The sequence below is a fragment of the Arachis hypogaea genome, chromosome 9 (genome assembly GCF_003086295.3).
Source record: "Arachis hypogaea cultivar Tifrunner chromosome 9, arahy.Tifrunner.gnm2.J5K5, whole genome shotgun sequence".
Taxonomy (NCBI): Eukaryota; Viridiplantae; Streptophyta; class Magnoliopsida; order Fabales; family Fabaceae; genus Arachis; species Arachis hypogaea.
This window is the reverse complement of record NC_092044.1, coordinates 97,851,252-97,923,340: the sequence shown is the minus strand read 5'-3', so window position 1 is coordinate 97,923,340 and position 72,089 is coordinate 97,851,252. Positions and strand designations below refer to the sequence as shown.

General features: G+C 32.0%; 5 protein-coding genes across 8 annotated transcripts; 2 read left to right on the top strand and 3 right to left on the bottom strand.

The window, feature by feature from the left end:
* The first annotated feature begins 1,433 nt into the window (after nt 1–1,433).
* Nucleotides 1,434–6,754, top strand: LOC112711293 (WAT1-related protein At5g07050). 3 transcript variants are annotated; one of them, XM_025763911.3, is made up of 7 exons: nt 1,434–2,075; nt 2,514–2,576; nt 2,873–2,989; nt 3,071–3,305; nt 4,753–4,911; nt 6,116–6,267; nt 6,360–6,754. In XM_025763911.3, exons 1-7 carry the CDS (start codon nt 1,870–1,872, stop codon nt 6,496–6,498), a joined length of 1,071 nt encoding a protein of 356 aa, XP_025619696.1. In that variant the 5' UTR covers nt 1,434–1,869; the 3' UTR covers nt 6,499–6,754. The 3 variants fall into 3 exon arrangements, with proteins under 3 accessions (XP_025619696.1, XP_025619698.1, XP_025619697.1); XM_025763913.3 differs by having other exon boundaries at nt 1,435–2,075; nt 6,419–6,754; XM_025763912.3 differs by having other exon boundaries at nt 1,435–2,075; nt 6,416–6,754.
* A 23,291-nt stretch (nt 6,755–30,045) lies between these two features.
* LOC112711291 (WAT1-related protein At5g07050) lies at nt 30,046–35,676 on the top strand. 2 transcript variants are annotated; one of them, XM_072203280.1, is made up of 7 exons: nt 30,046–30,537; nt 30,713–30,775; nt 30,862–30,978; nt 32,490–32,727; nt 33,888–34,049; nt 34,292–34,421; nt 35,394–35,676. In XM_072203280.1, the coding sequence occupies exons 1-7, from the start codon at nt 30,332–30,334 to the stop codon at nt 35,399–35,401; spliced, it is 924 nt and encodes a 307-aa protein (XP_072059381.1). In that variant the 5' UTR covers nt 30,046–30,331; the 3' UTR covers nt 35,402–35,676. The 2 variants fall into 2 exon arrangements, with proteins under 2 accessions (XP_072059381.1, XP_025619694.1); XM_025763909.3 differs by having other exon boundaries at nt 34,292–34,443.
* Nucleotides 35,677–35,825: 149 nt separating this feature from the next.
* LOC112711292 (transcription factor bHLH104) lies at nt 35,826–38,368 on the bottom strand. Its single transcript, XM_025763910.3, has 5 exons — nt 38,125–38,368; nt 37,640–37,720; nt 37,120–37,197; nt 36,442–36,604; nt 35,826–36,262 (listed from the first exon to the last, which is right to left on the bottom strand). The coding sequence occupies exons 1-5, from the start codon at nt 38,217–38,219 to the stop codon at nt 36,008–36,010; spliced, it is 672 nt and encodes a 223-aa protein (XP_025619695.1). The 5' UTR covers nt 38,220–38,368; the 3' UTR covers nt 35,826–36,007.
* A 1,825-nt stretch (nt 38,369–40,193) lies between these two features.
* On the bottom strand, nt 40,194–44,044 carry LOC112711290 (electron transfer flavoprotein subunit beta, mitochondrial). The gene is made up of 5 exons (XM_025763908.2): nt 43,828–44,044; nt 43,440–43,724; nt 42,335–42,415; nt 41,051–41,145; nt 40,194–40,532 (listed from the first exon to the last, which is right to left on the bottom strand). The coding sequence occupies exons 1-5, from the start codon at nt 43,894–43,896 to the stop codon at nt 40,307–40,309; spliced, it is 756 nt and encodes a 251-aa protein (XP_025619693.1). The 5' UTR covers nt 43,897–44,044; the 3' UTR covers nt 40,194–40,306.
* A 6,432-nt stretch (nt 44,045–50,476) lies between these two features.
* Nucleotides 50,477–52,324, bottom strand: LOC112711289 (RING-H2 finger protein ATL16). The gene has a single exon (XM_025763907.3). The coding sequence runs from the start codon at nt 51,732–51,734 to the stop codon at nt 50,676–50,678; it is 1,059 nt and encodes a 352-aa protein (XP_025619692.1). The 5' UTR covers nt 51,735–52,324; the 3' UTR covers nt 50,477–50,675.
* Between the last annotated feature and the right edge of the window lie 19,765 nt (nt 52,325–72,089).

The window sequence follows — 72,089 nt, the reverse complement described above, 5'->3', positions numbered from 1 at the left end:
AATTATTCTTTAGCAGAAAATTCTCTTAAAATCAATGTGAACTGAAAAATGTGATCAGCATAAACGTTATAAATCTTAGACTCTTTTTTTTCAACTACTCAAAATTTTCTTCAATTCGATCACTAATAACCAATGTCATGTATTTCAACACAAAAACTTAAAGAAATTTTATTATAAATACAAGTTGAATATCAAATCAATTATACTCAAATTAAAAGTAAAATCTATGCAATATATCAATTATTATTGTAATTGAAATAGAAAATACAAAATTAATTAAAATTTTATAAAAAATAACAATAACAATTATTACTCAATAAATAAATTCAATCATCAGCGATTTCAAGTAAAGAAAATGTATCTAATTATAATTTTTAACAATTTTATTAGATAAATAATGAGAGATGTGAATAACATAAACAACGAATTGTATTTTAGATTTATTAATTATTAAGAATAAAGATTACATTTAATTAATTTAACATTTAATTTTTAAAATTAAAATTAATTTTACTTTTTAATTTATTATTTAGATCGTTCAAAAAAAAACATTATTTTCCTGTATTTTCTCTTTTTAATTTATTAAATATTTAAACGATGTAAGAGTAAAACCCCTTTAGTTTTGGTATGTTAGGTAAGCTAAGGTCATCTTTAAAAGGCGACATTAATTATGAGTCAAACAGCATTAGAATACTCTCCACTGTAAACAATATTGATATTTAAGTCAAATAGTACATTTAAATATTTTTTACAATTTCGTCTAAAGATAATATTATAAAATTAATATTCTTTTAAGTTAATATCAATTAATATTTTAAAAATTATTTTATTTATCTTAAATTTTAAATTATAAATTATAAATTTAAATTTTAAAATTAGTTGATATTCATTCATTAAAAATTAATTTTTTTATCTTTTTCTATAATTTTATATATTTTTATTTAATTTAACTAACTACCTCGAACTATATATAAAATTAACATGTCGAAAAATATTAAAAAATTAATAGATTTTATGATTTATAATTATTAATTAATTATTATTAATATTTTTAATAATATAAAATTATTTATTTTTTTTACTGATTAAATATTAATCAAATTTTAATAAAATTACTTAGGCTAGACGGTCTCTTAACGAGTATTTAATTCACTCCTTATTACTACAACCTTTACTTAAAAGTCTTTTTAGGCATATCCAAATAAGGTTATAACAGCTAGCATTACCCCTCTCTCTCTCTCTCTCTCTCTCTCTCTCTCTCTCTCTCTCTCTCTCTCTCTCTCTCTCTCTCTCTCTCTCTCCTCTCTCTCTCTCTCTCTCTCTCTCTCTCTCTCTCTCTCTCTCTCTCTCTCTCTCTCTCTCTCTCTCTCTCCTCTCTCTCTCTCTCTCTCCCTCCTTATAACAACTAGCAGTCTAGCATTTCCTCTCTCTCTCACGCACTTATTCTCAATTTTAGTGTGCTCACTCATCCATCAACACTTAACTTATCTTTTTAGTTGATCATTAATCGCCTAACACTCAAGTTCCACACATAGGTTATATGTCATGTTCAGCTAGCTAGCTAGCATGCATATATAAGATGACTTGCAATTTATTCTTTCTTGTATTTTTGTCATACCCTATACCCTACCGTACCCTAGCTAGTCTCGTGTCTAAATTAGCTAGAAAGGAATTTAATCAAGAATTAACAGGATTCTATAATCAACATGCATTAAGAATCACATGCTGTCCAAGTGTGTATATATATAGCTGCATGCTCTATGCTTCTTGCGCAAGAGCTTATTGTCACAATAACTTTGTGCAAGAGAGACACTATATATCATATATATTATCATCACTCTATTATATCATTCATCACTATAACTATACATGGAACATAAAAAATCATGTCTCTTGATTGTGTGCAAAGAATTCAAGCCACACATTCTGATGTTCTTGGCCCAGGTGGGTTGTGCCTTGGTATATTTCATCACTGAAGCTTCCTTCAATCATGGGATGAGTCCTTTTCTATATGTTACTTATCGCTATTTTGTGGCTGCTCTTGTCATGTTCCCCTTTGCATATTTTCTCGAGAGGTATACATTTTCTACATGTTACTATATGTCAGTTACTAGTTTGATACTTTGATTTGTTGTGTACATGTATTTAATACTGCTATAGATATAATTATTTATATATTTTTTATTATTGATTTTTGAGAAAAATTATTTTATGGTATCAGAATTTTTATGACTCAAACAAAATTTCATGAGAAATTTATGAGATTTTTCTTTGAGGCATATGTATTTGTATATTTGAATTGAATCTTGGTATATATTCAAAGGCAGACTATAATATATCCTTTATTTGATGCTTGCTCAATATATATCAAATTAATAAATATTAATATCATACCAGATAGCACGTGTTTGTGGAAGAACTATGTTATTTGATTCACTTCTTATATACACTAATTCTCTTTCTATTTTTTTTACCTTGTGAAACTGACACACCTTTCCGTATGGTTCAAACAGAAAACAACGACCAAAGCTCACGTTTGCTCTGTTCATGGAAATTTTTGTGCTTTCTTTGATTGGGTAAGGACAAACAAAATCGAACAACAAAAAAAATATAGTAATTAATAAAAAATATAAAATCATATTCATATACAAAAAATTAGTTATTAAATTAGCTATTAATATAAATTATATGTTAAAATACAAAAAAATATATTAAAATGAGTTAAATAATATATATTTTATACACAAATATATAATAATTAATTTTTTGTTTATATATAGTAATTTTTAAAACAAAAATATGTTTTTTCTTTAATATTCAAATATGGTCTTGGGTATTGACATTTATTTTGATTTATGCAAAATAATCTCAGGATCAGTGCGCCAATCAACATGTATTTTGCAAGCTTGCAATACACTTCTCCAACTCTAGTTGCTTCCATGTTCAACATCGTAGCTTCCCTTACCTTCATTATTGCTGTAGCACTCAGGTTAATTTGCTAGAAAAGATTTCCATATACACAATACTTATCTTAATTTGTTCTATTTACATATAATGAATTAAAACGCAGGTACGAAGCTCTTGATATTGGAGACCCTCGTGGAATAGCAAAAGTTATTGGGACATTGATATCCTTAGGAGGTGTAATGACGATGACACTGTACAAAGGACCACCGATGAGGAATTTGTGGGGTCCACTAATCCATATTCAAGGAAAAAATGGTGGCACCGAAGAGAACTGGTTAAAGGGTTCACTTCTTGCAGTTACAAGTTGTGTTTTATTATCTGTATGGTATATTATGCAGGTTAGTTGGTTTGTTTTCACTATTATTCCATGCAACGTAACTGTCATCACGGATTTCACTTAATTCGAGCTGTTCATGTTTTTTGTGTGATTTGAAAATGATTAGTTGTAGGAAGAGATGACTTGGAAGGCACCTAGCTATTTGCCATCAATGATGAATGACAGACACCATTATTCATTTGTTTTGTTGTGCACACACTCCACTCAGCACACACTCTTTCAAATTGGAAATACTGTTTCATACTACCAACCTCCTTTTTTTGTTAAATTATTGTATTATAATATATATATAATTAGAATGAGATAAGAAAATAATCTTTAATTGCTTAATAATATTAATTAATTTTTTTAGAATTTAGAATTTAAGATTTAGAGATAAAAAATATAATTTGAAAGAAAATTGGTGACTAAAAAAGTTAAAGTCCTAGTTGAACTAACTAATGATTTTATTTTAGAAATTTTGTTATTTTTCAGTTGCTTAACACTCTCCTCCAGTCCTCCGTCCCCTTAAAAGTCAAAAATAAAAAAAAAATCATATTTTTATATAATATTAGACGTAAATTTTGAATATCTATGAAGTATTGTCCTTTATTTTAATTTGGATTAATAACTTTTAAATAAATTTTTAGAAAGTATAATAAAGTGCACCGTTTTAAACTATTTATTTTTAGTTAATAGTTTTAATTAATTAATTAATAATTATAATTTATGTCTAAAATAAATATATCTAAACAAACAACATTATATTATTCGCAAAATGAGCTAGAATAATAAATAAAATATAAACTAATTACATATATCCGCTTTCTATTTCTGGAAGAGTAAAAAGACCATAAATGGAAACAAGATGCGTTATATACTTATATGCGTGTCTCAAGTGACCAACACATCATTTTATATGTCACTTCTGTACCTTACCTTATTTTATTGGTGGATACTCTCGTGATGATACTTTTATATAAAGATAATATTATAAATTATTAGATGAATTGATAAAGTTAATTAAATATATTTAATTAATAATCTAAAGATTTAGAATATCATCTTCATATAAAGATATTATGACGTGAGTATTCCTATTTTATTTCCCCCTTTCTTTCGTTCTTTGTTCTTTTCCTATTGATCTTTGTGGGAGAAGGTTGCGGAACGGAACTAACCAATAGGATAAGTACGCATGCAATGAGAAAGGCCACTATGTCGGGAGATTAGACACAGAGTAGTCCAAAATAAATGGTTGTCTCGTAGGGATATCTAATATCTATCAATGCGACACGGGGGTATCTAATTTTTATTAAAGTCACACGGAAAATCTAATCACGAAGGAACAAAACATAGGAGATCGATATTTTTCCCTCTAAATGTGGAGAGATAAGAAAAAAAATATTGTGCTTATTACAATTCTAACCTGATGTAATTAACTACTAATTCAAGTTATGGAATTATTTCAGGCATCCACTTTGAAAAGGTACCCAGCTCAACTGTCGCTAACTTCGTGGATGTGCTTTGTTGGAGCAGTGCAATCAGCTGTTTTCACAGCAATTGTACAACATCATCCTTCAGCATGGTTCATAGGCTTCAACATCGATTTGTGGTCCACGTTATATGGAGTAAGTGTTTCATAAAATTAACGGTTTTACTAATTACTTTTTATTATCAACATTTGGCTAATTATTAACTAATTAGAATTTGAAATTGAATAAACCTTGATTTTAAAAATTAGTTTATGGGATGAGGAATATTTCATATTATTTATAGGAGCCACTCACATAAAGATGATTAAAACGGTTTTTTAAGACTTTTTTAATAATTAAAATTTAACCTATATAATCGATCAAACTGTGTTATTTTTGTTAAAATAAGACCAAACAAATCGATTTAACCGAAAAATCGATAAATCAAATCTTGAATCGATCTAAATTAATATTCTTTTTTATAGAAAATAGATATAATACTCTTATTATAAAAAATTACTAAAATATTCTTATTATATATATTAATTTAAAAATCTTAAATTCTAATTCAACGATGGCATAGAGAGAAGAGAAAGATTATGATTTAGAGTTTTTAAAATATATAATAGAAATATTTTAAGTCATTTTCTATAATAGAGGTATTATAATCATTTTTATAAAAAATATTAATTTAAATTGGTTCAAAATTTGGTTTATCGATTTTTCGGTCAAACTGATTTATTTCTTCTAATTTTGACAAAAATAACACAGTTTGATCGATTATATAAGTTGAATTTTAATTATTAAAAAAACATCTTTGAAAAAAGACGTTTTAAGCTTCTTTATGTGAGTGGTTTCCTTAATAAGTTAGATGTGATGTGGATAGATTATTTTTATGTACGCCTTTTATTTTTAATATTAAAAGTGATCCATAAAAATTGAAAAAAAAAATAAATAAAACCTACATGTTTTATTCTATAAAAATATGTAAAAAAATGCAAAGAAAAAATAGTGAAAAAATACATATTTTTTTAATTTTGTAAGAAATAACTATAAAATTGATAATTTAATAGACAGTTAATCGTACTGTTTCTCTTATTATATTCATACATATATGTTTGAATTGTTCTATGAACGTTAAGTTTTATTGGCTAAAACTTTTATTGGTCACTTAATATGCCACACAAAGATAGTCATCACTTTTATCTTAATGAAAACAAATGATCTTTTATTATAATTTTATAAAATTGGTATAGAAATTATATAAAATTTTAAAATTGAAGCAGCATGTTGGCAGTACAAATTCCTTGCCTCCTAGAAGATAAAATAGAGAATATTTATTTGTTATTGTAAATGGCAGGGAATTGTGGTGTCTGGATTGGTCATATATGTTCAGCTATGGTGCACTGAGAAAAAAGGGCCAGTCTTTGTCACAATGACTACCCCACTTTGTACCGTGCTTGTGGCAATTCTAGCATATTTCGTCTTTGGCGAGAAACTTTATTTGGGCAGGTATAATAATTAACTTGAATAACTAATTAATTAACTATCCTTCAATAATGCTAATTAATTATTATTATTATTATTCTGAAATTAATCTTCAGCATGATTGGCGCATGTTTTGTCATCGTTGGTCTCTATTTGCTGTTGTGGGGTAAAGAAGGTGACCAACAAGTTCACACTATTTCCAAAGATACATCAAACTGCAATGGTGAAGACCCAGTAGAATTATGCAAAATCTGATCAATAAATTAAATTATGCTCGAATGGAATAAGTGCAAATTTTAGTGGGATGAGAATAAAATGGGATAAGCTATGAAGATAGTATAATGTGGGTGGTTTTAATTTGTGTAACACTTCTATATTAGATATACTTACTGACCTTTTTTTCTTTATTGTTCTTTTTGACTCGTCATCAATGTATTGAGTCAAATTCTATATATGGTCAAATGAGTGTTGTAACTTTTTCTTTCATGTGGATCCAAGTATTTCACTTCAAGATTTTGTGCCATGTTATCTATTTATATATCATAGTTTAATTTGAAGACCAGTGAAGACATAATCTACAAACGAAGTATGATAGGCCCACACAATTTTAGGCTAATGTTAGAAAAACAATAATCTAAAATTATTTTATTTAATTTAATATCTATAATTATCTTTGCACTAGTTTTTATTATTGCAGCGACTTAATTGAAATTAGATACTGTGATAAACGATAGTTCTGATGCACTTGTAACTTGTGACGTTATCAGAATATATAATTAAATAAGAGGGAGAGGATTCAAAATTTTCGGGTACTAAGAGAAATTTTTTCTCTACCACAACTATGACCATAATTACTAAGCTGATCTATGATACCTCTATTTATCGTCATATCTGTAAAGAACATACCAATTAAAAATGTGCTAAACATATTCACAATATTATTTAAAATGCTTAATCAAAATAAACCACGTTAAATTTAATTAAAGAAATACATTATCAGTTGAATCAAATATAATAAAAAAGGGTAAGTGCATATTTTAATTTTACAAACATTTAACAATATATATTACTACATGTATAATTTTGTCAGTATGCAAATAAAAAATTATCCATAAGTCATTTAAAATGATTTCATTTTTTAATTTTTTTAATTTATTGTTATTTTCACTCTTAAAACACATTAAAAATATTATATAATTAATTGCACTGATTATGCGCATAAAATAAAGAACTATTAGAATGAAAGAGAATTATTATTTAATTATAAAGATAAAATTAGTTTAACCGAAAATTGACCCGTATAAAAGTAAGTTTAATCAACTTCACAAATATTTAGTAATATGCCTATTTGAACATAATAATTTGAATTATATGAAATATATACATTTAAGTTTGAGCATCACCAACTTACTAAATTCAATTCCAATTCAAAATCAAGAGCACAACAACAAAAATATCACATCATTACATCATTAGAACTCACAAAATCTAATAATATAATCTAATCCTATCTTAACCACGTAAATTCACTGAACAGAAAAATTATTTCTAACTAAATCATAATATTAATTAACAACTAAAACCTAAATTAATCTTAAATTTAACAAAAAAACAAAAACAAAAATTTATTCACCAAACAATACAGACACATAAGTGAATGGGAGAACGTTGGTAGCGACTGACAGAATCGAATGATGGCAAGAGGGAGAGGGGTTGCCGGAGAAGATAAACGGCGGGGCCGACATGCGGCGGGGCTGATAGAGCGGCATGGAGAGAGAGGGTTAGAGAGAGAAAGTAGAAGAAAAAATGGGAGAAAAAGATAGATTAAGGAGGCAGCAGAGCGAGTTTGATAGAGCGGCAGGGAGAGAGAGGATTAGAGAGAGAGAGAGTGGGAAAAGAAAAGGTAGAGAGAGACGGATTCAAAATGAAGGAGGAGAGCATTCGCGTTTCGAATTTAGAGCAAAATTACCACTGAAAATCTGACGGTAAATTATTATTAGTCACCAAAATGTAGCGTTTTCATTAAATGAATTTACCGTCGGATAAATCCGATACTAACTTACGCGCCTATTTTTTTTCCTCCAATTATTACCGGTGAATTTACCGTCAAAAATGTAAATCTGCCAGTAATTATTTAACCTGACGAATTCGACATCTTCACTATTGGTAAATTTACTGCTATTCTACGACGCTAAATTCGACGAGAAATCTAATAGTACTCAGCGTTTTTCTTGTAATGTATAGACTTGTATACAAAATAGAACAAGGACTAACTATGCTATATATATGTGATCGATACACTCTTGTAAAACAGTGACTGAGATTAATAACAAAGTGATTTTGTCCTTGAATGATTGAATATTTAGTATATAAGATTCTTTTTCTTTTCCTTTTCATCACATCACAAATTTTTTCATGGTATCTAGAGCTTTAGGTTTTTGATCCATAACTCTTCTATCCACTATTATTGCTAATTTGAAAATCCTCCTCGATCCCATCCCAGATAAACTCCATACAAGAATTTTGTGACTTGAGTTATTCACCATTAGAGGGCAAAACCTCCAAGATCATATACTTCCAAATAAAACTCCTCAAGAATTTGCCACATCTAAAGCAAAGGCTGCTAATACAGTTTCTCCTATCTACTCGGAATGAATGCTTCAAGATTACAATCTCAGCTCATGGCTCATTGCCTTTGTTGATGCCGCATTCAAAAATTGCTTAGTTCATTGCAAAACTGTTTATAAAATTTGGAAAAGGATTCAATAATATTTCATCTCATCCACTAAGACAACCATCAATCAATTGAACTCTGAATTAAAGGGGTTCAAGAAACTCAATCTGACTGCTACATAATATATAGAGAAGATCAAACATCTTGTTAATTCCTTGCTTGCTATAGGTTGTACCATTACTATTGAAGACCATGTGGCTGAAATCTGTGATGGTCTCTCTGAAGAATTCTCAAATTGCATCACTACTATTCAAGCTAAACCTGAATTATAAACAATTCGAAAAATTGAAGCAATGATGATTGCTCACAAAAACATGCTTGAGAGATTTAAATAGTATTATTTAAATCTTTCTCAAGCAAATATGGCTCAAACCAATCTTGATAATTCAAGATTTGTTACTAGAGGAGCTGGTGGTAGAAGAGGTATGTCATCAAAGAGGGCATTTTGGTAGAGGAGACAAAGGATCTTGACAATCGAATGCTAGGCTAACTTGTCAATTATGTAGTAGACTTGATCATCAAGCTTTATAATGCTTTTTTGGGTTTGATCAAAACTTCTATGGCCCAGCCTATGATCCTCTTCAATTCTCCAGTACCTCTTTCCAATTAACAAGACCATTCCCGCCACCATCATCTTTTCATCAACCATTTTCCTAAGTGGCTACTCCATCATTTTCATCGTTTAATCCAGCAAGCTCTTATTTGACAACACCATCTACAATTTCAAACTCAGCTTGGTATCCAGACTCAAGAGCAAGTCATCATCTCACCAATGATGCTTCTACAATTCTACTCTCATTTCTGCATCTGATTACATTGGTTTGGACCATTGTTCATAGCAAATAGTTCAGCTCTTCCTATATCTCATTATGGAAATTCAAATGGCATGCAATTCTTGCTTAAGAATATACTATGCATATCTAATCTTTCTCAAAATTTGATAAGTGTTTCAAAATTTCGTTGTGAAATCACGTGTTCGAGAGATTCTTCTTCAAGGACTACTTAGAAATAGCCTCTACGTCTTTGATGAAATTCAAGTTCCTGGTTTTACTACTTCATTACTAATTTTTCATGCTTTTTTTACACATTGTAAAGCTACTGATGCTATATGACACAAATGTTTAGGCGACTGTGCACAACATATAATCAATCAAGTCTTGAACAATTGTAATTTTCAAGCTCTTAGTAAAGATCAAACTTCATCAAATGTGTGTGAATACCATTACATGGCTAAATTGCATACTCTTCCTTTTCCTAATTCTTAAACTTCATATTCTGCTCCCTTCAATTAGTTTATGTTGATGTTTGGGAAATAGCAATTATTACCTCAAGATCTAGATACCAATATTATATTAGTATGGTAGATGCTTATACAATATATACATATTTATATTTACTTCAAGCGAAATCTCAAGTTTTTCAAGTTTTCGTGCAATACAAGGCATTAATGAAAAAACAGAGTTGGTGTTGTTTTGAAGGCAATTTAGACTGACAATGCCAAAGAGTTTCTTTCCTCATCCTTCAAAACTTTTCTTCAAACTCATGGCATTGTTCATCGTCTATCTTGCCTTTATACCACCATCAACAAGGCGTTATTGAGTGCAAATACAGACACCTTATAGAGACTAATATCTCTCTTTTAGCAACTACACACATGCCATTTTACACACTGGAAGGATGTTTTTCTTCAAGAAACATATATAATCAACAAACTTTCCAACTAGAGTTTTAGATTTCAAAACTCCTTATGAGATGTTACACTATCAAAACCTAGATTACTCTACCTTTCTTGTGTCTGGATGTGCTTGTTATCCTCATCTCAAACCTTACAATACTATTAAGTTTGATGACAAGTCTCACAAATGTGTTTATCTTAGTTTTTCTCCTCAATAAAAAATATTCAAGTGCTTAAGCCTGAATGAAAAAATTTATATTACAAGAAATATAATTTTTGATGAGCAAGATTTTTCCTTCCAAAAGATTCTAAAAATTCTTTTATACCTTCAACATCTACTAATTCCTCTAATACTCCCACATTCATTCCTCACATCCCTATCTATTTCTAATTCTTCTACTAACATTAGTAACACTTCTTTAACATCTCATCCCTTTTCTACTCCAATTCCAGAAATGTCTCCACCTACTGAACCTATTCCAACTTCTCTTATACCTACTACTATTATTCTAATTTCTAGTATTGAAATACAATTACTAGGTTCTCAAGTTTTATCAGTGTGTTCCTCTCAACATACCAATGTTCATCTCATGATTACTCATTTGAAAGCTGGTATCTATAAGCCAAAAAGCTCTCATTTCCACTCTGGACCTTGTTAATAATGTGCCTACAACTATGAAACAAGCTCTTAGTTATCTTCATTGGCTTGCTGCCATAAAAGAAGAATACCATGCTCTAAAGCAAAATAATACATGAAATTTAGTTGATCCTGAGCCTAATGACAATGTGATAAGGGAGTAAATGGATATTTGCCATCAAACATGGTCCAGATTATTCTATAAAAAACAATACAAAGACTTGTTGTAAAAGGGAATCACCAAACTGAGGGAGTAGATATCACTCAAATTTTTATTCCAGTGATCAAACCTTCTACTATTCAAATTGTCTTATCTCTTAGTATCTTAAAGGATTGAATTTTGAACCAATTTGACTTCAGCAATGTGTTCTTGAATGGGGACCTCTCTAAAAGAGTTTTCATGCAGCAACTATCCGGATATACATCTTCTAATCCTAATCAAGTTTGCAAACCAAATCGTGCAATTTATAGCCTCAAGCAAGCTCCTAGAGCTTGGTTTACTAAGATTAGTGGAACTTTTTTCAAGTTTGGTTTTCAAAGTACTAAGACTGGTCCTTTTTCTATTCACTAGATTTATCCCATCTTCTATAATTTATCTTATGGCTTATGTTGATGGCATTGTTATCACAGAGAATTCATTTAGTGAGATAGAGAAGTTGATCACTCAACTGAATACTTTATTTTCATTAAAAGACTTTGGTACTTCTCATTACTTTCTTGGATTAGAATTTAATTCTGTGCATAATAATTCTCTTCATATATTACAAATGAAATATATACATGGTTTACTTGACAGGGATGGTATGAGAAATTACAAACCAGCTCCCATTCTATGATATCTTTTGTGAAACTTACTTCTCAAGGATCAGAACCCTTTGATAATCCAACATTCTATTGTTTTATAGTCGGTGGTGTACAATATGCAACACTATCTCATCCTGAGATTGTATTTTCTATAAATCGTGTTAGTAAGTTCATGCAAAATTCATCAAGTCAACACTAAACAGCTGTAAAAAAATTCTTTGACACTTGTCCAATGCAGCCTCACATGGTTTATATCTAACTCCAAGTTCTGATTTTCGAATAATTGCCTTTGCAGATGCTGATTAGGCAAATACATGTGGATACTGCCTCTTCTTTGGAACAACCCAATTTTCTGGTCAAGTAGGATGCAACGCACAATAAGCAAATCATCTACTGAGACTAAATTTCGTTGATTGGCAGACACTGAATCTGAAATCCTATGAATCCAAAAATTCCTGCAAGAATTAAGGATTTATTGTCCAATTCTACCCACAATTTTCTATGACAATAAAAGTGTTATCTTACTTTCAAAAAATTCTATATTATACAATACATTTAAGCATTTTGAGATCAATTTACACTTTGTGCAGCAACATGTGATTTCTAAGCAGCTCTATATTAAACACATATTATCATCTACTTACATAGCTAATATTGTTATTAACCTACTCCCCTTTTCTTTTCTCTTTGTTTTGGGTCAAATTTAAAGTGCTTCCTCCTAAGCCCTTGAGCTTAGGGGAATATAAAGAGTCTTATATCTAAGAACAAATTAATTCTTTTCAAAAAGAGCATGAGTATAACATATTCTGATTTAACAAAATCACCAGAATCTGACTTTCTTGAAATACAAGAAATAGGCTTGTTTCAAAATAGAACTAGGGCTAGCTATTGATTACTCAGTATATCAGATTCTTCTTTTCTTCTTCTTTCCATTTTCATCACATCACAGATTTCTTCCATAATAGTAAAACATTTAATTGCATAAGCTAAATATGCTAAGGGACGAGACTTTTGCTTCGTATCATCATCATCGTCATATGATAAATTGCATTGCCTCATTTTGATTTATTTGGATTGTCCACGTACGATATTACATAGCTTGACTGACTAATTAAGGACTAATTAATAACCCGTTATAAATTTGTGCTTTATTTAAAAAATTTTAGTTGATTAATAGGTTGTTAGATAACAAAACGAAATTTAAATTTTTAATGCTTATTTAAGTGAACAAATAAATTGACCAATTGACTAACTCATATTAGTTGGCTCATTTTGATTTATAATTGTGCATAATTTGCACCGGTAAAATTAGAATAATTATGATATTTCCTTAAAAATTTATACAAGTTGTTACAATCAGTGTTATTAAAACCGGATCGGATCGACTGATTCGACCGAAAAACCGGTGAACCAAATTCTAAACCGGTGCGAACCGGTCAAATTCGGAATAAATCGGTAAAAATCGGTCAAATTTAATAAAACCAGTCTGATCGAACCGCTGGAAGAACATTTTTCAAAATGGGTGGGGTGAGTTTCGAACCCCTGTCCTCAATGAAAAAGGAGCAGGTCACACTTCTGGTTAATATGTTTACAAATTAAACTGGTCCAGTCCATTGATTGGACCGAACAAGGGTGAGAACCGGTCAAATCCAGAGTGAACCGATAAAAATCGGTCAAACTCGATAAAACTAGTCCGACTGGGTTTCGAACCCCTGTCGTCAATGAAAAAAGAATAAATCTCAACCAGTAGCCTATCACACTTCTAATTAATATGTTTACAAATTATATTATATATATAGATATCTTTTATCAAATAATTTATTTTTATTTAATTTATTTTAATTTTAGTTATAAACTCATTTATTTTTAAATTAATTATATTTTTATTTAACAATAACTATAAATTTATTTATTTTTTCTTTTCATAATTATATAATATCTATTAATATTATTTTTTAATAAATACTTGTAGTGTATAATAGTATAATAGATATAAATTAATTAATAATTATTAAAATTTAAAAATAATTATTATTTTTATATAAAAACAAAAAATATTTTTGATAGAGCAAAATTAACAAAATACTTATTATTCCTATTTCATATTATTTTAGAATAGTTAGATATTCTTAAAATATTAGTAAAAATATATATTTTAAATTTTAATTTTAACTTTTTTACTTTTTTTATTTTTTATTTATATAGAATTGGGTTAACCAATTCAACCAGTAATCCACCGATTAAATCAATAACTTAATAATTCAGTAATTTGACCAGTTCGATTACCGGTTCAATTCTGACAACTATGGTTACAATTGATGCACTGTTTGTACTCAGATAAATCATATTGAATTACTGCAATTGTATGTAAATGATAAATAATTCAATCTAGCTAACTACTGTTATTTACATATAATAAAAAACATAAATGTGTTTTTCGAGACATTCAGAAAATCAAATTTATTTTACAAAAATGCAAAGCCTAGTTATTAATTTGACAAAACCATAACTATTGAATTATAATGAAGAGCTTCAAAATGTGGTAAAAAGTAAACTCTACAACTTAAAACTATAAGTTTAAATTTTTATGCACTATTAATATAAGAGTTCTACAGACGCAATTAATTATATATTGTTATATTAATAAGAATAATTAATTTTTTAATTCATTATGAGAGAGAGAGAGAGAGAGAGAAGTGTTTAATTTGACTATAGTCTATTTCAAAATCTCACCAAATAAAATTGATTTGTCATGAACAGCTTTATGTTTTATATAAAAACACACTGTTGAAGGTCGATATGTCCACCAAACATGCTGGTGACAAGGTGCCACGTAAGGGAGTTGAAATTAAAGGGTGCATGGCGATATATGTAGTTGACACTTCAAAATATAAGTGCGCATTCCACACAATGTTTGTGCAGTAAAGGGCAATAATGAAATTGGAACTGTTTTAGTTCTTGAAATTGAAGAACAGTAACCTCCACAATTAATAGCTACTGTTAGTAACGTACTAGTGGAATTGATTATATTTCTGCTCATAAATTTATGATCATCTTATATCTAAACTTGTGGCTCAGGAAGCGTAACGCATAAACTAAAGTGGAAACCTTGGGCCCCATTATGGTCAAGGTTTCGTTAAGGGAAGCACCACTACCATTAAATATGGATTAAATTATATCATCAGTTTCTTATTTCTTTGTGGGATTGAAGCTAATAATAATAATGATCCGTACTATATACCCTGATCTAGTGGAAGTCAGCATCAACTGAACTATATTATTATTATCGAATAAAAGTTTAAGGAAACAAAAATTTTCAGCCAAAAATTGTTAAAATTTATTACTTTTAGCTATATTTAATATTTTTTATAATAAATAAAATAAATTTAAGTTATTTGGGTTGATTTTTTTATTTTTTTTAATATTATCATATTATTATTATTATTATTATTATTATTATTATTATTATTATTTAATTAATGTATATCTTAAAGACATATTTTAATAATATTTTTTAATTTTTAATGTATTTAATTATATTAAAAATATTAATACTTTTAGTAAAACATTTTTTATTATTAAAATATATTTTTAGAAGATATATTAGCAAAACTGCTGTTGTTGTCATTGTCGTTATACATCTACTAGTGTAAATGTAGTCATAATTAAAGAATTAGCTGTAATTTTTTTAAAAACAATTGCACATATTTCTAGCTAATTATATATAGTATAATCATAGCAATAAAAATGAGTGGTATAAATGATGAGAGAAATACTCAAATTTCATGATGATAACTCAAGCCCATTTGGTGGATGATATAGGCATTTAATTTGCTTTCATATAATCCACTAAGAATGATCAATGTTGAACTTATTTAAGCTTTTGTTTTATCTTATATAATATTTTGAAATCATCCTATATCTAACAAATTTTACAGATAAAAGACGCTTGATGAGTTGAATAATAAGAAAGAAAAATCAACCTTGCAGAAAACATACATTATAAAATTAATCAAAGTTTAAATAATTATATAAAGATAATTCTAATAAACAGTATAATAATATGGTGGTAAGGCACCATAGAAATGTAGTAAACCAGCAAGACCAAGTGGAACTGGAAGTAGCAAATTATAGGTGCCAATTGTGGTGAATGTTTTAAGAAGGTGACCAATAAATAATATTTCTGTAGACAAAGGTGTTTGGGTATTTCTTACACCTTAACAAAGTTATTTAAATTAGACTTCGGTTAACACTTGCTTTTAGTGCACAAATTAATATTATTAGGTTTTTTTATTAATGTGTCACTTTTTTTAAATTTATTACTAAAATGTTTTTATTTTCAATTTATTCAAGTATTACTGTTTTGTCATGGTGACATTTGTTATTATTGTTTTTGAAGTGCTGATTAGGAGATGCTAAATTGTTAAGCACTTCTTTCGCTGAAAATGCTAATAAAAAAAGTGAATTCATTATGTGTGGTGTTCATGTGAAATGCATGTTTCATTAAAAAAGAATGGTAAACGGGAAAATAGCGCGAGCACAAAATTGCTGACCGAGAAAGCACTTTGTCTTAACAAAATTTAATAATATAAAATAACTAAATTAATAATTAACTAATATTGATATGTAAATAAGGTTAAAATTGGTTTAGCAATTAACTATATTTATGCTTTTATAGATTTAACCAAGTTTAATATGAATAAAGAATCCGATCAGCTATGGAAATGATGCCAAAGACGAACCGAAGGGTGAAGTTGAAGTACGAGTATAAAAGAAAGATATCTATGATGGCAACGATTCAATGACAGATTCAAAAGATAAAAAAATTAAAGACTTTTGAAAGATTGGAACTCGAAGCGAAAGTACTCACAACAACGAACTAATTTCAGAGCAGTGGAATTCTCCTCTGAACTTTGATTTTATGTATTTTCTACGGGTATTATTTTTAATAAGAAATTATATAGGAAATTCAAATTATTAGTTAGTCTTATTGCCTTTCTATGACCAATGATATTCATTATTTCCGATGAATAAAATATTTATCTCTGATAAGAAAAATAAAATTTATCTCTAACTTATAATAATATGCATAATATATTAAATGGTAACCATTTAAAACAGATGTGTTAAGAATATAATAGAATTAAATTTTTAATCTTTTTATGTATAATGAGATTCTAAAATTTTAGATATTTTTAAAAGACTATAATATTCTCAAGTTAATGATTTTATCTGATTTTTCTATAATAAAATTGGTGGTGACTTCATTTTTTATAGCTCTTTAATTATTTTGTCGCATTCTCATCGTAGTTATAATCCACTTCTAGAACGTTGTGACAATATCATTTTTTGGCCTTTAAATTTTTTAGATCTGATATGATACAAATTAAGAACGTGTATGACTTCTTCATGCACATTTTGGGAAATAGATTATAAAGAGTCACCATAACAGACCGACAAAAATACGTACTAGCCTAGAAATTAGAGACAAGTAGTGTACATTTCGAGAGGTAAGTTATAAGAAGTCACCACAACAGACCAATAAGAATATGCGTTAGCCTAGGAATTAGGGGCAAGTAGCTCATCCTTTTGTTTGGAACTCTCTTTAATTTCCGTTTACCAATCCGTTCTCTTTCTACTTAATACCTCGGTGTATCACAAAATTTACGAGCAATGAGGTCTACATCATATCCACCTTATAGTACAACATACAACCATTCAAGCAACAATTGATTTTCACCGAATTTAGACCTAATTTTAGAGCTAGTTTCTTTACCTCATAATAGATTAGGGATGCCAATAGTCCCAAACGATACTAGTTCGTTATAAAGGGTGACTCACTTATCAAAAGACTCTTAGGTGTGATTTGGCTCAGACTTAATACTCATCATCCTAGCATAGGCAGACAATTTCACGTTAACCACTACAAGAAAAACGTTGAGTACCGTCAGATTTAGCGTCATAGAGTAGCGGTGGATTTACCGTTGGATTTACTGGTGGTAACAACATCGAATTCGTAAGGTTAAGTAATTACTGGTGGATTTTGGTTTCCAGCGATAAATCCATTGGTAATATTTAGAAGGAAAAAAAAGTTGGCGCATCCATTACCGTCGAATTTTCCGACGGTAAATCCAATTAGTGAAAGACTGTATTTTGGTGACCCACAATGGTTTACGGTCGGAAAAATCTGACGGTAAATCCAACAGTAATAGGATATAAATTCAAATCGCGAACTCTCTTCCCCTTATTCGAGACTCTCTCTCTCTCTCTCTCTCTCTCTCTCTCTCAACCACCGTTTCCTCCCCTCTTCCAAACACCACCATCTACCGCCGCCGACACTACCATCATCACAGCTTTCTCTCTGTCTCATCAACCCGCCCACTGCCGACACCTCTCCCTTCTTCTTCTTCTTCTTCTTCTTCTTCTTCTTCTTCTTCTTCTTCTTCTTCTTCTTCTTCTTCTTCTTCTTCTTCTTCTTCTCTCTTTGCCACTTCATCGTTCACCTTCTCCCTTCTAGGAACCCCCGTGCCACACCACAAACCCACTACTGCCGCTAACCAACTTCGCCTTTCTCCCTCCTCATGTCTCTGCTCCACTTTGCTTCCTACTCGCGTGTCGCCACGCCTCTCTTCGCCTCTCCTCTGCCTCTGCAACAATAGGTAACCATTTAAATTTTTTTCAAATTATTCTAATATTTTATATGCTATATTAATTTTAAGTAGTTAATTCATTGATGTTATTATTGCTATTAATTTTATTGTTGATTGGTTTATGATGCTGATTAAAATATGACAGTGGTTGAAATATTGAATTGGTTTATGAATTTGTTTATGAATATGAATATGCAATAGTTTTACTTGTTATGAATATGCTGAGGTTTTGTTGATGGTTGAATTGGTTTTATATGAATTCATAATATAAAGAAAATATTGACATTATTCTAATTATCCAATAAAAATTTTCTTATTTTGAAAATGTAATATTTTAGGAAGAAATATTATTTTGAGTATATGTGTTATATGTTGAGTTAAGAAATTAACTAGATTAATTAATGATGACAAACATTAATTTATTGGACAAAATAAATAATTAAATATTAATTAATTATAATTATATGCTGCTGATTATTTATGATGATATGCTGCAGGTCAAAAATAAATATAATGCAACAGCAGCCCAAGTGAATGAGAGAAACATATAAACAAGATTGGTGGACTAAAATGCAAACGAAGCCCAAAAGAAACAAAGAATACAAGGCAACGGGCTGAATGAAAAAGATCCAATCCAAGCCCGGTTACTTCTCTCATTCAAACTCTTCCATCTTGCTCTCACCCAAAAGCAACGTTAACCTGTCCCCTCTTGGTCAGAACTCAGAAAAAGAAAGAGAGAGCTTCTTCCCTATGCTACTCACAGAAGAAGAAAGAAAGAGAATATTAAACAAGAAAGGCTGAGGTCAAATCAACAAGTTCAGACCAAATCAAGCTTAAGTTAAAGGTAACCTATTTCCTTATACATGCAACACACTTTCTTCTCTTCATCTTCAACTCTCTGCCACTCCGTTTTGAGCTATATGGAAAAGAGGATTTATGTTCTTCTCTACTGTAAATCCACGGTCTCAAACATGTCTTGGGGACCAAGTTGGTTTTCAAGGGCTCAGATTAAGTTGACCATTGGAAGACTCTTGTGATTGCTGTTTTATGACTTTCGGTCAAGATGGAGAAGTCAGAAGCAAAGTTTCTACTCTGATGTTTAATGAGAAAAAGTGAGTTTGTGGGTTGGTGAAGCTCAAAGCTCAAGAAGTTGACCTAGGATGAGCAACCAAGGAACATGCAAGGAGATAAAAAGAAGCTGTCTGCTCATTCAAAACCAAGGAGAAAAAAACCAGAGTTTGGTGAGTTGTGTTCTACAAAGAAGTTCTTCTACTTGGATAATGCTCTCTTTCAAAGAAGCATTCGGCCAATACTGAAAAACTATATCTAAGGTTTGCAAATCTGGTTTTGCACATAGCAAAGAAGCTGTTGATGAAGTCAATCTCCTTCATGTTTTACAGATTGTGATGTACTTTTCTATGTTTATCTTTCTATAATTTCTTGTGAGAAAAGGCATAAGTGAGAAAGCTCAAGTAAAAGCCATGAGTGGAAAAAGGCTGAGTGATACACTTGAGTGAAAAGCCTAGAGTTATTTTCTGATTTCTTTAGGTATGTCTATGTCTTGTATCTTGTACCTGTAAGGTATCCATTTCTTAGTTGGGTTAGCACTAAGAGTAAAGAGTTAAGTATTAGCATAGCCAATGTCAAGTTAGGTTAGAACTTGAGTATGAAATTGGTGTATGTAATACTTTTAACTATAGTGGAAATTCCTCCATTGTTGTGGAGGAGACTGGACGTAGGTTGCATAGCACAAGGCAACCGAACCAGGATATATGCTGGTGTTAGCTTTTCTCTTCTCTGCTATGTTCTGTTTTCTGATATTCATGAGACAAAAATAAATTGTCTCATAAATTTCCGCTGTTGAGTACAATCAGAATCAGAATTGAAAGTTTGTTTAAAAGTATCATAACAGCAACTTAAAAGGAAGGCATAGATTCAACTCCCCTTCTCTAAGCCTACCACAACCTTCATTATATACATTATTTAGCTTCTTGTTGATTGTTTTCTTATTTTTAACATGAAAATATTTTGAAATCATTTTAGGCGCACTAATTGAGTTGAATTCGAACTTTAAAAAGTGTTTCGATTATTGAACTAAATTGCTAAATATTGTTGCAGGAGTTGTTTGGAATTGTCTAAATTATGTTGATTTACTGTGTTCTAGCTGGTTTTGCACTTTGCAGACAAGAGGATGGGTAGTGGTGTTGCGGATTAGGCTGCTGGTCTTACTCGTAGTCGTAGTCGTGGTAGAGGGAAGGTTTCTTCTAGTACCCCCAGAAATTATAAATTGCCTCCCTCTACTTCGACTACCCTGATGACGTCACAGGTTGCGGGTTTAGCAAACCAACCATTCATCATGATCCTTAACCCCAACTACGTCTCTCTGTCTACGATGAAGATGTCACCTCCAATAGCTCAGCAGCTCGCTGCCACGGCGATGCCACCTCTAGCAACGGAAGCCAAGACCCCAGAGTCCTCTCACTGAAGTAAGGTAGCTGATGCTTCTCTACCACCTCCCATTGTACGGTTGACGATTTGGTCTATTGGAGGCACATGATAAGTATCACTTAGTCTGCTACATTTTCTGATTGTTGATTCTAGTTTATTGGATTTAGGGCTGTAAGTTTGAATGACTGAAAGTATTTCATGTTTTCTGGTTATTAAATTGCTAAAAGTGTTTGATTATTGATTCGAGTTTAGTGGATTTAGGACTGTAAGTTTGAATGGCTGAAAGTATTTCATGTTTTCTAATTATTGAATTGCTGAAAGTGTCTGATTATTGATTATAGTTTAGTGAATTTATGGCTGCAGGTTTGAATGGCTGAAAGTGTTTCATGTTTTCTGATTATTGAATTGTTAAAAGTGTCTGACTGTTAACTCTAGTTTAGTGGATTTAGGGTTGTAGGTTTGAATGGTTGAAAGTGTTTCATATTTCTTTATTAGTGAATTGCTGAAAGTGTCTATTATTCATTGATTGTTGATATTTGATGCTGTTTAAGTTAATTGTTGATGGAAACAATTTGGGCTGCATTCCAATTATAAAAGAAACTCTGTCGAAATTTCTATAAAAATCTCTATATATTATGGTTATTTGCTTCTAAAGTTTTAATTTATACTGCCATATTAGTTTTCTTGTGGATTGTTGACATGTTCTCGCCGAACAAAAAAGCATGTACTCATGAAAATGACCAATGCCATCAAGCTAATGTACGACCATCCCTGCCCCAGCTACAAGAGGATCCCGCTGAGACCAGAGAGTGATGGTTTTAGAAACGGGCAATAAATTTAATTTTTTTTTAGTTTCAAACCTTGTTAGTGAGTTTATATCTTCTATTTTGATTAACTAGTTTTAAAGTTTCTTTGTGCAACTGCACTTTACATGGGGCGCCTCTCACAATGTTCTCATTAGGAAGATCTACGACCATCGAATGGTCGGTGGCTGCAGCAGATGCTTGAGGATGTTCGTGAAAGGCAGGACAATCTGACAACTGGCTCCAACAAAAAATAAAGAAGGCTCTGTTAGTTCACTAGGAGACTAATGAGGTGTTCAGGCATTGGCATCTCACCAACAAAGCTAACAGAACATCGGCCATGTCATATAAGTATATCAGCGGCTCAGCTACCTTCATGAAGACTAAGACCAGGCTGGTATGTAGTGTCTTTAATTTTGCTATTAACTTATTTATATTCTTTTACATATCATTATTAGGAACCTAATCATATTGTTTTAACGCAACATGTGTAGTCAAAGTCATTGGATCGCAATGCGACATTGGCGGAGACGTTTAAGTACTCCCACATATTGAAGGAGAACAAAGCGAGATTTGCTGATCAATAGTCTCATGATCATTATGTGAGTAAACATACATCAGATCTTCTAATATAAAATTAGAGATTAACTGTATAGCTATTGTACTAATCACAATAACATGTGTTACACAAAAGTCCTACATGTAGAGACTAGAGGCCGCGACTCAGCAATCTCAGCAAAGTGAGGAGGACCCCACCGATGGATCTACTACTTCAATCGTCGATCCCAATGCGGTTTCACGCGAGACCGCCTCAGCGTCATATAAGAACTGCGTATATAGACTGGGGTCATTCTTTGCCAGTAGCCTCCGCACATCTATGTTGAAGCCATCGTCTGGCTCTACCATCAGTCGAGCTGTTGAGCCCAAAAATACGCGGATTTGAGGCTGCAGGTGCAGAAACTCATCCGCAGCCTTCACCAGCAGGATCAAAAGCTGAACGATTATCAGAAGAGGTATCAAGAGATCCTCACACATGTGATGGACACCGATGACTTCAGACTAGAGTGGAGGGAGCAGCTGGAGCGATTTAAATGGATGGAGGCTCGAATGGAGGTGTACCAAACTCAGATGCGCGCTGCTGTCATCAACCCTACTAGTGCTAGTGGTCCTGCTGGTGGCACACAGACATCATCACCTTCTGCGCCGCCTCATCAGGGCCACAGGAACGATGACGATGACGATGAGGACTACCTAGATCTTTAGTTAATAGTTTTTGTTTTATTGTTTCATTATATTTATTTGATGTACTTGACTTTTAATTTATTTGAACATTTTATTTATTTATTTTAATATAGGTTTCTATTATTTATAAATTGTTATATAAATGTGTGAAAAATGAATTTAAACAAAAAATTAAAATTGACCGTTTGTTTCACATTTTTTTTAAAAAAATGACATTACCGTCGGATTTACCAAAAGAATAATCCGATGGTAATACTGTGGGAAACAATATATTGTGGCGCTAACATTATTGTCAGAAAAATACACCGGTTACCAAATAGTTTTTTGAATGGATAATCCATCGCAGAATCTGACAATAATTACCTTTGGACGGTAAATATTTACCGACGAGATTTATACCATCTGATTCTTTCCGATAGATTTTGTTTATTTTTTCGATGAAAAATTCGACAGTACTCAACGTTTTTCTTGTAGTGAACGCACCCTTCAAACAATGATTGTGCGACAGATTCTAACATATTATAAATTCTCTTTGCTTCAAGTTAGGCTCTTTTTTAACATTTTCCATACCATTAACACTGATTGTATCAAATACCATCTCATTGTATCTCTCTTGGTTACCCTCCCAATTTACTTTCTCTATGTTCACTTCTCTAACCACTCTAAGCCTCCTTAATCAACTGTCAAACCTATTGAAATTCGATGCAAACCGATTGATTCCCTACTCATCAACATCTTCGTGTTCAGTCCTGACTCAATACTCATCCTTGAACCCATTATGTTAAAGGTGAATGGTTATATTCAAAGGTCCTAACCACTTAGTCAATCAACACTTATAGCATGGAAATCTAAATACCCGTTGAGACCTACACAGTTCTATGTTGAAGATATACGCAACAAACTGATCAACCCCTCGAAAAACTCAGGTTTTAACCCCCTCGTTCACCGTTATTCCTATTATACATTTACAAACAATGACTTGGAATCATTTTGTAACAACCAACTTAAAATTCAACTAACAACACAACTTATTAAATTTTTTAAAAATTTTGCCAGAGATTTATTTATAATAAAAATCCTCCATCAATTGTAATTTTTATTTTTTCACAAACCAAATATGTCTTTAAACAATTTTAACAAAAATTCGACAGATTTTTTTCTCAATTTAGAGACCTCCACAAATTTTTATTTTTTATCAATTTTTATAGAGAAAACAGTTGCAGGTATAAATTAAAACAAACACACATTTAATAAAACATCAAATCCTAACCGTTCTAGTGGGCATCTTCTTATTATTCCGAAATTTTTCAGCAAACAAGAATTTTGAAAAGGCACCACTAAGCAATCTTCTCCCACTTCCGTTCTAAAATTCTATCCTAAAAAAAACTAAGTCAAGTATAAAACTTAAATAATTTAACATATTTTGAGACAGCAAAACAACTTTGATGCTACACGATCAACCTACGATTAAAACTAAATGAAATTAAAAAAAAATCCTAAAGTAAAAATAAAGTTAATAAAAATAAAAATTATTAAATAAAAAATTAATAAAAAAAGATATGCATACTTTTTCAAATGGAATTAAATAAATATTAATATTTTGATTTAATAAACGATATCAAAAATATGTCAGGGGACTCTAATCACGGTGTTTCAATAATGTTTCCTCAATCAAATTAAAAATTTTTAATGATGATACAAAATTTAATTTGAACTTGGTACACATTAAAGTTTCTCAATAACGGTGCATTTTGTATATGTAATTTAATTTAAGAAAAACATTAACAAAACTTAATTTGATTACTCACTTCAGATTTTAGTTAAACTATGTATTTATACGATGGAAAAATATGAGGAGCCAATGAAATATTTATACAATGCGTACAATGGAGGTTTATGGAGTATTAGAGATATAATTATTAGTGTTACATTTTTCAATCAGCTGAAGCTTTTGGGATGAGTGGTATCATGACATGTTATTAAAGCGCTAAATCCGAAAGGTCAAGAGTTTGATCCTTGGTGAACCCTTCGAGAAGATGTTTATTATCCCTTATACTCGGATGGTTATTCTAAATAGTGTAGGAGATGTTCATTTCATATCTCAATAGCCATTGTCCAAACAAATAGTCCATTGTCTCCCTAGCGGGATCCTTATACAATTAGATTAAACACATATATATCACTCCAATTCCAACATCATTATCGCCATCCCGCTCACTTTCTCTCTTTCACACACATTTTTTCCTTCTTATTTATTTATTTTTTTCAAACAACATTGACATTCGCATATTTAAAATATTATTGACATTGACATAATATAGAAATGAATTGAATTGTATTCAAATAAAAATTCTGTTATTATTCTAAAAAGACTATACTCTAAAACATCTGTTACTATATATATTTTGATATCAACAAAGATCAAATGTAAGGAATAATGACCAACAAACTATAACTTAAATGGCATAATCTCTTTATATTTATTTAAAAGTCGTGAGTTCGAATTTCACTCTTAATTTATTAAAAAAAAAACACAAAGAATAATGAAATATTTCCTTAAATGAACTGATGCAATCATCGGCGGTGGCACATAATCGAATAGACTAGTGATTCAAAAAGGGGATTGGAGCTTGTTTATATAAGAAATAGAAAAAAATGGTATTTTTACAATTTTTTTTTTATCAAAATCTAACTTTTCGCAACCCAATTTATAAGAGAATGAAGATAAAAATTGAGTATTTTGAATTATATTTATTTTGTTTTAGAGACAATATTTATAATTATGTTTTGGATTATGTTTATTTTGCTTTGAGAACAATATTTATAATTATGTTTTGGATGAAAACTTGGTTTATAATTATATTTATTAAATATTTATAATTACAAAAACTTTAATATTTGTGAATATAAAAATTATAATTTGTTTATATTTTTAGAAATTATAATAGTTAAAAGTAAAAAATTGGAGAAATTTTTTTATGCCTTTATATATACTATTTAATAATTAAAAATAAAAAAATAAAAAGAGGTTATTTGGCGGGCTTAGCCCGCCAGCTCGCCAACCCGCCGTTAGGCGGGGCGGGTTAGGATTCTGGGACCGTTTCACTAGGTGAGGTGGGGTGGACTTCCCCGCTTGCCACCCCTAGTCGCAAGGGAGAGAGAAAGAAAGAGGAGAGTGGTGGAGAGAGAAGGGGCTTTGAAAAATGAGGGAGGAGGGCTGCGTATTTTTAAGTTAGGGCAACACTACTGTCGATTTACCGACTTGGTGGTTATCAAAACGCAATGTACTAATTAAGGTTCCCGGCAGATTATCCCACCCTAATTTTCGTGCCTACTTCTTTTTTATTTTTTTCCTCCAATTATTACAAACAAATTTATCGCCATAAATAAAAATCTACTAATAATACTTTGCGCTGACAAATTTATTACTTTAACCGCCATTGAAGTCATCGCTAATGGGTGATGCTAAATTTGATGTTATTCATCATTTTTTTTGTAGTAACAATTGATATCTTTTAATTTCATCGGTAATTTTTCTAAAGGTTTAATTAATATCGTCCTTATCGTTTTATTGAATTTTTAATCAGTTTTCTATATTTTTTTAATTGGATCTTTATACCATATCAAATTTTAAAACTAAATCTTTATCGTAAAAAAAATATTAAAATTAATAGAATATTCTACTAAACAAAACAAAATATTCAATTAAGTACTAGATATATTCATTTTATTTAACAGAATATTTTATTAATTTCAATATTTTTGTCATAATAATTACTATAAAATATAATATGAAATAGAGATCCAATTTTTAAAAAAATATATATAGGATCCTAATCGAAATTATAAACCAAACAGTAATTACTCAAGTAGCTAGGAAGTTATTCTATGTTACTTTATAAGTTGATAAGGCTTACAATAAAATTACACATCAAGATCAAAACACAACTAGTTAGTATATATGCTAAGTTGCTAACATACATAGAATATAACTTTCATTGTCTATACCCCAAAAAAGTAATCCCATTTTCAATAATTACCACTAGGGCATTATGTAATGATAATCAACCTCCTAACTGCACTAGTGTGAGTATATATATAAAAAATAGCTTAACAAAATAATGAACCAAGGAAAGTTAGATTCGTCGTCTTTAGTTCAAGGATTATCATGATGCCCCATGAGGAAATTATTAATCAATGACAAAAAATAACAAAGTTTATCAACTCAGTGTAGGTCTTGGTGCTGTCCTATTCTACTCCTACTATATACGTCATCTGAACCAATTAAATTAGTTAGTTGTTTAACAACTCTATTTGGAAGGTGTTTTCCATTAGGAAAGAGGAATAACAAAACAATGCAAATGCTATGATTTTGTATATATCTGAATTTAATAGATAAAGACATTATTATTGCTGCTTGTAATCCACATGCATTTGATGCTGTGGGCTATTATGGATTTATTGTAGGTTTAAATCGTTCACACTGCACATACATACACTACTATATTCGTTTACTAAAATTATGTTTGTTAAGTATTTTAAGATAAAAGACATAAAAGATTAGATATATATGAAAGATAAATAAAATAAAATAAACAAAAAGGTGGGAATCACCTTTTTTTAATTAGTATGTAATTAGCAACTAATTTTTTTCCTTTTCAAATCACTCTACCATATATAACTTGTAATTTATATTAGAAATATAATTATTTATATATATATTTTTATCATCTTTAAATTTTAGGCAAAATTCTTGAATAAATCAAAAGGAGGTAAATATTACCAATATCACTTAAAATAAGAGTTGGTACGTGAATCACCCAAAAAACTTATTTATATAAATCGAATTAGGTTAAGTAGAATTATTAGGCCACATGTAAATGTAAATCGAATCCGACAATTTCGATTTACACCTAAACTAAGTAAATCAAAATAGGTTAGTCAGATTTATGCATTTGTGATTTCGTTCCAAATAAATCGAATTAGACTATTTCGATTTACCTTGTTGGAGACCAAAACACATAATTCGAATAAGATTGAGTAGATTTACTATTGATTCAGCAACATATTTAAATGGACGCAATGTAATTCGATTTAGAAGGAAGTTAATGTGTGGAATGTGAATTCTCCATCATAGTGAGTCTCATAATGGCTAGTGATGAGAATTTTTTAGTTTTGGTACACTATAGAGGGTTGATTAAGAAAAAATGCGTTTTGGAATTAAGTTTACAGATAAAGATCCGTTTAGTGTTTTCATTAGAGTTTCGACGAGTTTCACTGAGTTTAAGGATAATATAATCCGAAAACTGGGTCTGCAAGGCGTGAAACGGGTGAAGAAGTTATTTTACAGAATTTTGATTTTAGTTTTGCGAGATGATGTGAAGTATGATTCGTTCTTCATAAGCAGTGATGAATATTTGAAAGTGTTGTTCCACTGTCATCGGCAATTTCCAGAGGTGAGGACCCCTGAGCTGTTGGCCAAACTTGTGGATGTGGTCTCTAACTCAGAAGGTTCTAACCGGATTCCTCTGCATTCAGCCACGGCCGCTCGGTCGAGTTCGAGGCATGTTGGTGCCTCTACATCTCTATCCGTGATTGAGCCTAATGCATGTTTGGTGGCCTCCCCGTCCTTCACTGCTGATATGGACTGCACTCGTGACACAGAACGAGTTGATACTATGTCGGTAGTTGATGCTGCGTTTAAGGTAGCGGCATTGATGATGTGGTCCCAAATCCCGAACAGGGTGTAGCCTCGGATGGTGTGGAAGATGTATTTCAAGATGACGATGATGATGATGTGGAGCCCGCCACGATTGTCGATGATAGCGATGATGAGGACGAGCGAAATACTCGAGCTGGGGGTGGTGTAATAGGCAGTTCGGGAACACCGCAGTATCCCCGCACTTTTCAGCTTTGGACTTAGATGCCACCAGACACTAGGGGGATCCGGCCGCCATCTCTCCACAAATGCACTAATTAACGGCTCATTCAACTTGAACCAGTAATCATTGAGCCTCGCGAGATGGGCCAGACCAGCCATCTGGACATACGGCATGATCCTATCGTCTAACGGCATACTTGAGATGCAGCGGTGAGGCGGCATGAAGTAAAAAATATACTCTTACAATCACAAAATTTCACAAAAAAAAATTCTATCTAAAATGATTTTTTTTTGTATTTGGACAAGTTTGCCGCAGTCCACCGCGAACTCTATAAAAACTAGCAAGTTCGCCGTATCCTCCGACGAACTCTATAAAAATTATAGAGTTTCTCGTATCTTCCCCCGAGCTCCCCTTTAAAATTTTTAAAATACACGTTTTTAATCCATGTCATCGTCTCCAAAAAGTATATAGATCTACAAATAGTATATAAAAGTACACAAAAATACAAAGACAATAAACATGACTTCTTTAAAGATTTTTTTTAATTATAAATTAAGAAAACAAACTATATTTAACAATGACAACCATTATTATCGTCTCCAAAAATACACAGGTACACTAGAATAAGTCATATTTAACAAAAAAAATTTTAATTATAAATTAAAAAAATAACTATTTTTCAAAAATAAAATACGACTTATTTCTATGTACTTTTGTGTACTTTATATATTTTATTTTTAATATACAAAAGTACACAAAAATAAGTCGTATTTTATTTATAAATTTTTAATTTATAATTAAAATAATTCTTATTAAATATGACTCATTTATGGTCACAAATGGTATATCCAACCAATGAATTTGGCAATGTGCGTGGCTCTACCTGTAATGTGGCTATAAATTCATGACCCACGCAACAAACCACTTAATTAATTAAAGAAAGAAATTGCCTTATTATAATCTTGCATTGGTTATGTCATCTAATATCGTGCATATAGCAATTTTGGGAGAAAATGAGTCATACAACACAAACTTTATAGTATTCTCCTGTACATGTCCTACTACTCTCAGGTCCTACTCAAGAACAGGATTTCCAAACAACATGCATTAAGAATCACATATTCACATTCAAATTCAATAATCCTCCTCCACCAAGTTTTATCAAAACTTTAATCAAGAATAAGAGATCATATAATAATAGGTTCGTTTTATAATGGAACAAAAGAAATCTTCTATTGTTCTTGTTTTGAGAGAGTTCAAGCCGCACTTTCTGATGGTGTTAGCTCAAGTTGGCTATGCATTCTTGTATTTCATCACTGAAGCTTCCTTCAACCATGGGATGAGTCCTTTCTTGTATGTAACCTACCGCCATATCGTCGCGGCGGTTGTCATGTTCCCATTTGCATTCTTTCTAGAGAGGTACTATATATACATGTATTGATGCTATGCTTGTTCAAATCATTGATATATTTTACATTATTGAATTCAATCTGTTTCAAAGTTTAATGAAGCCTGTGATATGATTAATTATAGGAGAGAAACTATCATAAATTAAATCTGACAATAACATAAAAACTTTGTGTTATTCAAACAGAAATGAGAGACCAAAGCTCACATTTGCTATATTCATGGAAATTTTTGTGCTTTCCTTGGCTGGGTAAGTAGAAACAACAAAATGCATGCTTATACATTGAAACTTATTATTATGTTTACACATAACATTTTGAATTTACAAAATTTCAGGATTAGTGTACCAATCAATATGTACTTTGCAAGCCTGCAGTACACTTCTCCAACCTTTGTTGCTTCCATTGTTAACGTCATAGCTTCCCTTACCTTCATCATTGCCGTAGTACTAAGGTTGGCCAATTAGTTTTGACTTTTGAGCTTCATCCTTGTATCTTCTCTTTTATAATAAGACCTAAATATTTGTATTGCGTTTTAATTTCGTTTTCAATGTTTGAAATATTTTATTTTATTTTTTATTTCAAATGTCTTGTTCTATTATATTTTAGTTCTTTGGCTAAAATCAAAATTTTTTTAAGTAATGACAAAAATTGTAATTATGATAATCATACGGGTTGTTATTGTGATTTAGAAATAAGGCGAAAACTCTATTTCTATGTACTCTTGTGTACTCATACGACTTATTATGGTAATTATACGATTTATTTCTGTGTATTCTTGTGTATTCTTGTATATTCTTATGTATTCTTATGTATTTTATTTTTAAATGTATTCTTATTATTTTAATTTTTTAATTTAAATAAACATATTCATATTATTTTAAATAAAATTTAAAATTAATATAAATAGGTTTATTTAAAATTTAAAATTTTAATATTTTAAATAAACATACTCTTATAATTCTAAAATTTTTTAAATTTAAATAAACGTACTCATATTACTTTAAATAAGTATACTCTTTTAATTTGAAAATAATATGAATCTATTTAAATAAAAAAATTAACAGCGTTATTTTTTTTAAATCGAATAAATATAATTATCATATGAGTACAATAATACGAATACATATAATTTTATAAATCATTAATTTAAATTATATCTATTTAAAATTTAAATTACAAATTAATAAAAATTTTATAATTTAAAATTCTAATTATTTAAATAAAATTAAATTGATTAAAAAATAAAAATATATTAATACAATTCAAATCGTATTAAAACATAAACAAATTTGCTGAGTCCATAAATAAACTTTACGTAAATAAATAAGTTTCGTCAATATGTTAGGTGAATTTTGTGCAAACTTTATGAAAATACAATAAAAAATTAAATCCTAAAAAATAACATGATTTTTTTTAGAGTTAATTTTTTTTATATTTTATAATATAAAAATTTTGATTAACATTGAATTGGTCTAATATATTAGATAATTTTATTTTTTTAATAATTTTTAATTATAATTTTGGTTAAAAAAATTATATAGTAAACAAATAACTACAATTTCTCAATTTAAATTAGTCAATTTATTTTTAAAATAAAATATGGTGAAAAATCTAACATCACAGTAATATCAATTAGTTTTTTAATTAAATCATTTATATAAAATAAATCGGGTTTTTTTTAACCAAATAGTAACACGTCATTCCTCCAAAAACAACTTCATATGAAGTCGATTGCAAAGAAATTATTGCCTAAAAATAAAAATAACAGAATACTAAGAAAATATAAAATACTTTTAGACGCAAAAATTTAATTGAGTAAAAACAAAAATAAGATAAAATAAAATATTTAGAATAAAAATATAACATTTTATACGTTGATTAATTTAGCACTTGGTCACTAAAACAGCATTTTATTTTTTTATTTGTTATATTATAATGACTTGAAGTGAGTTAAATTATCAGGTATGAGACTCTTGATATTCGAGATCCCCGGGGAATAGCTAAAGTTATAGGGACAATGTTGTCCTTAAGCGGTGTAATGACAATGACACTGTACAAAGGACCTACCATGAGAAATTTGTGGCGTCCGGTAATTCATATTCCAGGAAAGAGTGCTGCTGCAGCACATGAGAACTGGCTCAAGGGTTCTCTTCTTGCAGTTATAAGCTGTGTTTCATGGTCTGTCTGGTATATCATGCAGGTTTTCATCTTAATCCATAATACTAAGCGTATTAGTCTTAATCATCATGCAGATACCTGTCTTCCTCACTTTCTAGTCATCACCGGGATGAAGGGGAGGGTATTAGACGTGTTGGTCTCCCACACGTACTTTTTTATACGTTTACTATCTAATATAAAGAAGAGGAATGCTTCAGGGTTTGTTTTTGGTTATATTTTTAATAGTGAGTAGTTAGAAAAGAAGTAATCATATTAATAGTGGCCAGTTAATTATTTTCACTTTTTAAGTAAACGTATTAATTTTTATCATTTAAAATAGATTAAAATTGATGAAACATATTTATTTTAATCTCTACCACCAATTTTTATGTATTAATTATATGCCAAAAGTTTGGATTATTAATATTATTAATATTTTTATTATTTTTAATTTTTTTAAAAAAATACATATATCTCGTTTACCATGTAAATCACGAGATACATGTAAAATTATCACATTTATAATGTAAACCAGATAAAGGAAGAATATTTATTTCGATAAATATCTTTAAAATTATTTATTTTAGTAATTATTACATTTATTTAATTTATAAAAATAAAAAATCTCATATTTTTAGCTTATATTTTTAAATATTGATGACTAAATGATGACCAAAAAAATAAATTTTATTAGCCTTTCAATATTTTTCTATAAAAAAAATATAACATGTCAAAATTTTGAGACAGCCAATATTTTTTTTTGTACTATTAAATTTAGAATTTTAGGATTTATGATTTATTGTTTAGCGTTGAGTTTAGAGTTTAGAATGTATAAAAATATCTTTATTAATCAAGTAATGATAAAAAAATAAATAAATTTTGGTGTACATGTAACATTGTTCATATTCTATATTTTGCACTCTTTAATAAGTTATGGCTTTGTCATAATGGTCAATAAAATGTGAATTAGGAAATCAATTTTTTTAAAAGAATATTATATGTATTATTTTTGTGTATATTCTTTTTGGTATATCTTATTTTTTATATTAAAAATGATTGATAAGAAGTTAAAAAAAACAGTCTTTATACCATAAAAGAAATGTTTGTATAAGTTTTTCTCTACACTTATAGTTGTTTCTAACCTCATTGTAATTACTAGAGTTTTTCTCAATTCTGATAAGATGTAATTGATGAAATTTTAAGGCAGCCACTTTGAAAAGATATCCAGCACAGTTGTCCCTTACTACATGGATGTGCTTTGTTGGAGCAGCACAATCAGCTGTTTTCACAGTCTTAATTATAGGGCATAAACCTTCAGCTTGGACTATAGGGTTCAACATTGACCTGTGGTCCACATTATATGGTGTAAGTAAGATATGAGTTGTATTTTAGGAGTACAAAATCTTTGACTTAAAAAGCAAATAAATATAGAGAATAGAAAAATTCTTTGGTGCCTATGAAAGTTGTATCTAATTTGCCTAAAAGTAGACATAGAATAAGGTGGGACTCATCTTTTTATTTTTAAATTCTATAAACAAAATTTAGATACCATAGAAGACATTCTAATAGTGTTTCTAAATTCTAACAGTATCATTCACAAATGGCAGGGAATTGTGATTGCTGGTTTGATAATATACATTCAGCTGTGGTGCACTGAGAAAAAGGGGCCAGTCTTCGTTACAATGACTACGCCCCTTTGTACCATACTTGCTGCAATTTTAGCATACTTTGTCTTTGGTGAGAAACTTTACCTCGGCAGGTAATATAAATAAATAAATTGTAGACAAATCTAGTAAAACAAAACAAGTAAAAGTATGTAATTAGTGGGTAAAAATATTCAATTTTTTAAATGAAAAATGGGTGTAATTCATTATATCTTGATTGTTCACCAAATTAGCATGATTGTTCACCAAATTAACATGCACTTCTTTGTCTTGACGGGGTATGAAACCCATCTAAGGTAGATCCCACACTTATAAAAGTGTTGTTGTTAGGAATGTAAATATAAAACATCTGTTTTCAGAACATCTTCCCTCGAAAAACTTATCTTCAAAAAAAAAAATTATGCAGAAGTTAGTATTATATATCTAATTATGTATTATCCTTACTATGGGTAAAAATATTCAATTTTTTAAATGAAAAATGGGTGTAATTCATTATATCTTGATTGTTCACCAAATTAGCATGATTGTTCACCAAATTAACATGCACTTCTTTGTCTTGGTGGGGGTATGAAACCCATCTAAGGTAGATCCCACACTTATAAAAGTGTTGTTGTTAGGAATGTAAATATAAAACATCTGTTTTCAGAACATCTTCCCTCGAAAAACTTATCTTCAAAAAAAAAAAATTATGCAGAAGTTAGTATTATATATCTAATTATGTATTATCCTTACTATCTCTTGCATAAAAAGAAGGTAAAACACACTAATTTACTCTAAAATTTGCCCTTATTTACATCAAATATTCCTCTAGTTGAACAACATACAAATATTTCTCCTAGTTTACCATTTTTACACCCTAAGATAAGTTACTAATGTGAGCATCACTACCCTTTGAAAATACAAGGATTTCTTTATAGGATTTGAAAATATAAAGATTTCTTTATATTTTCATTTTCACACACACAATTTCTTTATAGCTTCATTTTCACACACATATCTGTGTAATGCCGGAGTTATAATTCTGATTACTCAACATGTTCTCCAGCATCATAGGCGCAACTTTTGTCATCATTGGTCTATACTTGCTGTTGTGGGGTAAAGAAGGTGACCAAAAGATTCATATCAACACTAAACCGTGCAGTGGTGAAGATCCAGAATGCAGACTACAATCAGTACCTTAGACTTGAAAAAGGAGAAATGCAAATCCAAGTGGAGGAAAAGTAAATCAAATAAGTTATTTAAGACATTTAGTTTGTGTAATATATACAGTTTAAGATTTTCAATTTTTAACTCTATAAAATCAGCTTCAAATTAACCTTATTATAAAATTTTTATAATCTCTATTTTTACATTTTACACAATTAAAATATGTATTATATAAAGGTATCACCCTAGAATTTTGAGAATATCCTTTCCAAAATTCAAAAGTAATTTGTGACAACAAAACTAAAATAGGCAATACGAAGGAAGAAACCAGTAAGGAAATTTGACATGAACATTACCATCAAAGAATACTTCTAGGTAATTTTAGTAAGTTGGCATGGTAGCTAAGGTAAATAGACAGGAAATTAGAAGCAATGACAATATCTACATGTCAATCCTTCTCAAGAAAAAATGAAACATTTATGAATAAATCATCCAAACTGCAGTGCAGAGCAATTATGCAGCAGGAGGCCTAAGCTCATGATCATGGGATGTATCACGGGTAGATGGAGGAAGATAATGCCACATTGGCATGTACCCGTAGTTCGGATAAACAGCGACTTTGTTGACCCCTGCTTGGAAAGGAGCTAGATTGGGAGGCATATACCCTGCAGGTGCAGGTTGAATTGGCAAATCTTTCAACTGTCTCTCAATCCTTTCTTTATCTACTTTCAGAACAAGTTTCTCTTCTCGAAGTTCATTTTTCTCAGCCTGTTATAGAACACAAAATCATATCTAGTTCTAGGTTTAAACCTCTGGTAATTATGTCAAAATAAAAATCAATTACTTTACCAGCAGAACAGACAGAGGACAGTATCAAAAATGAACTTGTCTAAGACATAGTACATTGAAATATTCAAGTTATTATAAGCTGTTGAAAGAATACTAACCTTAGAACATTTTATTTCTTCTAACAATTTTTCATTCGTTTGTTTGAGTTCCTCAGCTTCAGTTTTTAGTTGTTTCAAAACTCTTATAGCATCATCAAGTATAGCCATTTTATCAGCTTTCGCAGGTCTTCCAGGTTCTAAAACAACACTCAAGTCACAAAACCTGAAATAAGCAAAACCAAGTTATTGTCCATTATCATTAGAGGAAGTAGCAAAACTAAACAAAAACACCGATCATGTGTTTGGTACAATTGGTGTCTGACCAAACAAAGATTTTAATGTTTATATGTATCTTAACTCTTCATAATTGCTAAAAAGAATTGAAAGTTGCCAAACAATATATAACATTGATCATTAAGTTGATATAAAATTTTACTCAAAGATGCTCAATTCCAGGCCTCCTTGGCAGTTATGAAATATTTTACAATCAACAAATCGAGCTTAAAAGTGTTGAAACTTATAAACCTGTGTACCAAACACAAGCATAAATAGATCAATGTCAAAAACATAATAGTTAAGTAAGTATATACAAAAATCACAGAAAGATGTAGAGAGGATGTTCTTTATGCAGAAGTAGAAAAATGCCATTCAGCATAGATTACATCAGCTTAATGCAGCTTGTTTAAAGACTGACTCAGACATGAGATTAACAAATTCAGTATTTAGAAACATGCTTGCCTTTCATTGAGTCGCTCCCTCCGCAACTTTTCACGGCCAGCCTTTGTCCCTGCTTTGCAACATGAACTAGCATGTCTCCTTCAAGATATTTGCAACAAATTTAGCACAAAAAATATACCGTAAAAGATTCAAATAAAAAGATCTAAGCGCAAATGGACAAAGTTCACATGATTCGTGACTAGGCAATAGCATTGTTTGGTCCATGTACTCATCTCCACCTAGTAGGACAAGGTTTTATTGTTGCTGATATTGTTCTTGTTAATAAAACAACTGGGAATTAACCTATTAGAAATAAACTGCGACCAAATCTGGTGACAGAGCACATCACTACAAAGTTATTGTGCCCTAATCATGCATGCATTTAAGTTCAGGGCTTTCTTGTCAATGAATTGAAATCACATTTCTTTGATTTCTAGCTAACCAACATCATATTTTCAACCAGTTTCAGAAACACTAATTCCATTATCAGATTCTCGGATACCACTTAGTCCATTACTTCATAATTAACAAAACAAAATACCTCTTTTTGGTTTTCTCTTGACAGACATCACTGCCACCGCCACCACTACCACCTGCTGAAAAGCCAATTTCAGAGCTCACACTGCGAAATCCAGAAACAGAGGGTTATGTTATGTCAGCTATCCATGATGCCAAACCAATAACAAAATTAAATACACGCAATAACAAATGGAAATGAAACCATCAATTTAAAGTTGCATTGATCACCATAATAAACAAGTAGGGGAAAAAACTTCAATTTTAAATGAGTAATAAAAATGAATACAATGCAATTAGCGAATTTCAATATTCAATTGAATTTCAGATATGGATGAAGATGAAGCATGATTATGAATACAAAACACCATCAATTACAAAAGCAACAGTATAATTGCTTCAAAAAGCAGCACCATAAATAAATCATGATAAACAACAAATGAAGCTAGGAGGGAAGGGGGAAAAAGAAGCAAAATTGAAAAAAAATAAAATCCCAAAAAAACAAGAAACCTTGGATTGGACCACAGGAAATCGGAGGGCGGAGGGGGAGAATGGTGGATGAAATCATCGAAATCGAAGAAATCGTCGAGGGAATCGAAATCCATATGCGATTAGAAAGGTTTTTCAGCAAAAGAACGCTAAGGTGGTTGATGATTTTGCAGAGAACAAAGCATACAACTATGTCACTCTCAGAATCAGAATCATGATTTTGATCCACTTTTCCCCTTTATAAAAAAAAAATAATAATAAGGGTGAGATAACCCTCATTTTAACATAACCTCAAATAATTTGACAAAAATAATTTTTAATTATTAATTTTAACAAAAATCATATTAAAATCAGTCACTAAAATCAGTCATTAATGTATCTATGTATAAATATATGCGGTTTAATTTATTTTTAATATATCTTTATATTTCAATATATATTTTATACTGCTGACTGATTTTAATGACTAATTTTAGTGTATACGTAATATAATCGTAATCTTAATTATTAATTTATTTTCACGAATATAATTATATATGAGTATTTATTTATAGAAAAATAATAAAAATGTTACACTATAATTTTTTTTAATGCATGTTTATTGTATAAATAAATAAATTTTCTTTGAAATTTTAATATGATTTTTTATTAAATAAAAGAAATTTAAGGTATTCTTAATATACTTTTATCTTTTATGATAATTACTTAAAAAATTATACATGATATATATCTAGTATTTTTAATGATTAATAAAATAAGAATTTATATGTTGATAGTATATTAAAATTAAAACTAATTTTATATTATACGAAGACATCAAAATAACTAAAAGTTAAATTTATTAATTTAAAATTAAAAAGTTATTTAAACGATGAATATAACCTTAAATTAATTCCAAATTTAATTTTTGTAAAATTACATAAATTACAAAGAAACAGAGTTTAAACATGAGCCAATAAGATCACTGTCAATAATAGTCTCATTTATTTTATTTGAGAATGATCAATGTTGTATACTTGTATCCCTTCTCCTAATTTTTCCGTAAAGAATTAAATAATCTCTAACTTCAATTTGTTTAGCATGAAAAACCTTATTCCATCTAATAAAATTATCTACCTGTTGAGATATATATATATATATATATATATATATATATATATATATATATATATATATATATATATATATATATATAAAAGCAACCAAGGAGACAGAAAACTCAAGTGGCAAATGCTGAATAACTCGATCAATCTGTTACCAACCATTCCAAGGAGGTCAGATATCGTAAATGCTTTTGCTACGCCATTTCTTTGACCCTTGTGACTTCCCTTCAGGTTTTTTAACATGTGACAAAATAAACTATAAATTATCTTTCACATGCTTTCATGTTTTTTTGAGCAATTAAACATCAACATTCACCAACCAAAATTATGTTGTAATATTTCTTATAAGCCTTTTTTGTTTTCAAACGATGTGATTAGTGTAAGTAGTTGTTAAATTCCCAAATCACTTAGCACAAAAGTTGTGCAAAGTCACCAATTCAAATGAAGATAAAAACTATCAATTATTTAATTCAATAGCTGATACGTTCGTAGGAATGATTATTAAAACGCTAGTTATCATTATTTATTATCTTAACGCATGGTATACCAAGTTTATCTTTATGTGAAAAAACAATTAATCATTGCCAGACATGACATGATACCATGATATCTCATGATATATATTAAGAGCTTGTACGAAAAACATTTTATTTATTGTGTGATTTGATCTTGTATGACAATCTTGTAACTTTATTTTAATATGAGACTAATTGGTGTAACTCACCAAAATGGCCAAAACATCGTGTTTAAAGTCTTTGTGGGAGTTTTTCTGACGCCACAAAACATCACCGCCATTTTTCTTTTTGCCAATTAAAAAAAATAATAATTAAAAATATTCTTTTTTTAATACAAAACGTCAACGCTGTTTTATTTTTATTTATATAAAAATTATTATTCACTCACAAAACGTCATTCACGTTGTGTCTTTCAAAAAAATTGTCAGAACGATAGCAGGGTAAAACACAATAACTCTAAAATATTAATACATATCACCAAATTATTTATAATATAGAAAAAAATGAGCCACAATTTTGTTACATAATTAAAACTTTGGTGAGAAGTAAATGATTTGGCAGCAAAGGAAAGAACAATAATAATCATCAAATGACTTTGGCCTCATTTTTGAGTTTGTCAATGAGATCATCAACAGAAGAGACCATGACCCCTGCTTTCCTTTTGGGGGGTTCAGTGACTTCCACAATTTCCAAATCAGATTTGATTTCCACATTCAACTCTTGAGGAGTGAACTTCTTTATGGGCTTTGATTTTGCTTTCATGATGTTGGGAAGTGTTGCATACCTTGGTTGGTTCAGTCTCAGATCAGTTCTGCATCAAGCAAGAAAAAACAACACACATCTGAGGTTAAATTTCTAGGTAAATAATGTTATAGGATCATAACGTTTGCATGTATTCTCTCTTACATGGCTCACAAAAATTTCATTGTTGAGTATGAATGTATGATCTAATTTCTCCAAGTGATTTTTGTGTGAAATATGTCTAACAAAAAATTTACTCAAAGAAAGACTTTGTTGCCATTGTTACATATTTACAAGATATGCCCGAGATGCCATAAGTACAACTTTGATGCATCCATTCTCCCATCATTTTATCAAAAGATACTGGTACTTGAATCTCAAATGCGACACTAATATGTTCCAATGAATGCGGTAATTGTATAATAAAATAATCTTTTGATTACCCTAACTTTAGTGGAACCTTAAGTTCAATACACAGCTCATTGTTCCAAGGGTGGAAAACGTGACCAAGAGAAAGCAAGTTAAAAATACAAAGCCTTTTAAGAATCTAGAGAGTACATAGCATGCTTAACAGAAGGTGCAACTTACGTTATTACTGCTGGTAATTTCAACTGCACAGTCTCGATTCCATCATCAACCTCTCTATCCACTGTAACTTCCTCTTTCTCTTTATCAAGGACAACCTACTGGAAAGCCAGGATTTAGTTATACAATAAGTTAATTAAAACAAATAAGTTAATAATTAAGCATCAAACAGACCCCGAAGAGAAAAGGTGCAAATACTTATACTTTAGCCTAAAACAAATTATTATAACTGAATAGCAGTTTCCAGGGTTTCTTCTCTATGTCTGCCGCATAGTACTACTTAATTAACAGTGAAAAAATCATACTGCAAAATAAAATTGCCCCGGGTTCAGATTTAGCAGATGAAGCATATAACACCTGGACAGCCAAGTGATTCACTCGAGAAGCAGCAACCTAAATCATCAACTAGATCAGTAATTTCTTAGGTCATAGACTTCATCAAACTATGAGTCATAGTTAGATGGAGAAGATGCAATAATGGCAAAATCTGAAGTCTGAAGCACATTGAAGTTTCAAAATAAAAATTGACATGAAATGATGATCGAACAAGGTCTTATCTAACAAAGAAAAGTAGCATCAACAATATAGAAAGGATAAACAAGAAGCGTAATCAAATGCAGTAGAATACTTTTCAAAAGAGCATATTCCTAAAGTCACCAACGTCACACATATAGCTCAGCAATTACAAACAATTCCCTATGGTATAAAGCATACACATAGACACACACATACATCTATAAGAGATTTCATAGTTCCATGAGTGTATTCTTTCTTTCCAATCTGACTCATGTTTGATTTGTCCTTTGGAAATCCCCACCACATGGTTGGAGCAAATGCTTGATTCTTAAGCTTAGAAGGTGTTGCCTATAGCTATTTAGGAGACAAGAAAGGGTTGCTCCAAAATCTAAACCAAAACTCTAACTACTAAATATTTTTTCATTTACAAACCAACGTACAAATGTCAAGTTTATCTACCCAGTCTAATGTAAAAAGAACGAACTTTGTCGTTTGACTCGTGTTGAATCATTTTCCCAAATGACAAAGTAGTTCCGTCCTGATAAGCCAAAACCAAGGATGCATGCACAATGATATGCAGAGGCAAAATCAGCATAGTCACAAAAAAAAAAAAAATCTGCTTTGTGTTTTAGAGAGAACCAAAAGTTAATTGATTTACACCATGCTAACATTGAACCAACAGAACCAATACATGTCATAGATAATAATAGTGAAGCGAATGCACAATGACTAAGTTTATAGAAGACATGGATGATTGGATGACGGACTAACCTTTGAAGCAAAAGTCCCTTGAGGCCAGTTGAGGAGTCCTGCTACCATCTGCCCTGTTTGGTTGCAATCATCATCAATGGCCTGTGACCATCACAAATATTCTCATTATATCATTTTCAAATGTGTACAAAAACATATCCATTTTTTTTTCCGTTATAGCTTCCTAGGGGAGAAGCCCCAATTTCTTCTCAAACAGAAAATATTCTACTTCTGCTGCCAATGAAAAGTAATTCTATACTTTAGCCAAGCACTCTAGAACAAAAACTCAATAAAAGTGCTTCTTGATACACAAAAGGGGGAAGAAAAACCTTGTATTCATTACTTAACACAGCTAAAACAACATCTTAATTTGCTTTTAGATCATGAAAGATAACAGTAACACCCTTCATTTTAAGCACTAAACATCAAATCCACTTTGATTTGTCATCAACAAAACCAAAATATCAAATCACATCATGAATCACCACAAAACTCATCACTACTTGGAGAAAAAAACATAACAAACAATGTAATAGACTAAAGAAGCCAAATCGGCAAACCACCCAATTAAAATTCACCAACAAAATACATAAAGCACCAACTTAGCTCCAGAAAAATAGAAAATTGAAAGGCTTTCTTTTTTGTGACTAAAGTTCTAAACTTTCAGCAATTCAATCTTTCAGGGGTTTTCTTCTGTAGCTAAATGAGTAATATCCCAACTCAGTCCCTAAGAAAGTTTTAGTCGAACACTTTAATCCTCAACAAATTTTAATCATCAAATCGGTCCTCAAACTTTTATTTCTTTAAATAAATTAGTCTCCATATGAGATTGCCAGTTCATATGAAGGAACTGATATGAGAATTTTAAAATTTTTTAAGGATGGTTATATTTTTAATTAAATAATGACAGGAATTGAATTGTCTAACGTTTTAGCAAGATTTGACATGAGAATTGGATTGATATGTCCGACAAAATAAAATCGAGGATTAAATTGTCCGACTAAAATTTTGGGGGACTGATTTGGATATTCATATTACTCGTAGCTAAATTGTGAGGTCCTTAATCATTTTACTGGATTAGTGAAATTGCAGAGGAAAAGCTACTGAGAAAAAAGAGAAGAAGTACCTGTTTGCCAAGAATGATAAGGGAAGGTTTCTCAATCTGCACAAGGTTCATCAAGATCTTGGCAACATGGAGAGGGTGAAGAGCAGAAGTAGAGTCCACGTGGATGCCCCTATCAGCTCCCATGGCGAGACCAGTTCTGAGAGTGTCAAGGCACTGAGAGGGTCCCATGGTCACTGCCACAACCTCAGACGCCAACCCACTCTCTCTCATTCGCAGCGCCTCTTCCAGCGCTATCTCGCAGAATGGGTTCATCGACATCTTCACGTTCTGCGTCACCACCCCACTCTGCCAAAAACGGTGTCGTTTTTAGATCAACTTCCCGACTTTGGAAGCTCCAGAAAAAGGGTGGTCGTATATATAAAAGAATTGAGGTTGGTTTCGTGGTTACCTTGTCGGGTTTGACTCTGATCTTGACGGCGTAATCGATTACGCGTTTTATGGCTACCATTATCTTCATGGTGATGATGATTACAGTTCAGAGAAGAGTGTGCATGTATTTGAAGTGTTGTAGTCTCTGTGAAGAAGAAGAAGCAGCAGCAGCAGCAGATGACGATGCAAAAGGCACACTTGACTACTTCGCCCCCTTTTTTTATTAGAATTTATAAGTATAGAAATTATTTTTCAATTAACTATATTAGACAATTTTTTATTATGGTTTTTTTTTTACTTTTTTTCTTTTCTTTTTTTTAAATAACTGAGATTTATGATGAGGATTTGAAGTTAAAATGTAGGATTTAGAATTTGTGATTAAGAAAGAATTTCAAAAATTAGTTTGAAAAAGTTGACTTCTTATTTAAGTTCATTATATTGAAAGATTAATATCTCAGTTACAGTCTGAAGTAGTTTTTACTTTTAACATTTTTCTGTTTTTAGAATTTTATAAAAAAATAATTATAATTTTTTTAATTTAATTTTTGTTTTATTTTTTGTATTTTTTTAAATGAAATAGAAAATTAAATATAAAACAATCAGGATTATTAGTAATTCAACAATATTATAAAATTTTTAATCAAGGCCGTGTAAGAATAGACTAGGGTTTTTTTTTCAAGTAAAATGAATAGATGAAGTCCAAAAATACAAGGTTAAATGAACAGATTTTATTATAGGTTATTAGATTTAAGTTAAAATTTAAGTTTTAAACAAATATTAAGTGATTAATATTTTTTGAGTAAGGTATATTTTTTTGTTTTTAACGTTTGTAATTTTTTTAAAAATATTTTTAACATTTAATTGTATTTAATTTTGTCTCTAATATTTTCGATTTGTATTAAAATTATTTTTGGATGTTAATTCCATCTGAGATGTTGATGTTGGGAATAAAATTGAAAATATTTAGAGATAATTTTGAAACAAATTGAAAACGTTAAAGATAAACTTGAATAAATTAAAAATATTAAAGACAAAATTGAATAAAATTAAAAATTAGGAATATTTAAAAAAAATTACAAATCTTAGAAATAAAAAACATATTTTATTCATTTTTTTTTTTAGTTTCTCAAATACTATATAAACAATTATAGAAAAGAAGGAGGACAACTATATTGAAGGTACTTGTTTGGTTGATTTATTTTACCTCTACCCTAAATGATGATACTCTTGGTTGATTTTGCGCTCTTCTAAATTAGCATGGCTTTCTATTATTCAGATTGTGGCATTTTTTGAGTAAGAAACTGATACAAGAAAGAACTGGTTGGCATGTGATCTTATCTTAAATCCGAGTTAGGTGTTGTTTCTTAACTTCTTATCATATACGGTACGTCACATGATCTGAGGCATAGAAACTGCATATCATCCATCTTTATCCCATCCATTGCATCGCCCAACTTTATATTTTTAGAAAACCTTAGTGTGTCTTCAAAATAAAAATAATGTATACCCTAAGTTGATAGATCAAATCAAAGCAGTGTCATGAATGTTAGTTGAGTAAATAGTAATTTTTTATCATCATGAATTTAATGACTAATAAAAAATTAAATCAACATTAAATTTATAAAAAATTAGTATCGTTTGACAAAAATATTTGTTTGAGTTTTATGAGATCGGAATCGAATATTTATTCTGTTTTTTTTTTTATTCGTGGATTGAATAATTTTAAATTTTAAGTAATCCAATAAATTAGATAATCCCAATTTTAAGTACATAATACATTCACACACTCTTTACATATTTACCAAATTTTTTTCAATTACAATCTCTAAAATTTGAATCCTAGATCTATGAAGTTTGGAAAGAAAAATATGCCATATGAGTTAAAGTTGATTGACAAACGTTGTACCGCTTGATGATAGGGCGTGCGTTATGTTAGATCTCTTACATGAGGAGTGGACTAACGAGTTGGAGTTATTTTTTCGTTTTCGAACAGGACTAATGGGTTGAAGTTACTTTTCTTATCAAAGACTGATGGGTTCCTTGCAAAGAGAATCCAATAAATTTTCCTACACAAAAATACTGAGCCAAATAATTATAAGCTAGGCTAAAATACCAAACCCAAGTTGCAATAGCTTCCCAGACCAGACCCAACCGACAAATAGTTGGGCTTCTCTTCATATATTAAAGTAACACCAGCTTAAAAACAAAAATATTCAACTACCATAATAATTATCCAAAAATAATATCACTTCGATGAGGAAAAAACACCAAAAAAACGAGTGAAAATTCGAAAAAGCAGGAAATGAAGACAAAATTATTTACCAAAAATCAAAATTAGTCAAACAGATCAGGTCTTTCAGGGGTATCGAGCAAACCTTTTTTTAATGAATAATTTTATTATTTACATAATACTTTATAAGTAATTCTAAATTTATAATAGAAAAAGTCTAGGAAACCAGCAGTTTTATTGAATTTTGGTCAGCATGTAACCAGTAGAAAAAGGTGAGTCATTGGATGAAATCTCACACCATCAAATCATCATTGATGGCTAATTGATGGCTAATAATCATAAAAATTACTAGTCCCTAGTATTGCTCTTTGTAATATTTACTTCCTTATTTATGAATTTTAAATCTTTGTGGTATTTGTGACACACAAGAAAGGAAAACTTTGTGGAATTCGACAGAACAAAATTTCATTCGGTATCATTTTTTATATAAAAAGAATAATAATATTATAGAAAAAATTTTAAGTGTACTGAAAACACTGATATTCTAATTATTTTAATCATTGATTTTAATTAATATATATTATATATATATTTTTTATAATTCGTATCAACAATTAAAATAATTGGAGTACACTTGAAAGTCTTTCAAATATTATATCAAACTTTGCATGCATGCGAATGTTTATGTTGTCAACTTGTCATGTATGTGGAGTATAACCCGAAGATAAGATAATTAGCAACGAAAAAGCCAGAAAACAATATATACATTTATTTATTTAATGGTCTGACAATATATACCTTTTTACATCATATTGTGTCTTCTGTGTTCACATAAAAGAAGATTTTTACGTTGGCCTAAAAAAATTAGACGCAAAAGCATGCACTCATTTTCACTAAAGATGATTCTTTCCCCATTTTGGGGATCAGAATTCAGATTCAGTTTTTTTTTATTTTAATATTATTAATATTTGGTCTGACAAAATAAACATTCATAAATCAAATTGTTTGTTGATATATAAGAGGATTATTGTTGTGTTGCAAAGCATGGCTCATTTTCACAAAAGATGATTCTTTCCCCAATTTGGGGGGTCAGAAATTCAGAATTCAGATTCATCAGCTTTTGTTTTCTTATTGTTTTTCCTTTTTAATAATTATTATTTATTTGGTCTGACAAAAATAAACCTTTTTAAATCAAAGTTTGTGTGGAAATATAAGAAGCTAAGATGGTAGTGTTGCAAGTTGCAAAGCATGCATGCCTCATTTTCGGTAAAGATGATTCTTTCCCGTTTTTGGGGGATCAGAATGAACATCTTTGTAATGTTCTTCCACACGGGCACTAGGTTTTGACATGAATGAAGCCAACATAGCCAAAGTGTGCAACAGATCTTGTACTCCATGCCCACGCTTATGAATTGCCAAACTTTTGACCAACACACCAAGGACTCTATTATTCTCATAAATATTAACCACAATGCTTTGTTATAGTGTCAAATTTCACCTAAAAATAAGTGGTATTAAGTATTAACACGATAACGTTAGTTTTATTTCTAGTAAGTTCTAATATTCCAATTAGTGTTTTTTTATACACGTCTTATGTTTCTTTCTGCTAAAGATGTTTTGATACATGTGCATAATTTATTGTTTTGCCGGTTAGTTAATGATATTTAAAAGCATAATGTTAAATTATTAGATTAAAAATGTTGAGTCATTGACTAATATAAATTAAAAGTTTTTTCTATTATTAGCCTCAGTCAAGTTTTAAATTTGAATATATTTATTGCATGATAAATTTTTTTATTTTTTTGGTTAAATAATTAAAAATTTTACCATTAAACCAAAATCTCGCATGATATATGGACTTAATATCTTGGTTCAATGTAACTCAATCAATGTAAGTCCAAAAATCTAACCCAACAGGCCCAACATATATCGAATAATTTTTCCAATATATATTTTTCCAGTCCTTGTGAGATTATATGATTCCAAAAAAGTCCTTGTAATATTCCCCATCAAAACTTTGAATAGTTTTCTCTCTTTCTTTCTTTTTATTTGGTTCAAATTTTGCATCCCCTATCTTCTCTATTCCAGGAACAATTAAAGGATATAACTTTTTTTCTCTGGAGAATGTGTCCGGAGAGTATAAAGCAGAAAATAAGACATGCATTAAGCAATAAGTATTATCTGGAATCTTGATAACATTTGGGGTTAAATGAGATGAATATATTTGTTAATAAAAATGCCACGAGTATACTAAAAATCAATAATTAAATTAGTTCATGTATTTATATATAAAGCTACATATTATTTAATTTATTTTTATTATGTATTTTATATAAGTAATTGATCTAATGACTAGTTTTTAGTGTTGACGTAATATGGTTGTTTTTAAAATACGTAAGATCACAATAAAAATTACATATTTTATACCAGAAATATTTGGTAACAAAAAAAAAAATCAGCCAAAAACAGCAATAACTTACTTTATTTGGGATTCATTGATTGTCGCGACAATTAATGAATGTTAAATAAAACAAGTTCTGCCTGTTTTTTTTTTCTCCCTAGCATTACCCATTTTATACTTTTATATATAGAACTTTCTATATTAATTAAGTATGAATTATATTAATTCTAATAATTTTTTTGATTTAATTTTATTTTGATACGTCAGCTACTAGACAAGTAAATTAGCGGAGTTGTTATTAATATTATTTGATCTGAGATGATAAACCTTTTTAAATCAAATTGTGTTCATGGTTCATATATAAACAAGACATAAGGCAAGGGCCATTTTCAGTAAAGATGATTCGTTCCTGGTTTGGGGGATCAAGATTCAGATTCAATTGAACCTCCTTTTTGTAGTGTTCGTTCTTACCCATTACCTTTTGACAGTGATGAAGCCAACATCTCACGGGTTTGCCGAAATGTGCAACAGATCTTGTAGCCTATGCCCATGCTTATGTTCACATGTTCACAAATTGCACATGCCAAATTTGTGAAGGAACAACCCTATTATGGAAACAACAATAAGTGGTTCTAAGAAGATTACACAAATTACTCTAATTAAAATCAAGTATTAGAATTCTATATGTATTAATTCATTGGTTAATATTAAATTCTTAAATAAAATTCTGATTTATGATGGATTAGTTCTTATCTTAGTGGATCCGGAGATTGCATGGGAAAAAGAAAAATTAAAGGGTTGGCTATGTCACAATGCTTGAAAGAATTAGTGTATGTGTTTTTGCAATTGCTGAGAAATTTTGGGTTGTGGAGAAATTATTACTACTACTACTATTATTATTATTATTGACAATTGACAATAATGACGGGCTACTACTAATGTACTATTACTACTAAGCTATAATAATTTTGGCTGTGGTTTGGTTAGTTATATAAAATATTTCAACCACAAATTAATGATTGATTCATACAAGCTGGAAGCAGATAAAAATTGTGGAACAAGAAAAAGGAATCACCAAACAGACCAACCAAATATGATCAAACCTTCCTTCTATCTACCAGCAGTACCATAACACACAGACACAACCAGTATGCACATAATTTTGGTGGTTGTATTATATTATTACTAAACTATATACTATTTTATCAATATCAAAATGAAAAGGACCCATCTCTATTTATAATCAATTCTGGAGGATAGATAGGAATAGCTTTATCTATCTACTTTATTCACCCTTTGGATTCTCCCTTTTGGCAAATTGTTGCCTTCTTTTTTTCCCATTTATTTTGTTTCATTTCCAACTAGTACAGTGGTACTTTTCTGTATAGAAATAAAAGCCAGATTTCCCTGTGTAACTTTTTTGATATTTCTAGAATAACATAAGGAATAAATTAATTGATCCATATGTGGTGTGGAAACGTTTTGCCTAAGAAAGGTAAAAAAATGTGATGATTTCTGCAATGATGCTCATTATCATAGTTCCATGCCCTTTCGAAAAAAATAAAAATTATTATGTTATAATAGTTAAAAAAGTGTATAACTTTATTTTCTTATAACTTTTAAAAGCAGATTTAATACAAGAGAAATTTTTCGATGGTGTCTACAGAAATGAAATGTAAGTTAATTAAGGTGAAATTATCAAATGTATGTTGATTGAAGTGAGACTCATCTCATTATATTTGATTTCATCGAGTGAAATATAGACATGAGAAGTGGTCATCATGAAAATTTATTGTTTTTTATTATTACTTAGTTATTAACTTAATTTTTTAATTTAATAATTTAATATCATATGTTATTTTATATTTTTAAATATTAATAATTAACTAATAACTAAAATAATAAATTCTGCTGAGTCTCTAATATTCTTTATATATATCTTGATATAAAAAAATGCACTTTATAAACACCGGGAGTGACTTTAATAAAATAAAACCAACCTGATAGAAAAAAATTTTAAAAAAAGGAGAAGAATCATGGTTTCAAATTAAGATTAAATCAATAATTGAATCTTTGCATTTGCATGTCATAAAATCCTATGACCTATTCATACATCTAACATCTCTATCTCACAAAATTAAAAAAGAAAGAAAGAAAACTAGAAAAGAATCCTAATGAAGTTGCTGCAAGTTGCAAACACAAGCAAAAAAAAGAAAAAAAAAAAACGAAAATTTCCTTAAGAGTCCAAAAGAACAGGTAGCACGGAACTTCTGGATCTGCCACTTCCATATCCAAATGAAAAGAATGATCTCTTAGCTCTTCCACTTGCACTTCCACCACTGCAGCCTTCAATGGTGTTGTTGTGCTGCTGCTGCTGCTGTTGTTGTTGCTGCTTCAAAGCTTCTTGAACTGCCAAATAGAATTTCCTATCCCCTGAAGAATCCATAGAGAAAGATCTTCTGATTGGTTGCACTGAAAAGTTCTCATCTTTATTGCCTCTCATGTCAATGCACTCATCCCCCATGCTTGTCACTTTCTTCAGCTTCATTCCTTTCTTCCTTGGTGAAGAACTAACAACAGAACATGTTCTTGGTAATGGTGATGATTCCAAACCACGAACACGCTCATCACCCAATTCAATAACAACAAAGTCTTCATCTTCAATCAATTGTTGTGGTGATGAAGATGAAGAAGAAGAAGAAGAAGGAGGAGAAGAAGAAGAAATTGTTGGAGGAGTTAGAAGCTGATGAATGCTGAACCTACTTGTTAATGAAATGCTTGTCCTACAAAGAGGGCAATTTGCATTGTTCTGAAGCCAAACATCAATGCAATCAATGTGAAAAACATGGCTACAATTTGGAATAATCCTTAGCTTGTCATGTTCTTGAAATTCATTCAAGCAAACCGCGCATTCGCAGCTGCTGTGCTGCGAATTCTTGTACCCAATCACCGGAATTAGCCTTATAACCGCCTCGTCCAGCCCCCGAGGCTCTGCTTGTATTCCGCTTGAGTATACTGCTAAGGCTGGATCGTCGCTGCCGCCGCCGCGCCTTCTGGAAGGAGAGAACCGCCGCAAGATATCGATTCGGTGCCAATTGAGGCAGCATTTGATGACAAAGATGTAGTAGCTTACTAGCAAGAATGCTGTGGCCATTATTCCTATTATGGCAATTGCTATGATTGGAAAGCTTGTTCCTGAAGATGAATGCGCATGATCAGTCCCTGGATTTGGAGAAATAGATTCTGATTCTGACAATGACACATAAATCATGTGTCTTCTCATTACAAGATCCATATTCAGATTCAGATGTTAGTAGAGAGAATGCAGGGTAATGTGTTCTTCTTCTTCTCTCAGATCTTGAACATTAAAACACGACATTAATTAATATGTAGCATACATACCCCACCAATGGAAAGTGTTTAGAGGGAAAAGAAATGGCTCTTTCCTAGAAAATGTGTAGCATTTGTACCTATGATTTATAGCCTTATAGGTCAATGGATTTTGGTCAAGAAAGAAAGAATATGAGTAAGGACTAAATTAATGGTTCAAGTACGTGGTTGTTGTTCAACTAGAAAGAAAGAAGAAGAAGAAGAACCTGACTTTGATTCAATAGAAGAGAAAAAAAAATGGAGGATTCAGGAGTATGTGGAGAAGGGAGAAGAAAAGCGAAACCCAGGTGGTATATAAATGAGGGTGGTAATGAGGGGGGGACAAGAAATTAAAGGGCTTATTAATTAAGAATCATGAAAAAAAATATGATTTTTTTGTTTATTTAATTAATTAAGGTTGGAGGGTGGGTCTTATTAGACCAGAAAACGTAGTTGGTGAATTTCTGAGGAGGGGTTTGGCTAGCTAGAAATATTGTTGAAGTGTCTCGGTCACACACTCACACTTAGAATATTTTAATTTATTATGTGACATACATAATATGGAGTAGTATGGTCCAATTAAAATATTGGAGAATTTATACAGTGGGTGGCGGTCCAGCAAGAATGGTAGTGGTTAGCGTTTACACAATAATGGCCAAGGCCTAACCAATGTACCATGTGGTTATTGCCATTGCCTCATAAATGTATATTGAATTATAAAATACCTTTTGTCTTCGTCACTGCTACTAGAGAATGCATATTCTTTAATAAAAATTTAACTCAATAAATTGTAGTCACCTTTTCAGTGTAAATATTTTTCATTGTCAAGTTAAGACCCAACATAAAATCACTGAATAAAATGGCAAGCTTAGTATATCTTAATTCGGTGTAGCATTTTTAAATTTATATATTGAAATCTAAATATGAATTTTATGGTCCAATGCATAATAATTATTCTATTATCTGATTGATTTACAATTTCACATTATTAACTATTGATGAGGAGCGTATAACATAAATGATCCCATTGAAGGGCATAACCTATTTTGAAGGGCATAATCAGTAACAGTACATTTTCAAATGAATAAGAGGGTTGCAATGTTGGCTCAAATACTAACATATACAGATATGCTCACGTGTGACATGATGGAAATAAATTGGAGTTTTGGATATGAAAAAAAGAAAAAGAAAAAGAAAAAGATAGTCACGATTATTATCACTAGCAAGTCAATCCTGTAAATGTTTTATACTTTTATTCTGTGTTTATTATGATGACTCATGAAGTAAAATTATGTAAACGCTTGAAGGATAATTAAGTAATCGAAGGTGAATAGTTTAGAAATAAAAAGAATCATAAAAAAAAATAAAAGTGAAGCTATTATGTAAAATTATGTAGTTTGTGTGACCCGTGCATATTATGCATGAATGAAGATAAATTGTCCCCACAAGGGAAAAGAACACTTGGAATAGAGCAAATGATCATAACATTAATGATGATTTTTCTAAGGCTTTAATGATCCACGGCTCATAAATTCAAAAAGCTCCAAAGCCATCATTAACTTAAATAATACTGCTAAATTGCTAGAGTAGGATTTAGTCTATAAAGGTGAAAATTAATTACAAGAAGAAAAAAAAGTTATGATAATTAACCCAACATAGTAATATAATTGAAGGCCCAAATGATCTAATTAATTATTCAATCATCTAATCCAATCCAGTAATATGCTAAAAATCAATTTTGTCATCCACTCAATTTGGTGAGGTATGATGTTTCTGATTAAAGTGTGTTTTACTTTAGGCCATTATATAATTTTTTTATGATAATCAGCAATAAATTCATTACTATCTTCATTCATTTAATTAATTTATGTACATAAATTCGTTTTATATGTTTATTTAATTGATGATTTTCATCCACGAATTAGTACACTTGTAAGCAATAATAATGAAGGAGCATTGAGCTTCCAATCATATAGTACACTCTCTCAATCATAAAAAACCAAAATTAAAAATTAAGAGAAAAAAATTGAGAACCCCACATGCAGGTGCAGCCCAGAATTGAAATATTGAATCCTTAATCAAAGGGCGTGACCGTTGATAAAAGGTGTTTGACTCTGATCAATATTTGGCATCTGCACAGCATTTTTGCCCTTTTGCCACCACCGCCTATCTTGTTTGAAAAGCCATGGCCACAAAATGGAGTATTAAAGGATAAAATATTGTAGTGGGGTCTCTTCATTTATACTCATGGAAACAGTGCTTTGTAGCAAAGTCAAATCCGTGTGCAGTGCTACATGTAAATAGATACTATGTTTATTTGTTATTACTATTAGTGTATTACCGTTCACACTCTAATTATAGACATATTTTTTTATTGTTAAATAAAATAGAAAAACTTTCAACTATACTGATAAATATTAGTGTTTTAGTAATTTTTAATTATTAATTTTAATTATAAAAAATATATATAATATAAAAAAATAATTATTAAAATTTATTAAAATATCAGTATATTAATATATTTAAAAACTTTTTAATAAAATAAATATACAATTTATTATATGTGAATCTTATACTTTACTTAATAATAATAATAAAAAAATGAAAATAGTCAAAATACAAATATATTTTTAATAAGAGATATTAAAAATAGTAGAGGACCGACAGAATAAGAGCACATATATTTTTAATTGGCTTGTTGACACATGAAAAGAGACCAATTAAGTCTATCAACGTAGGTAATAAGAAAAATAAAAAATATTATTTATATGTCAAACTCAATCTTCATATATTTGTATATAAAATTATAAATATATATAATTTAATATATTTTAAATTTATATTTTAAAATTTAAATTTAAATTTTATTATTTTAAAATATATTTTATATTAATAATTTATTCTGATGACTAATTTAATCGAACATCTAATATAATTGCAGAAAAATACATAAACAGTGCGCACTTTGATATGGGAGTTTTCAAAAAGTGTTTCACACATTAGTCAAAGTGTGAGTAGGGCCTCTTATGGCGTTTTCCAGAAGAAACATACCACAACTTTTGGACTAAAATTTCCAACCCCTTTGAAAAATGGAAAATCTCAGTCACTTTCCATACTTGATAATACTAGCAGTCTAGCAAATATAGAACCAAAACTATATAAATCAATAAATGCTTGTTCCTTCTTTTTAAATAAATTATTAATATAAGATGATATTCTTCTTATTCTTCGACAAAATCTTGATTATATCTTTTCCCAGTATATAGCACTTCTCCTTTAGATTCTTATTAAAAAGCAATTAAGTCCACAACTCAATCATTAAATCAATTTCTCTATATCTCATTTGAAATTAAATTAAAGTCGTGTGTTTGACACTCATTTCCTCATTTTACTATCTTTGGTGAAGAGAAAAAATTTGACTATAAACGCACAAAATATACGTTCCAACTTATAAAAAGAGAAAAGAAAAGATTAAGAATCAATTTTCAATTAATATTTTAATTTCTTTTCTTTAAACTTTTTTTTAATCTTTATTCATTTACTATTTTATAATTATTTTTTTGTTAAAAAAAGTTACTTTCCTACAAAGGCTACTTTTTATAGAAATAAAAAAAAATTATGTGTAATTCAGTATAATAGTTATTAGTTGGTATATATTTTTTAATATATATACTTTTTTAAAAATATTTTAATTAACGAAGCCAACTTTTAGATTTAAGGAGTAATAAAATTTATAAAAAAATATGATGGTCATATTTTACGGTACATAAATAAAAAAATTTAAGTTGTGTTGAAGTAATTTTTTTATTTTATCGTAAAATAAAATAGGAGGTCTGACTAGCACATTTAAAAAATTTTGAATACTAAAACAATAAATCTTTTGGATTAAATTTATATGTTTGAAAAATGGGTAGTGCTAGGGAGTCAATGGCCTAAGCGTACAATGTGTACAATGGGCTAAATCTTGGTCCATGAATAAAATGAATATCATTCATACTATTCAAAATAACCATCCGGATACCAGGAATAATAAACATCTCATGTCATAAAATCACTCATCCCAAAAATTTAAGTTGATTTTGGAGTTTACCAAGAATCAAACCCTGACCTTTCGGATCTAGAACTCTAATACTATGTCATGAACCCACTCATTCCAAAAGCGTAACCTGACAGGACAATGTAACACTAATGGTCATATCTCTAATACTTCCTAAATCTCTATTGTACACATTGTACGCTAGAACCATTGGCTCCTTATACTTTCCCTTGAAAAATTTAAAATAGAAACAAGTAACCCCACAGTGATACCGTGTCTCTATTTCCAATAGTTGCACGTTCCCGACGAGTGAGAAGGCCGTCTATCGTCCCATTGTGCCGTTTATAGTCGCACCATCCTACTGTTCTCCTGCGATACGCATTTTTATCGAGAAAGAAGGCCGTTCTTAGTACAGTCGCACTGCAACGACACGACACGTCTCTATTTCATTTTTGTCTTTGTTCACCCAAATGGTACGACCTAAATAAATATCTATAACTTAATAAAAAAAATCATTCACGTACATAATAAAATGAACGTCATGCAAAGTATGTGCATGTAAAATACAACGAGGACTAGAGAATCAAGGTCGCGATACAACAATTGAGGCAGTAACACATAATTCCGAGAGAACAGTTGCGACAAAAAATAAAAAAATTCAAAATTATTATTAAATCTAATTAATTCAAAATTTAATTTTTAAAATTAAAATTAACTTTTTTTAACCTATTGTTTAGTTTATTCAAAAAAAAAAACATCATTTCTCTATACTTCTCTATTTAAAAATATACTACTGAAATAATGTCAAAATTAAAAAGCGCCCTACAAAACCCATTATGCAAATAGACACATAAACCAGTCAAAGTTAACTAAACTGATCATGGGTGAGGTCCTGATTATATTACTATCCAACAGGGTATTTAGGGTGTGTTTGGCAAACGCGTTACAAGAGAAGAAGTATGTTTAGCCTTCTTGAAAGCTTCAATTTTTGGTTTGGCAAATTTTTGATTCATGAACGCAGAAGTGATTCTGCTCTAAAAACCACGTTTACAAGAAGCTATAATTTTGAGCTTCTGCGTTTCACCAACGAGTTTTTAGCCATTAATACTCTACCTTTATTTACATTTTACCAACTTTATCCTTGATGTATGTTGTTATATTATTTATGAAATTCTTATTATTTTTGTTTACGTCAATTCTTTTTTTATTATTTATTATTTTTATTTTTTATTAATTATTTATTTGATATTATACACTTTTATAATTGTAATTTTTATATTATTTTTATTATTTTTTTATAATATAATTTATTGATTCTATTAGATAAAATAAATTAAACAAAAAATTAATTATAAATAATAATAATAATAATAATAATAATAATAATAATAATAATAATAATAAATTATAGCATATTAAAAAAGAATACTAAAAGTACTAAAAATATACTATATAAAAAATATCATAATTTTTTTTAATTTATTTCAATTACTATCAAAATAAATATTTAATTTTTTTATTATTCTTCGTACTCTCTAAAATTTATATTTTGTTAGTTTTAATTAAAAATATATTTTGCCAATTTTTATATATTATTTTTATTTTAGTGTATAAATATTAATTTGATTATAGAATTAATTAATAAAATCTATTCAAACATCTAAATTAAAATGATAAGATAATATACAAAAATTATTTAAGTTGGTATCTATTTTAATAATTTTTTATCTAAAAGTGATGTTGAGTAGTATAATCCAAACAACATTTATTTTACTATAATTCATTTTGAGTAAAGATTGTCAAACATAAATCACTTTAACACAAACTTACTTTTCATCAAAATCAAGTTTGCAAAATCAATTTTATTCAAACTCCCATTTGTAAACTGTAATCCAAACACACAATTTTGCTTGCCTTATTATTGAATATACTTTCTCATGTTGATCAAAATTATGCCTTTGGCTGAAGCAATACTCGTCCCTGAACGTTGAACAAATACATTTGTTTGTATTTGTAATAGTAACATAACATACATACTTGAAGTAGGGGTAATAACTCTTGCCAGATACGAAATTACCTTAGATGATATTTAAATGAGAAAGGTAAAATTCATTCAATCAGTTAATCCAATGTTATTCATGGAAGCTATGACGACTCCATAAATTACGTGCACAGAAGCACTAGCAGCTAGTTGAGTCCATTTAGTTAGGTGAATAAATACCCTTTTAATTGCGTGCAAGCATATGGCTACGCTTGAAGAATGTATAAATTGAATCTTAGGTGAATCACATTACAAGAAATCTATTCTTGACAAGTTGCGTTCACTGTAGAGATAGTTGTTACCTAGAAACAGTCATATTATAACATAACAGTTCCACTGTGTAATGAGAAAGTCGCAGACAACAATAGGCTGTGTCAAGTGTCAACCACTGCTACCATTGTCAATTTCTAGGTTGAATGTAAGATATGACTAACATTAATAATTTTCTTTTAATATTTTTCATAAACAATAATAAAATAATTTTCTCTCTTTAAAATTCCAATTCAAAGGCTTGGTCTCCAAGCTTGATTACTTAAGTTTTATTACCTTGTAATGCAATTTTCAATATTTCATTTACTAGTATTTTATACTAGCAGCAGTGCAGCACATGTGTGATGCACGTAGTATATATCTAGAAAATGACTATAATTGTAAAATAATCCATTGAACCAGCTATTATTATTATATTAGAAGAAAATAATACAGTAGTGTGTAGTAAGAATAATAGCGTGGCGAGGAAGAGGCACATGGACATGGTTACAAGGCAACAGCTGTTCATACACAGTTTACTAGGGACCAGGGCTAAGGCCACACAAATTTAAAGGGGAAAAAAAATCCTTAAAATTCTGCAAAATGCTACCATCTTTACAAATCAATGTTGTTGGACTGTTATAAATTATAAAACAAATGCTTTGGGTAGAAAAAAAAAAGAAAATATATATATTGGTCAACATAAAAAAACACGCGATACATATTAATAAAAAAGGCATTATCTAAAAATTACCATAGTAATTCCCTAAAAAAAAAAAAAAACCGTAATCTTATTCGTATCTCTAAATGGGCAATATCTCTGGTGACCTCAGCACTACGTAGGTAAATCGGTTGTCTCTATTCTCTAGTATAGGCTATAGCTATGTTGTGTGGTAAGAAACGTATGAGTTCAAAGCAAGGTTTTGATAACTGAATCCATAATGGAATTGCTTTAATTACTAATTTATTAGATCAATCAATTTAATCAGAATAATTATTTTATATTCAAATAATAAATAAAATATAAATAAATATATTAAAATATAATTATATTTTAATATAAATTTATAACAATTAAAAATCAAAATAATTATACAAATTAACAATCATAATATCAAAAACAGCACTATAAATTTATAACAATTAAAGTTCAAAATAATTATACAAATTAACAATCATAATATCAAAAACAGCACTATAACAATAAGAATTTATCAAATCAACAACTTCATGAACATAAAATCAAATTAGAATAAATATTTAAATTAATAATTGAGTATGTCAAAATATATTAGGATCAATTATCATTTATTAGAATTATTAGTAACACCTATAAATACTTTTTTATATTGTATCATTTCAGACAACTTGAATACACTCAGTAATATACAAATCCTTTCTCCATTTTAGTCTTTTGTTTCTAACATAGTATCAGAGTCATGGTATCTTCCTTGAGGAGGATAGGTTGATTTTCTTCTGTTGAAATCACCATAATTTTCATACTTTTCTTCTGTGTCATTTTTTTTCTTCTCTTTTGTCGATCAATGCTTTGATGCTTTCTCACCTCATTCGCTACTTACTTATTCTCATGTAGAACCATATATTTTTCGTCACCTTCCAATAGTTTGTCATCTGGCATTTTACCACCTCTTCGTAGTTTACCACTTTTTAGCAGTTTTTCGAGCAGTTCGCCATCTTTTATGCAGTTTCTTATGCATTTCCTTCAGATAGCGGCAGTTTCGTCTGTGCTTTCTTCAGACAGCGGTAGTTTCATTTGCGCTTCCTTCTGGCAGTTCTATCTGCACTTCCTTCAGATAGCGGCAGTTCCACTGCGCTTCCTTTCGCCAATTCCGTCTGTACCTGTTCTATAAGTTTATGCATTTTCTTATTATGTCTTTATTATTACAATTCTCTTAACACCTATAAATATATTTTTATATTGTATCATTCCAAACAACTTAAATACACTCAATAATGCACAAATCCTTTCTCCAGTTTAGTTTCTTACTTCTAACAGAATAAAAATATAATTTAATAGTCATAGGGTCAAAGAACAACACCTTAATAATAATTTATCAAATTACCAAATTAACAAGATCAAGAACATGAATTAAAATAAAAATAATTATTATTGGACAAAAATACAGCAACTTAATAATTTTAGGGTCAAAAAATAATACCTCAGCAACAATTAATGAAATTACCAAATTAATTAACAGGATCAAGAACATAAACTAAGATCAACATAATTGTTCAAATCAACAATTAGACAAAAATATAACAACCTAATAAACACATGGTCAAAGAACAACACTTTAACAATAATTTATCAAATTACCAAATTAACAATATTAATAACATGAACTCAGAGTAGCATCACAACAGCAATTAAAACAATTAAAACTAAGAAAGAACAACAAGAAAGAACTCGAATAGCAACCGAAATACAAGAAATAACAAGAGCGAGGAAAAGAAATCACCTTTCACATGTTTTGACCCTCAAACAGATGATGTTAGAGCTCGAACATGTGACGAAAAGATAGCTCAGATGAGGGCTGAACAGCGAAGAAAGCACGACAATATAATACCGCCGCGAAAGCTCTCCAAAAATGGAGGCAAAAGCATGGCGATAACAAATTGAAAGATCACTCATTTTTTAAATTGGTCATCAAAAGATTTTTTTAATCAAATTCGTTGTTCAAAATTTTTATATTAGTCATGTTAGTCTCTTTGACACTTTTGTTACTAACGACATTAGAATTTGTTGATATGGAATGTTACGTGACATTACAACATACACCTATACTCCTAATTGGAAGCTACTATAATAAGCTTATGAAATTAGATTAAATTAACTCCAAGTTAAGAGATTTCAATGTCTCAAGATCTTCTCTCATCAATAAGGTTCTAATTTTGATCTAATTTTATAAACTTATCATGTTAGTAATTGTTCCGAGGGTTACCTGAAACTATAGGTCAATCTCGGTCGAGATCTTCTGTGTTGGTCGGAGCCGACGTGTCCGGCAGGTGTATAGCGGCCGGAGTTGGTGTGTCTGACTTGTAGGACTGAAAGTGCTGCTGATCCTTCGTCCCCGGAGGGTGGGGGGTACCTGCAAGGGACTCCGATGCTTAAGTTAGCAAGGGTATTAAGCAGGTATTGAGTAGAATCAGAGTATGAGTTATACTTGGGTGCTCCAGTGTATTTATAATGGTGAGATGTGGCCTTCCGTGGATAAGATAAGTTAGTTATCTTATCTTATCTTTATCTTATCTTTAAGTGAGGTCATCTTATCTTCAAGGGAACCGCCCTTCTCTCTGTAGGCTTGGGCCGCCTTAGGATTTGAGGCGTGTTCCTCTATTTGGGCCCTTCTCTGGGCTTTCCTGGGGACTTGACCGAGCTCTTTGGGAAAAGGTCGGGTTGTCCTGACCTGAAGAGGTCGGTCGCTTTGTCTGTCGAACATCCCGGGTCGGACACCTCGACCCAGGGTATGAACAGTGTCCCTGTTTGAACTCGGTCTTTTTTTTGAGGTCGAGTCCTTGACTTCGGTCCTTTTTTGGTGAAGCCGAACTCAAGCATTTTGTCGATTTCTTTGTAGCAGCTTTTGAATGTAGAACGTTTCCTCTAAAAAGCGCGCGCTTTTATATCGGCGCTTTGGGAACGTGCGAGGGTTTAATGCTTTCCTTAATTTTAGCATTAATTGCCCCGTTTCCCTTTTGGCTCTTTATTTTGATTTTGAAAGCCCAGAAACGGTTTCTCTTCTTTTTCCTTTTTCATAACTTCTTTTCTCCGCTCTCTCCACTCTTCTGTTTTTGCAGCGTCGTTTTTGGCATTTCTGGAGCTTCTATTTTTGCCTGGAGTTTCGCGTTTCTCCCTGCGACATTACCATTTGTTCGCGTTTCTTTCCTTTGCTTGTGAGGAGGCATTCCCAGATTCCGTCTTCTATCCTCAGTTTTCTTTTGAAGCTTGCTGCTTTTTCCAGGTTGGTACTAACTTTCTTGTTTCTTTCGCAGCTTAACTTTTAATTTTTTGGCGAAGCTTTGACTTTTGCATGCTTGAAAGTTTGAACCTTTTCGTGATCTTGCGTTTGTTTGTCGCTGTAAATGTATTTTCCTTGGCTTACTTGCGTTCTTTTGGCATTTCCGTCGAGGCTTTCTAGGGTTTTGTTGTTGCTTCTGATAGAGAATCTACATCTGTTCCTCGCTTTGCTTGGTTGCTTTTTGTTTTTGATTTTGAAAAAGTTTGTACCTTTAATGATTTCTACTTGGCGCGCTTTGACGTTTGGGAATAATTTTTGCTTGTTAAACTGTAATGACTTTATGCTTCTAAAAATGCTTGCTTGTTTGAAGTCTTTTCCTTGTTTGAGAAATGCTGGGGTAGGAGCTGTAGATTTTCCTAGAAACCTTACTTGATTATTGCCTCCAAAGGATGCCCCAAGGATTTTGGTTTGAGTCTTGGGGTTTTCCTTTTCTGTTTGTTTTGCCTGTATCGTATTGAGTTGTTTTCTCCCTTGTCCGAGATGTTTTTAGTAACCCCATCTTCTTTTCTTACTTGTAGGATTAGTTGGCCTCATGTCTTCTCGCAATAACATTGTAGAGATGTCCTCCAAAGTTTCTGAGGGGATGTCCGATTGGCTGGACTCCCTTGTTTTGTTGTGTGTTTCTATTGTGGATGCTGAGTTTTGCACAGAGCTGAGGAAGCGCCATAGGATTTGTGGTATCAATGCTCGTGAAGAGGATTACGAGCTTATTACTCCTGATTCTGATGAGAGGGTTTGTTTTCCGACTTCCATTGAAAGGGAGCGTCCCTTCTTCTATGCCTATGAATACTTCTTCAGCCAGTTGAACGTTACCTTTCCTTTTACTGCTTTTGAGACCGACCTGTTGTGGTCGTGTAATATTGCTCCATCCCAGCTTCACCCCAATTCCTGGGGTTTTATTAAAATTTTTCAATTTCTCTGCCGTGAATTAGATGTAACATCTTCCCAGACTCTTTTCCTTTATTTGTTTGTTTCCACCAAGCCTGGCGGTTCTTCAAGAAAGAAAGCTTCTTGGGTTTCCTTCAGGTCCGCCCATGGCCACAAAGTTTTTGCTATGTATGATGAGTCCTTCAAGGACTTCAAGAATTACTTCTTTAAAGTTTGTGCTGTCGAGGGGGCCCGCCCCTTTTTTCTTGATGAAAATGATGAACCTTTTTTCCCTCTGGAGTGGCAGAGGGATGTGAGAGTGTCTCGCTATACCTGAAAGATGCTTGATGAAGTTGAGCGTGCTTTTGTTGTTGTTCTTGAGGATCTGTGGGGGAAACCACCCCATCTTGATACCAAAAGGTTTTTGAATGGCCCGTCCTTGGTTCGGACTGTTTTGGGTATTTGTCTGACTTGTCTTTTATATTTGCTTCTTAATTTTTTCTCCTCTTGTTTGTGACCGTAACGCTTTGCTGTGGCTAATTCTGTATTTGTAGAGATGTCAAAGAACAACGACTCCATGAAGGCTTTCAAAAGGGCAAAGAAGGCAACTGTTGCTCTGAACATCTCGGTCAAGGTGGCTGGCGAGGGATCGTCACAGGTCCCAGTAAAGCCTCTTGTGCCGAGTTCCCTTGGGCCGAGGAAAGTAATGCCTACTCCTCAGTTTCATCAGGTCGATCCTCCTCAAACTTCTGCCGTTGCTTCTGGTGTCCCTCCCTTAAAAAAGCAAAAGACATCTGAGCCCTTCAACCTGGATGCCTCGGACTTTGATGCCATCGAGTTTGTTGACCAGCAAATTGCCCCCTATGGTGGGCTTTCCATGGACGACGTGTCTTTTCTTCAGCATCTGGATTTTATCACCAAAAGTAGTGTGAAGATGGCTCATATGGGTGCGGCTATTTTCCGAACAGTTCAGGGGATTCCGATTCATGCCACAAAATCCTTCATGGAGGAGGCCAAGTCGGAATTTGATCGAATCAAGGGTCTGAAGGAGGAGTTGGAGGTGAAGTTGGCGAAGGTGGAGAAGGAGCTGGAGGGTGAGAAGGCCAGCTCTATTGCCCTGGCTGCTTCTTTGAAGTTGGCTGAGGACATGGCCTTGAAGCATAAGGATAGCTATGTCTCAGCTTATAAGGAATTAATGCACCTCCAGGATGAGTTGGAAAATTCTCGGGCTAATTGTGGCGAGCTTCAGGATCACCTTGGGGGCAGCGTAACTGCTGCCTCCGAGAACCTAATGGAGCAGTTCCGAATTGTTGCCCCTGATGCCGACTTGACTCTTGTCAGCCTGGACAATGTTGTGAGGGATGGTAAAATTGTCCCTGATGACCAGGATGATGATGATGCTGACCCTCCCCCAGTGCCTTCTCTTAAGGTGTCGACCTCCTCGGTTCTTCCCGTTATGTCTGATCCAGATTGCCAGATTCTGAACCGGGATGATGGAACTGTAGATGCTGTGCCCCTTCAGACTCGCCCTCCTTCTCCCCGTACTGATGCTGCCAGGAAGGCTCCCGATCTTAGCTGATCTTTTTTCTGAATATTTGTGTAAATAGCCCGATTTGTGGGCTTTTGAACTTGTTTTTGTGAATGATGTTTTATTAACTGTTGATACTCTAGTTGCTATTTTTAGCAACTTTATTTTGAAAACAAAATGGTTTCTCTGAGGTTGATTTCGGTGGCTTCTTTGAAGCTTTATCATACTATGCTTTCATTGTGCTTTAGCAGGGTGTCTGTTGGAATCTTGCTGCTTGGCCTCTTTAGATTGCTTTCGTACTTTTGTTTGTAGCTTGGATCCTTTTGAGGTCGTGACTTGTGGGGGGTCCAACTTGTTTTTCGGTTTCCTCGCTTTTGTTTTGTGTTTTTAGCGCCTTATAACCGATTTCTTTATGTTGGTCCCCTTCTAAGTTATTTTTGTAATCCTCTTTTCTGGGCCTTTGCCAGGTCTCTTTAAGGGATTACTTTTATAACTTATCTTTGTAGGAGACCGACTTCGTTAGGTCGATCTTTTCCTAGTTGTTTTTGTAATCCTCTTTCTTGGACCTTTGCTAGGTCTCTTTCAGGGATTACTTTTACAACTTGTTTTGTAGGAAACCGACTTCGTTAGGTCGATCTCTTCTAAGTTGTTTTTGTAATCCTCTTTCTTGGACCTTTGTCAGGTCTCTTTCAGGGATTACTTTTACAACTTGTTTTGTAGGAAACCGACTTCGTTAGGTCGATCTCTTCTAAGTTATTTTTGTAATCCTCTTTCTTGGACCTTTGTTAGGTCTCTTTCAGGGATTACTTTTACAACTTGTTTTGTAGGAAACCGACTTCGTTAGGTCGATCTCTTCTAAGTTGTTTTTGTAATCATCTTTCTTGGACCTTTGTTAGGTCTCTTTCAGGGATTACTTTTACAACTTGTTTTGTAGGAAACCGACTTCGTTAGGTCGATCTCTTCTAAGTTATTTTTGTAATCCTCTTTCTTGGACCTTTGTTAGGTCTCTTTCAGGGATTACTTTTACAACTTGTTTTGTAGGAAACCGACTTCGTTAGGTCGATCTCTTCTAAGTTATAGTAATTCCTCTTTAATAGGGTTGGCCAGACCTCTTTACAGGGATTTGCTGATAACTTGGACTGGTTTGATCCGATTTTTTAATATTCGGCCATTCTTTTTTAAGTTATTATATAGCAATCCATAAGACCTCGTCAGGTTCTTTTTCGGGATCACTTTCGATAACTTCTTGCATTATTCTGTGTTCATCTTTTGCCGATTTGTAGATTATGGTTTTTGTCCTGGTTTAATCGATCTTTAGGTGAATCGCGTTTTCACCTTTGTCGGTCGATTATTGCTATCAAGATCATGTAGTGAATCTGTTCTTCACTTCTTGTTCGATCTGTTGCTTTATAATCGGACGATGAATGCTTCAGATTAATGCGTCTTGAGCATTTGTAGAATATCTGAAATGTATTTTTATTTAAAGAAAGTGCAAATATATACAGGCGGGAGTTTTTCATACCCTTAAGTCGGATTAAATCTCAATCTTGATGCCTCATTAAAAAACCTTTTCAGGAAAAAGAGTGCGTCTTGTGATGAGACATTTATCTAACTATAGTACCTTCTTAGGTTACAGGCGTGCCATGATCTGGGGAGTTCTCGTCCCTCGAGTTCGGACAGCCTATAGTAGCCCTTCCCAAGTACTTCTGTGACTCGGTAGGGTCCTTTCCAATTAGCTGCCAGCTTTCCTTCTCCAGGTCGAGTTGTTCCAATGTCATTCGGATTAAGATGAGATCGTTCTCCGTGAAATCTCTTGGCACTACCCTCTGATTATACCTGGAAGCCATTCGTCGCTTTAGTGCTTCTTCTCTGATCCGAGCTCTTTCTTGGATTTCTGGAAGTAGGTCGAGCTCTTCTCTTTGGAGTTGAGAATTTGTTTGCTCATTGTAGTGGACTACTCGGGGAGATCCTTCCTCGACCTCTATTGGAATCATTACCTCCACTCCGTATGCTAGTCGGAATGGTGATTCATTCGTGGTAGAATGGGGGGTCGTCCGATACGCCCATAGGACTTGTGGAAGTTTCTCGGCCCAAGCCCCCTTTGCTTCTTGCAGTATACGCTTCAACCCGGCCAATATGACTTTGTTGGCCGCTTCGACTTGTCCGTTGGCTTGGGGATGTTCGATGGAGGTGAACTGGTGTTTTATATTCAAGTCGGCCACTAACTTTCTGAAGCCTGCATCTGTGAATTGGGTGTCATTGTCTGTGGTGATGAAGTATGGGACCCCAAACCTTGTAACGATGTTCCTATATAGGAATTTCTGGCTTCTTTGAGCAGTGGAATTGGCTAGGGGTTCTGCCTCGATCCATTTCATAAAATAGTCTACTCCTACTATGAGGAATTTTACTTGTCCCGATCCCTGTGGGACGGGTCCGAGAAGATCGAGTCCCCATTTTGCAAATGGCCAGGGTGAGGTCACGCTAATGAGTTTTTCTGGCGGGGCGATGTGAAAGTTGGCATGCTTCTGACATGGTGGACATGTCTTTACAAATTCTGTAGCTTCCTTTCGTATAGTTGGCCAATAGAATCCTGCCCGGAGTACTTTTTTGGTGAGAGCTTGTGCTCCGAGATGATTGCCACAAATGCCGCTGTGTACTTCTTCCAAGACTTCCTTTGTATTGGATGTCGGGACGCATTTTAACAATGGTATTGAGATCCCTCTTTTGTATAGGATGTTGTTTATGATAGTGTAGTACTGTGCCTCCCTTTTTAACCTCTTTGCCTCCTTTTCATCTGTGGAAAGCGCTTCTGTTTTGAGGTAGTTAATTATGGGGGTCATCCATCCTTGATCCCGACCTGTTATGGCTAGGATTTTTTCTTCTTCCGATATTGATGGGTTCTGTAGTATTTCCTGGATGAGGCTTCTATTGTTGCCCCCTGGTTTGGTGCTGGCTAGCTTTGAGAGCGCGTCAGCTCGGGCATTTTGCTCGCGGGGTATGTGGCAGATCCTATATTCTCCAAGTTGTCCGACCTGTTCTTTGGTTTTATCCAAATATTTTTTCATGGTAGGATCTTTGGCTTGGTAGCTTCCCGTTATTTGTGAGGTAAAGACTTGTGAGTCACTGTAGATGTTGAGTTTTTAAGCTCCAACTTCCCTAGTCAGCTTCAAACCAGCTAATAACGCTTCGTATTCCGCTTGGTTGTTTGAGGCCGGGAATCCAAATTTCAGGGAAAGCTCAAGTTGGGTTCCTTGGTTGCTTTCGATTATCACATCTGCACCGCTTCCGGCTTTATTTGAGGAACCGTCCACGTATATGTTCCACTCTATGGGAATTTCTGTGGTGTCTGTGAATTCTGCAATGAAGTCGGCTAGGTATTGTGATTTGACGGCTGTTCGTGCCTCGTATTGGAGGTTGAACTCGGACAACTCGATTGCCCACTGTAGGATTCTTCCTGCTAGATCTGTTTTTTGCAGTATCCCTTTTATGGGCTAGTTGGTCCGAACTTTGATGGTGTGCGCTTGGAAGTATGGGCGAAGTCGTCGGGATGTGAGTATCAAAGCATAGGCGAACTTCTCTATTTTCTGGTAGTTCAGCTCTGACCCCTGTAGTGCTTTACTAATGAAGTTGACGGGTTGTTGTCCCCCTTCATCTTCTCTAATTAGTGCTGAGGCTATTGCCCGACATCCTACAGCAAGGTATAATATGAGTGGTTCTCCCTTTCGTGGTTGAGATAGGATGGGGGGCTGTCCTAGGAATTCTTTATAGTCTCGGAAGGCTTGTTCACATTCCGTTGTCCACTCGAAGTTTTTTCCCTTCCTTAAGGTAGCGTAGAAGGGGAGGGATCTTATTGCTGACCCTGCTAGGAATCTGGACAAGGCCGCCAGTCTCCCATTGAGTTGTTGGACTTCTTTGACGCAGGTCGGGCTTTTTATGTTGAGTATGGCCTGGCATTTATCTGGTTTTACCTCGATTCTTCTTTGTGTGAGCATGTAGCCCAGGAATTTTCCTGCCTCTACTGCGAAGGTGCATTTAGCCGGGTTGAGTCGTATGTCGTGCTTCCGTATGGTGTTGAACACTTGAACCAAGTCGGTTAGTAATGTTTCTTCACTTTGTGTCTTTATCAACATGTCATCCACATAGACCTCCATGATTTTTCCGATGTGGTCTGAAAAGACTTTATTCATTATCCTTTGATAAGTGGCTCCCGCATTCTTAAGGCCGAAAGGCATTACGATATAGCAATAATTTGCTTTTGGTGTAAGAAACGAGGTCTTTTCTTGATCCGGTGGATACATTGGAATCTGGTTGTAGCCTGAGTATGCGTCCATGAATGAGAGATACTTATATCCTGATGAGGCATCGACTAGAGCATCGATACTTGGGAGTGGATAAGGGTCTTTTGGGCAGGCTTTGTTGAGGTCGGTGTAGTCGGTGCACATTCGCCACTTCCCATTTGACTTTTTCACCAAGACGACGTTTGCTAGCCATAGTGGGTATTTTACTTCTCTTATGAACCTTGTCTCTAGTAGTGCTTGTACTTGTTCTTCTACAGCTTGAGACCGGTCTGGCCTAAGTTTTCTTCGTCTTTGTTGTACCGGCCGGGATACCAGGTAGACTGCCAGTTTGTGGCTCATTAGTTTGAGATCTATGCCCGGCATGTCGGCAGCTTTCCATGCGAAGAGATCAACATTATCTCGTAGAAACCATATTAGCGATTCTTTTGCGTCTCCTTTCAGGATCGTGCCAATATTAGTTGTTTTGTCCGAGGTATCTCCGATCTGGACTCTTTCTATTTCTCCTTCGGGTCGTGGGCGGAGTTCTTCTCGTCTCTGATTTCTGCCGAGTTCGATCGTGTGGAACTTTCCTTTTTCGCCTCGGAGATTTAGACTTTCGTTATAACAGCGACGCGCCATCTTTTGAAATGCTTTTATTGTAGCTATCCCTTCTGTAGTTGGAAATTTCATACATAGATGTGGAGTTGAAACTATTGCTCCGAGTTGATTTAACGTTATCCGACCTATTAAGGCATTGTAGGCTGAGCTTACGTCGACCACGATATAATCTATCTTAAGTGTTCTGGATTGGTTCCCCTTTCTGAAGGTTGTATGTAACGATACGTATTCCAGTGGCTGTACTGGGGTATCCCCAAGTCCGAACAGGCTGTTCGGGTATGCTCTTAGCTCTTTTTCTTCTAAGCCGAGTTTGTCGAAGGTAGTTTTGAATAAGATGTCGGCGGAGCTTCCTTGGTCAATTAATGTGCAGTGGAGGTTGGCGTTTGCCAATATGATTGTAATGACCATGGGGTCGTCGTGTCCTGAGATGATTCCGGATGCATCTTCTTTGGTAAACGTGATTGCTGGGATGTCTGGCACCTCTTTCTTACCTTCGACATGATACACTTCTTTGAGGTGTCACTTACGGGATGATTTGGAGATTCCTCCTCCAGCAAATCCACCGTGTATCACGTGGATATGTCTTTCCGGTGTGCGGGGTGATCGTTCAGATCGTCCGACATCTTCATCCCTTCTTCTTTTTCTTGGTTCTTCATCCCGGTTGGCCAGGAACCGATCTAGTTTTCCTTCCCTAACTAATTTCTCTATGACGTTTTTCAAGTCAAAGCATTCGTTGGTGGAATGTCCTCGGACTCGATGGTACTCACAGTATTCGTTCCGATTTCCTCCTCCCCTTTTGCCTTTAAGTGGCCGAGCTGGGGGTATTTTTTCTGTATGGCAGACTTCTTTGTAAATATCTACCAGGGATACCCTAAGAGGGGTGTAGTTATGATATTTTTTATTTTCTCTCCGGAGCGATCTTCTTTTTTCCTAGATTTTTTATCTTTATCTCGGTAGGCAGAACCAAACCTCGAGGCTTCCCCAAGTCGAGAATTCTCCTCCATGTTGATGTACTTCTGTGCCCGTTCTTGTACTTCGTCTAGGGTCGGGTACCTCTTTGATATAGATTGGCTAAATGGTCCTTCTCGTAGGCCATTTATGAGACCCATGATGGCAGCTTTTGTTGGTAGACTTTGTATATCCATGCATGTTTTGTTGAATCTTTCCATGTAGTTGCGAAGACTCTCCCGATCTCCTTGCTTGATCCCTAGTAGGCTAGGTGCGTGTTTAGCTTTGTCCTTTTGTATGGAAAATCGGGCCAGGAACTTTTTGGCCAGGTCGTCGAAACTCGAGATGGATTTTGGAGGTAGGTTGTCGAACCATCTAATGGCTGTCTTGGTAAGAGTTGTTGGAAAGGCTTTGCAGCAAACTGCATCTGAGACGTCAGTAAGGTACATTCTACTTCTGAAGTTGCTGAGATGGTGGTTGGGGTTTGAGGTGCCGTCATATAGAGTCATATCCGGAAGTTTGAAATCTTTTGGGATTTTGGTCTTCATAATTTTCCTGGTGAATGGATCTTGATCTTTTTGAAAGCTATCCTCTGTGGAGGGTCGTGTAGCTTTAGTTTTGAGATCGGCTTCGAGTTTCATAAGCTTATCTTCTAATTTTCGGTGCCGCCTTATCTCCCGACGTAGATACTCTTCTTTTTCGCGTTGATGTTGGGCTTCTTTCTCAAGTTGCTTCAATCGATTTTGAAGTGCTGCTATCGCCCCGGGATTTGATAAATTTTTGTCTCCATTGGATTCCGGAGTATCTTTAAGTATAGCATCCGTGTTTTTGTGTGGCGTTCTATCTTCCAAACCTGACTCGTGGTCGTTGTCATGGTTGTCCGCCATGGTGTTGGGATGACTTCCAGGTTCCCTGGCAACGGCGCCAATGTTCCGAGGGTTACCTGAAACTGTAGGTCGATCTCGGTCGAGATCTTCTGTGTTGGTCGGAGCCGACGTGTCCGGCAGGTGTATAGCGGCCGGAGCTGGTGTGTGCAGGGGCGAAGCTACATACTGGGAAAGGGGGGCAACGGCCCCCCTAATTTTAATTTTTTACATGTAAATTATATGTAAATTTCAGTTTAGCCCCCCCTAAAAATTTTATTTTAATATTATTTTATTGTGTAAATAATTTTAGCCCCCCTCTAATATTTTTTCTAGCTCCGCCTCTGGGTGTGTCCGACTTGTAGGACTGAAAGTGCTGTTGATCCTTCATCCCCGGAGGGTGGGGGGTACCTGCAAGGGACTCCGATGCTTAAGTTAGCAAGGGTATTAAGCAGGTATTGAGTAGAATCAGAGTATGAGTTATACTTGGGTGCTCCAGTGTATTTATAATGGTGAGATATGGCCTTCTGTGGATAAGATAAGTTAGTTATCTTATCTTATCTTTATCTTATCTTTAAGTGAGGTCATCTTATCTTCAAGGGAACCACCTTTCTCTCTGTAGGCTTGGGCCGCCTTAGGATTTGAGGCGTGTTCCTCTATTTGGGCCCTTCTCTGAGCTTTTCTGGGGACTTGACCGAGCTCTTTGGGAAGAGGTCGGGTTGTCCTGACCTGAAGAGGTCGGTCGCTTTGTCTGTCGAACATCCCGGGTCGGATACCTCAACCCAGGGTATGAACAGTAGTCAGTTAAGACTCCTAG

Excerpts from the sequence above, each read along its gene's own strand:
- LOC112711289 (XM_025763907.3), bottom strand. The coding sequence starts at position 51,734 with ATGGATCTTGTAATGAGAAGACACATGATTTATGTGTCATTGTCAGAA.
- LOC112711291 (XM_025763909.3), top strand. The coding sequence starts at position 30,332 with ATGGAACAAAAGAAATCTTCTATTGTTCTTGTTTTGAGAGAGTTCAAG. Across the intron at positions 30,979-32,489 it reads ATCATTGCCGTAGTACTAAG|GTATGAGACTCTTGATATTC; the intron begins GTTGGCCAATTA and ends TTAAATTATCAG. Across the intron at positions 34,444-35,393 it reads GAGAAACTTTACCTCGGCAG|CATCATAGGCGCAACTTTTG; the intron begins GTAATATAAATA and ends CATGTTCTCCAG.
- LOC112711290 (XM_025763908.2), bottom strand. The coding sequence starts at position 43,896 with ATGAAGATAATGGTAGCCATAAAACGCGTAATCGATTACGCCGTCAAG. Across the intron at positions 43,725-43,827 it reads TCAGAGTCAAACCCGACAAG|AGTGGGGTGGTGACGCAGAA; the intron begins GTAACCACGAAA and ends CGTTTTTGGCAG. Across the intron at positions 40,533-41,050 it reads AAATTACCAGCAGTAATAAC|AACTGATCTGAGACTGAACC; the intron begins GTAAGTTGCACC and ends TGCTTGATGCAG.
- LOC112711293 (XM_025763911.3), top strand. The coding sequence starts at position 1,870 with ATGGAACATAAAAAATCATGTCTCTTGATTGTGTGCAAAGAATTCAAG. Across the intron at positions 3,306-4,752 it reads CTGTATGGTATATTATGCAG|GCATCCACTTTGAAAAGGTA; the intron begins GTTAGTTGGTTT and ends GAATTATTTCAG. Across the intron at positions 4,912-6,115 it reads TGTGGTCCACGTTATATGGA|GGAATTGTGGTGTCTGGATT; the intron begins GTAAGTGTTTCA and ends TGTAAATGGCAG.
- LOC112711292 (XM_025763910.3), bottom strand. The coding sequence starts at position 38,219 with ATGGATTTCGATTCCCTCGACGATTTCTTCGATTTCGATGATTTCATC. Across the intron at positions 37,721-38,124 it reads TTCCTGTGGTCCAATCCAAG|TGTGAGCTCTGAAATTGGCT; the intron begins GTTTCTTGTTTT and ends TGGATTTCGCAG. Across the intron at positions 37,198-37,639 it reads CAAGAGAAAACCAAAAAGAG|GAGACATGCTAGTTCATGTT; the intron begins GTATTTTGTTTT and ends AATATCTTGAAG.